Here is a 72,089-nt window from a genome sequence, read left to right on the forward strand (position 1 = left end):
GCCTCTCAGAATACCACAATGATTGGCATCCCGAGATCAGTATAAGTTCTTCTGGACTGATTGCCATTTCTCATATTCCCCACACGTAAAGGGTTGGTGGGGGTGATGCTTCCCACCTCGTGGACTTTGCCAGGTTGGCTAGGTTTCTTATATTTGGAGGTTCCTGAGTCTTCTTTCAGTTGCCCCATTTGAATCAGATCTTCTACTTTCGTAGCAGTGGCAATGAGCGATTGAAACGTTGGTAGATACTGGGTTCGTAGTTGTTGCTGGTAGACGGGCTGCAGGTTCTTTATTATTATGTCTACCTGTTCTTGTTCTGAAGGCCGGTTAATCATTTGGGCGGCCTTGGCCCTCCACCTCGTAAGGAACGAGGAAAAGGGTTCATTGTTTTTCTGTTTGGTGGTTTCTAGTTCTCTTCGAGTAACATCCACCTCCATATTATAGTGGTATTGGGAATTAAATGCATTGCAAATGTCTTCCCAGGTCTTCATCTTAGACCGATCCAGGCTAACAAACCATCTTAATGCAGCACCGGTGAGAGATTGTTGGAACAACTGAGCAAGGAGCTCGCTACTCAATCCAAACGGGTTAAGGGCACCCACATACATTTTCAAATGAGTTTTAGGACAAGTAGTTCCATGAAATTTGTCCATGTTGGGCATCTTGAATTTTGTGGGCAGTCTTGCTTCAGGGAACAAGGACAAGGAGTCCATGTTCACCACTTCCTTGTGGGTTTTGAGAGCAGTGACAGACCTTTCCAGCAGCTCTAGTTTTTCTCTAATTCTCTGCGCTTCCAGCTCAAAAGCAGTTTTGGAGGGCACATCATCCAAGTTTAGGGTAGGGTTTGTTGGTTCAGCAGCAGCACCCTGATTGGAGGCAGCAGGTCCATTTCCCCTGGCCGAAGGCCCATTTCCATTATCATTGCCCAGCTCAGCTATCAGGGCAGTCCTTTGGGCAGCCAATGGCTCATTCATTCTGGCCTCCATTCTGGCCTCCAGTTGTTCGATGAGGGTTTGGATATCAGCAAGTGATGCCATTGATGCAGGTGGGGTTATTGGAGTTGCAGGTGAGACTGGTGTAGCTGGTGAAGCTGGTGAAGCTGGCGATAGCACCGTAGGGTGTGATTGGCACTTGGGTAGACACTCGGATTGTGGGTACCTGTAAGGATAAGGGTAGTTGGATTAGGTACTGCGGTCGGTGTATCAGGGTAATTGATGTGAGGTAGATCGACTCTTTGTCCAACTGTGCATGACTAAGAAAAGGGTCCTTTGTGTTCCTCTTAATGTGATGATATGTCATGAATGCGCACAACATCACGTCATAATCTCTTCATGATATGATTCATATCATTGGGTGCATACAGTCCTAAGGGATAGGTTCTATAGGCTATGACGCAAATAGAGAATCGGTTTATTAAGGGACCCTTGAACCTTGAGCATGGATATACCTAACCACATGTGAAACAAAGAGTTTCGCGTGGGTCCAACGGTACGCATACTCATGGGCCATCCCCAAAAAGATTAAGGATGGTTTGCGGTAACAGGGAGGACGCTTTGGCTGTCCGTCGACATAATCAATGAGACCTACCGATCAACGCTACTTGCTATCCAGACTCAGAAGTTTGAACAGAGAGAGAAGAAATTCATTTGAAATTCATTTTTTATGCAATGGAGAAAAAGATTCTCAATCGTGCAAATAAATCAACAAATTAAAAATGTTTTAATTTAGTTGTACAATCAAGTTCAAATTCTCCTTATCCGGTATTCTTAAAGAAAGAATACTATTTTTTTTTTTGTTGGTGTACCCTACAAAACAAAGCATAGTAAATAATACCCTAAAGAAGGGCAGGTTAGTTTATACAACAATTGTAGTCCACTTTCATGCAAAAAGATTACATAATAGTCCCCAGCAGAGTCGCCAAACTATGAACCCTTCCCCCGAATATCATAGCATACGAATGCATGTGACTAAGGAAGAAATGCACGTGAATGTATGAGTCGCCACCTTGTTTAATTATTTTAGGGTAAACTAGGAAAAAACCCTAAGTGACTCCAATTTTAATTAACCTAATTACTAGATTAATTAACCCAAAGTTTAAGGCATAGCCTACGAACCCGAGGCGGATCCCGAGACCATGTCATGTTGATAAACTAACCAAATGAATGAATGCTTTGCAAGGAAGATGAAGTAATTGGACTAATGAAAAATGTTTATGTGATTTCGACTTGCCGCTCGGGGTTAAATCCCAAACGTGCCTACGTACTTCCGTTTGAATGGAAGATCAAAGTCAACGTAGTTCGATAGGCCTCTTTTAGAGGGCTTTGAATGGGTATGCTTTATGCATGGGTGTGTGTATGCTTTGTGCATTTTGTTTAGGCATTTTGCCAAAGATTGATTGATTCGATTTAGGCATTTGATGCCAAAAATGTTGATTTTAATGGCTTTTAGCCAAAAGATTAACTTAGGCAATTGTTGCCAAAAATTGATGTGATTTAGGCGATTGTCGCCAAAATACTTGATTTTAAGGCTTTTAGCCAAAAGATTGATTAATTTGAAGGCTTTTAGCCAAAAAAAGGTTGATTTAGGCAATCCGTTTGCCAAAAGATGATTATTTAGGCGATTGTCGCCAAAATTTATTATTCGAAGGCTTTTAGCCAAACAAGTTGATTAATTTAAGGCATTTTGCCAAAGAATTGTTTTAAGCGATTTATTTTGCCAGAAAGTGATTATTTGAAGGCTTTTTAGCAAAAAAGATTTAAGCGATTTGTCGCTAAGAAAAGATTAATCTACTTATAGGCAATTTGTTTACCAAAAGTGATTGATTGACTTGCAATGTGGGCAATTTATTGCCGGGAAAACGTGTTTAATTAAGGCCTTTTAGCCACAATTATTGATTAATTGGACTTAAGCCGAATTTGTTAGAAATAAAGGCAATTTCACCATAGTTATTGATTAACTAGGCTTTTTTAGCCAATATTGTCGGATTTAAGCTTAACACCACGATTATTGATTAACCGGGCGTTTAGCCTAAGTTTATTTAATTGAGGCAGTTTATTTGCCTAATGATTGACGTGAATGCATTTATGCAGTTGTAAAATTATTAGGAGTAGAAAAGAAGCATGCATGAAGTGCTAAAATTAAATAGGCAGAGTTTAGTTCATGTACCTGATTTAATCGTCGACCGCTTCTTAACTCCAGGTTAAGCTCCTTGTTAAGGGAATATTAATTAATTTGATTTTAATGACCACTTAACAAAGCAAAGAAAGCAATAAAGCTAAACTAAAATGCAGAAAAGCAGTAAAGAATCGCAAGGAGCGTAGGGGAGAAGGAGCGTCCGTCAACACAGACTGAGTGAGTTGAAAGGTCACACCGGGCCTGTATTTATAGGCGAAACGAACTGTTTCAGCGGCCTGGGCCGCCGGGTTGGGCGGCCTGGGTGGCCGGGCCGCCGGGGCCGGTGATCTGGGCCGCCGGAGCCACCGAGGCCGGTGGTTCTGCTATTTTTTATTCCGGAGGTTTTTACGGAAGTTTCGGACCTCCAAAAAATATTCCGGGACCAGTTCCGTGATCCTCGTAATTTTCCAGACGTTTCAAGTACCATATTGGCACACTTTCGGTGAACTTCCAAAATGGCCTTTGGTCCGGCCGGACTGTTTGCAGTCCGGAAAAACTGGCTCTTTGAGCCTCAAAATTTGGGTATTCACAACAAACAATATCACCTTCAAATAATCACATCACGTGGAAATTAGTCAGTGGAGTCACCGAACCCCCGATGAGCCGTCCTCCCACATGGCTCATCCTCTCACATTTTCACCAGGGAGCCGATCCCCCATACTGGCCGACCGGTCTAATCCTCACTTGACCAGCCCTCTCATTGTTTTTCTATCCTCTTTTTTCTTTTTCATACCAACAGGAGGCAACCCGGTCGTCTCCATCAAATCTAGATCATCAGGCGCTCACAACAGGAGGCCACCCTACGGGCTGCGATCAAATCTAGATTATCCGGTGCGCCCAATAAAGAAGCCAACCTGTGGTTAACAATAACGGTAACGGTAGGTGCACACGGGGGCGCCGATCTCCCATTTACCAGGCTATCAGAAACAGAATCAGGATCCGTATAACAGAAACAGTCTCACAAACCCATGGTGACCCACTTCATCCCAACTCCACACAAACAAAGCATAGCATTATCACAACACAATTAATCAAACATTGCAATTAAATGCAGACATATTGATCAGTTACATATTGGAATGCAATGTACAATTAAACATCCATTCTCAAATGCAATTAAATAATTAAATAAATAATATTAACAATAACAACAACGATAAAATAAATAATAATAATAATAATAATAATAATAATAATAATAATAATAATAATAATAATAATAATAATAATAATAATAAACAATGATAATGATAAGGTAATTAAAGCACTTTATTTATTATGTATCAAATTGTAGAAATTATCTAATAAGCTTATTTGTTATGTTATTAATTAAAATTTGTCTAAGTTCTATCGAAATTTCGACAGCATCTCCCTTAAAAATAGGACTATCTACCTGTTTAAATATCACAATGATATTATATATTAATCAATCAATGCACACAGCCCATCCGTCGGGCGATCAAACAGTTAAATTTCCCTTCCTCCATCCAAATAATAATGTCAACATTCAACTATTAATTCACAACTTATAATAAACTTCAAACATATCCCAATAATATTATTGAACATTCTTTGCTTCACATAAATATAATCAGCGTCTTTAGCTAATTGACAAATAAATGAAATCTTTCATACATATACATATAAACAGAAGTTATACCATTAAGTTAATTAGCTTCAAACTATTATAAAACTCCTTATTAAACCTTTATTTCATCATCCTTACTTAAGGTATAAACAACATCTTTAAACATTTACTAAAATTCTAAACTAGCCACTAAGAACCAATGCTTCAATTAAATTACAACTTCATAAATCCTTCTACTAGGTAACCCAACTCACAACTTGAACGTATAACTAAGGCTTCCTAAAATTCCTTCATCTTGCCACGAAAATACAATTTCTAGATTATAGTAGATTATGTTTACCATCGAATCGTTACCTAACAAGATTGAAGCTATTGAGCATTAACCAATGGTATCCATCACAAAAATATTGAGAATATATCCATTCCTATGTTAGTTCATATAAAAATGGCAACGATTACCTGCAATAGCTACTCCCCACCAAATGCAATAGTTCTCCTTAACTTAGACTTATACATATATGCACAAATTTCACTCATTTCCCATCAAAACTTAGATTCTTAACATCCTATAATCCATATCAAGCAACGGTTTATAGAAATAATGAGAAATAGCTGCTGCCATTTTAAAATTGCTCTAATTTATTATATAGAATATGCAGCAAACACATTAGCCTACACATTTTTTAAAAATTTCAGTCTGCAGCTCATTTGGAATGATAAAAATTTAAGATTTCCTTCCTATCATAGTGAAAACTCAAGCAAATAACCATTAAACTACTGCCATCTTTAAGGGATTATCAATTCCTCTAACAAATTGTGTAATGAACCCTCTATACTACTTATTAACGTCTAGCAAACTTAGTTCATAACTTTAGTTTGTAGTTTAATTCAAGATTTCTATTTTTTTTTTTTTTGTATAAACAGTACCTGAAAACTCTAACTACAAAGATCTTGAAATTTATGCAATTTAATTTGCAAAAGAGTGAGGAGGGAGGATAATCGGCTTACCTTGTTGGCGATAGTCGCCGGAGTTGCTCGGAGAGAAGGACGAAGACGCTATCTCGATCGGGCTGAAGTCCCAGCCTCGCAGTGATTTTTGCGCTCACCAGAAGCGGAAACGGAGAGAAGGGAAAGGAAGGCCGGGTTGCTGTGGCAAGGAGTCGACGGCGAGGAGGCGCTGGTCTCAGGCGGTCGGAAAAACGAGAGGAGGAGAGGGGAGGGGTGAGGTCGACGCTGCTGGAAGAAGAAGAAAAGAAAAGAAAAAAAGAAAAGAAAAGAAAGGAGAATTCTAAAGCTTCTAGACCATTCCGGTTCGATTCGAACCGGTTTGGTCTAATTCTATGATTTGACTCAATTTGCTTGGTTTTCGAGTTTTTCGCTTGGTTTTTGAAAAATCGAATTGGTTTACGGGTCCAGTTTAGCAATAATAAAATACTAGCTGGTATAATTTCATTGGTTGAAATAAAAAATTTAGTTTTTAAATGAAAATTCTACGAAATTAAATTTTCGAGTCGTTTCAATACTATATACAAATATGGGAATAGGGAAGAATAATGGGATTTTCGATAACGTCCTTAATAAAATTTGAATAGCCTATAATAACCTTAGTCGTGATCAATTAAAAAATTATATTTTATTAGTTGATTGAATATAAGTTATTAAAATTATTTTTTGAATAAATACATATAGAAAAATAAGCATTTCAAAATTTTAAGTTTTATCTTTTTTAAATTTATTTTTAATAAAAAAATATGATAATGACATTTGGAAATTTTTAAATTTATTTTTTAAATATTTGATTCTATTTTATTATAATTCAAAATGTTTTATTTAGGAGAGAGAATATATATATATATATATATATATATATATATATATATATATATATATATATATTTTTTTTTTTTTTATAATATCAAATTTTTTCTTTATGTTTGTATAATTTGATTGGATATATTTTTAAAAAATAAATTTTCAAATAGCATCTACATAATTAACCTTTCAGAATTTTTAAATTTTTACTTTTAAATTTATTTTTAATAAAATGAACAGTTGAAAATTTTAATTTCAAAAATATATATAATATTTTATTGTTATATCTATATGTATTGAAACGTATTTATTAAGTGATATTATAGAGGCTTAATTATAAATTTAGTGCCAGATGCTTTAAAAATTTCTATTTAATTATCTTAACGAAAAATATTTGTAATCAAGTTTCTGAATCGATAAATATTTTTTTAATCAAGTGTCTCCATCTTACATGGCTTGCTAAAAAAACGAATAAGACTTGTGGAACTCACTTAATGTTCAAAAAATTTACTGTGTAGGACAATTAGTGGCTTGTCAAATTTGACATGTCAAACATGTCTAGGGTAAAAATCCAAGGATAAAATTGCCCTTACTCTTGTATACACCCGACTTCTCCTTCAACTTCTTAGTCCTCTCCCCTCTATCGTCATCTCCACCATTCCACCTATCATTCACGCCGTCCTCAACTCTTTCTTTACGCTGCTTTGATGATGAATATTCCTCTATGTACTCCCCATTTCCAGAGCCAAACGACTCTCTATTTCCAAAAAAGGAAATTAGTGATTTAACTATTTACAGACCCCTCCAAATAAGATGTAGCCTCTATTATCGTTCTCTGTGACTGTGATTAAGCACACAGAAGAGAAGACTATGTCTCCTTTGAATCTCATTTCGCTGAAAAGGACAAACCAAACAATGAAAAGGACAAACCAAACAATAAAAAGGAAGGATAACAAAACAAAATAAACACATTTTCCATTCTGAAACTAAACAAATAAAAGATTAAAAAAGAAAGAGAAAGAAAGAAATACTATCGTTCATTTATATCTTCTTCTAGATCTGATTTCCCTCCATTGAATTCTTCTTTGTTCTTTATGTGCCTCTGAAAACTATCGAACCCTAACAGAAATATAAAAATATTTATATTCGAACATGAGAAGATTAGGAAACGAATTTGATTTTTCTTACCTTTCAGGAATTGAAATCTGAGTCACGGAAATTGCGAGCAATTTTGGAGTTTCTCCGATCATGGCCAACGTCAACGCGCTTATCGTGATTTCATTGTTCTTCGTAATCTCTCTGATAAGCTTTATGAGAAGCGCAAGAATGCAGCTCTCGAGGTTTATTTGTCTTTCCAAGTTGAAGAAGTCGAGTGTGTAACAAGAGTAATTAAGGGCAATTTTGTTCCTGGATTTTTACCCTAAACCTATTTGACATGTGAAATTTGACGTATCAAGCCACAAATCGTCCTACAAAGCAAATTTTTGAACATTAAGTGGGTCTCATAAGTCTTATTTGTGTTTTCAGCGAGCCACATAGGATAGAAACACCTGATTAAAAAAAATTATTGGTTCAGAATCTTGATTGCAAACATTTTGAAATATAAATTTTTTAAGAGTTCAGAGACTAAATTTATAGTTGAGCCTATTGTAGAATTGATATACAGTTATGATGAATTTTAGATAAATGACGATATAAATTGAACTGAGGTGTGTATATATACACACTATTGTTTATTAATTTACCATTATATTCACATTTATTTCAGATGAAATTTTGTTTTAATATTATAAAAATCTAAATAATATAAGACAAAAATTGTAACCAATATTTAATATTAAGAAGTAAAAATAAGTATAAATAATAAGTGAAAGTGAGCAATGACATAAAAAAAATTGAACGAGTATGAATAGCAAGTATAGTCAACGTGCAATACACATCATGAAAAGACTAGTGTAAATAATTAAAAGTGTGAATGTGATGACATTGGGTTCCTAAAATATATGTGCAAAGTTTATAGATTGACAATAATTAAGGATTTTAATTTTATTGGTTGAAAATTTTATTTGTTAAAAAATAAAGTTTAATTTTGATGGGTTATGTTACTTTTCTATTTGAATCTAAATTCTATTAGGAAGTTTAATCTAACTCTAAATAAAAAATTATCAAGTTTAATTCCATTCTAATTAACTAGAAAATAAAATAAAATATTACAACTTAAAAATTTTAATTGTTGAATGTGCAATTATTATTGTTAACTATCAGAATTGAGAATTAGCCAGAATTAGCCAGAATTGTGAATTAGCCCCCTGGAAGAATTAATCGGACATATATATTAAGAGAGAAATAATTATATTTGAATAAGGATAATGAAAATCCTATGATATTTGTTAGTTAGAGTTTATTTAGGAATCTAATAATTTTTAATATATATTTATATATTATTAGTAGTCTCTCCAGAAAATATTTATTATTTATGTCCAACAAATGTTATAGCTTCGTCTGAATAAGTGAGTTGTTTAAACTCGAACGCTTGGACTACATAAGTCCTACTCAAATCAAGTACTTATCCCAAAAGAAAATAAAAAATAATTATCAAACGAAAATAAATAATGATATAGTGTATCATTATTCAAATCTTTTCCTTCCTTTTCTTTCTTATTTTTTGAAAACTAAGTAAGAAATTAGGTGCTCGAAATCTAACTGTGGAACGCCAAATAAGATACATGTAGCTGACTAATGTCATCGTAAGTAAATTTTTGGAACATCTCTCTTCCAATAGTTTGAAAATAACTTTTTGCGTACAAGCTACATGAGAATAGTTTTCAGAAATGGAACAAGATGTTAGTAGAATATTTTTTTAATTTTAAAACCATTCTACTACTTCGATACAAGATATAATCCTAAATGTTAAGAAAGCAGACATGTTTTATGGATGAGCTTAATCACTAATTTCAAAGAAATTAATTTTTTTTTATCAACATATAAACAAACTCAAATTTTAGTAATCATACCTGATGTAATAGATTAATATTTTGTTAACAAAAAAAATATTCATAAACTATTCTAGAGATCCCAACTTTAATCTTCAACGGAAACAAATTTTGTGGCATTGGATTAAAACCATAATAAATTTATTGCGCAAGAATGGGTTTAGGGCTTTAAGAGCATGAAACTAGAGTAATAATCAATGTTTTCGAAACCGGATCGGACCGGTTAGGCACGACCCGATAGCTGGTCCAGTCTAATTTGATATAAAAAAACGGATGATATAAAAACCGGAAAAACCGATAAAATTGGTATGAACCCGGTTTTACTTTAACTGTGTCGTTTTTGGAAAACAAAATACTAGCCTAACTTTTATCTATTCAATGATTTCATTGCCCCAAATCTTTCTTTCCTTCTCTCTGCAAATCTTTCCCAATCTCACCCCTTGTATAAATGGAAAATCTTATTTCCCAAATTTCAAGTTTCAATTGAGATAATTTGAGTTTCAAAATTTACATATTTTGTCAATAAATGATAAATTTGGTGTCTCAATTTTAGATCTTTTGTCAATTTGGTGTATGAACAGAAAACTTTTCAATTGAGTGGTTCAACTTTTTAAAAAGTCAATTAAGTGTCAAAGTGATGATATGATAGCCGGAAATATGATTAAGCAATTTGTGAGTCCACAAGTATCTAGTCAGTATCTTACGTGGATTGACATGACATACTTGAGTTAAAAAAATCTAATCTAATGTGGCAAAACTAGTGAAATGACTGTCATACCTTATTTATTATTCTCTCTTCAGGTCGGATTTTGAGATATCTCTCAATTTATCCGGGCTGCTTTGTCAAAAAACTTATAACAAATACTAATTGAATCTTCATGATCAAAAAAGCAAAACAAACTTACTCATGATCCTTGTCCTCTTTTCCTCAAAAAATAACAGAATTTAAATAGTCATAAAAAGAGGTGTAGACTAAATACATGAATAGAAAACAGTAAAAGTGCTGAAAAAGATCGGAAAAACAAAAAGAACTAAAATCTTGAACAAACAAATCACTTTCTTTTATGAACAAACAAAACCAAAAAAAAAAAAAAGAAAAATAAATTATATGAAAAGAAATAAAATCTTGAATGAAGATTTAAATTTCTTGCAGAGTCAAAATGTCGGCCTTTACTAAAAACCCAACAATATACTCTTTTTCCTTTAAATTTGCACAATTAATCACTTCAATTCCCTTCAGGCTCCCATAAACTAGCAACAAAATTACTAAATTTTGATTCAAAATTTCCAAAAAACAAAACTTCCTAATTCAAAAAACAAGAAAAATTAAAATTAATATTGATTGAACAGTACTATTTTGGATCGGCAAGGTTTTTTACAAATAATGCAAATGAGATTGAGCACGGCCTGTGTCGACTCAAAGAAATTGGAGTGAGAAAACTCGGGATGCTTTTGAGCCTCCTGAAAATACTTTAGGAGAGCACCACAGTCCCAACACTTCAACGATGCTCCTGTTGTTGCTTGATCTATCGATGGCTATGGTAAAAAGAACTATAATGTTATTTTGAGAAAGGCCATGTCGTATTAGGCTTTTTTAACTCAACTATTACAGGTCAGCTTATAGCTAGGATGCTGACCGAATGTTTATAGGGCCTACTAATTGTTTAATAATATTTACGACTACCACATCATCTGTTAACACATGATTAGCTTTTTTTTTTTTTTAAGGTAAACCACCCAATTGTAAACATTTGCCGTTCATATACTAAATTGACGAAAAATCAAAAGTTGATACACTAAATTTATCATTTATCCTTTCTTTTATTGTGTTTGTGAGAAAATAGTTTATAGGTTAAGTTTTGTTGATTTATTCTATTTATTTTCTATTAATTCCGGGTTTTTGCTTGGTAATTTTCTTGTGGGTTGCTCTTCCTTCTAGCCTTTTGCGAGTTTCTCCTTAATTTTATTGAAGGCTTTTGCTTTATTTGCTATTTTGCTTGGTAGCTAGGTTTGTTTTTGTGTATTTGATTTTATGAGAGATGCCTCTTCATAGGACCTTTTGAACCCGATTTCTGTTTTATTCAAAAATCTTCTTAAATTTAGAAGAGATTCGACTGTTGGTTTACTTCACTTTAGTAATGGAAAGGTAGAGCAAATAACACCCCACTTTAAACTTTCTGTGGATACAGTGAATGGTATTGATATAACACTAACTCGAAGAAAATTACAAGTATAATTCATGAGGACCGTCCGATGATTGTTGATTTGGATTCCATTCGGTTGCAATTACTTCGGTTTCAATTTTGTGGTCAAGGAGGAAGCACCTGACGTTGATTATCACGAGTATCCGACACCGTTTTGGTACCAGATCCTTTTTCTTTTTTTTTCCGCTTTCATCCTCAATAAGTCACTGTAATGTCTTATGTTACAGTTCCCTCTCTGGACACAGCCGTAATATGTAATGTAACGTGGCTGTCTTTGTTTGTTTCTTGCTTTTTTTCTGAAATTTAATTGGAATATATGTTGCTTATAGGCTACATCTCATTTATCAGATATTAAATAAACAAAAAAAAATATTACTCTTGGGTACAAGACCAAGAATTGTGGTAAGAAGACTTTTAGTAACTTCATAAATAACAAAGTCTGTTTCTCCCGTTACTGTTGCACGTTTTGGGTAAAACAAGGACCTTTCCGGTGGATGATGAAATTACACTGACTGCACTGCAGAGCCAAGTCCTCGTCAAAAGGCTCAGCGCAGTGATCACATGGCGGGTAGAACTTTCTCTTCTTGACCAAGATAAAAGGTTTCTGGACCAAAGTTAGACCATGTGAATGGATTCCACTAAGTGAATAAGCACTACTTCTGTCAAACTTGATATATGGGTACCTTCCAAGAACACATTCAGGGTGAATAGAAATGTCACATTCTTCACACCCATAAAACCAGGGTGCATAGTTGAAGACATAAGTCCCAGGGTCTATTCTCATCTCGCATACCTCACAGTAATGGTCAAACGACCTGTCGCTAACAAAATCATATGTAAGCTTAAGAGGATGCTTCTCATCAAATCTGTGTCTAACTGAGATTGGTAGAGTAGCACACTTAAAGTCTAAACAGAAGTTGCAATCTTCACACTCAAAATAGCTGAACTTGGTTTCATAGCAAGCACTGCAATGACAGCTATAGCTTCTTTTGCTGAGTACTAGGCGAAGAAGGTGGTCATGGCCATGGTGCTTAAGAGTTGTTGATATAATAGCAGAACATCTAATATCAAGGTAGAAATCACATTTCTCACAATGGTAGCAAAATCCATGGCAATATTGCTCACAAGCATTACATTTGAACAACCCATCAAAGCTATATGCTTTTAAGAGAAGAGTAAGCGAGTGCCGGTGAAGTGGGTGTTTTATCTTAGTAGACAATTCAGAGCATTCCTTGTGCAGAAACATGTCACATTGTAGACAACCATAGGTTATTGAAGCAGACGACAATGGTAACATACACCCAACACAACGTTTCTTGTTGTTAACCTGATCAATAATGGCCAAACCATGTTCATGACTAAACTGTTTGTTGTCTGCAACTAGTTGTTCGTCTGCATCATCATCACTAGTTGATTTTATAGATAAATCTCCAAGAGCATCAGTACCAAGTTTGTGAGTTTCATCTTCAACCCCAATTAAATGTTTTCTTGCGCAATCGACATGAACAACATAATCGCAGAGAGAACAACAATAACCACCATGGTCTAAGTTAATTTCAATTTGACAAATTCCACAAGATTGATCTGTGTATTCACTATTCTGAAGGAAATAGAAGTGGGTTATTACATGTTTATGCTCTGTTATTCTAATAGCTTTAGGTCGTGAAATGCATTCTTTATGAACCATAATTTGACACATAATACAGATATAAGGAGATTGAGTCCCTTCGTTCCCACAAGTATCACAAGTGAAATTAATTGACTTCATCAAGTGAAAGAATTGATGCTCGTAATTACCTGTAGGTGTACCAGAAACACATGGCTTTAAGGCACAATCGATGTCGAGATCGAATTGGCATAGAGAACAATTGTAGACCATGTTGTCTAAAGATCTACTGCACAGATCACAAAAGCCTTGTCCTGAAGAATATGGCTGGACCATTAAGAGAGTGAGAGGGTGTTTCCTGTGCAAGGGATGGTTGATCTCTCGAGGTAGCTCTGCACAGGCTTTATGGAGGAAGAAGCTGCATTTTAAACAATTGTAACTAGGACCTGATATTAGCTGCTTGCACCCACAACAAACATTGTTCTTTTCGTCATTTATTTCTTCTTCATTATAGATCAAATTATGAATATGGCCGAAATGTTCAAGCTCCATATCCTCCTCTGTAAAACTCTGTCTCTCTCTCCTTTCCCTTGTTCTTCCCAGATTTCCTCTCCATTTTCTTTCCTTGGCCTTTTTCCGTTCTTTTTCTTTCTTTTCTCCATCCTGACACGCAGACCGTCTACTAATAACTTCATTTATTATTATTATTATTATTATTATTATCCAAAAATCTTATTCCACACATAACCCTCCCACCCAGATATTCAAATAAATAATATTAAGTTTATCCCATTTTATTTACTTATTATTCTTATTTAAATAATATAAATTATTTACATGATTCTCATTAAATGAAAGATTTTTACTAATATTTTAATGAGTTAAGGTAAAAAAGAATACAATAATTTTTTTAATTAAATTCTTAATACGCGGTGTTTTGTCAAACCATGTAAATAAAATGGGATGAAATGAATATTTAACGAAATTGAATAATATTTGATTTATTTTCTATATAATTGGGCTATTTTGATTTTAGTATTTTTAAAATATAGTGTGGACTAAATTAATTAATGCACAACCTCTCAATAATATTTGAGTTGTTTTTGGAATGATAAATTTTAAATTCAAATCACAGTCAGAAGTGAATTTAAAACAAATTAATAATAAAGTTTAACAAACAATTCAAAAGGTCACAAATGTGTTTTTAATATATAAATATACCAAATAATTAATTAGTGAGAGGACATACAACAGGCAATTTAAAAGAGCCAAATGCATATTTTGGACCTTGTATTAAATATATGCATTTGGCAATTTAAAAGTTCCACTTGTGTATTAAATATATGCACATGCATGACCAACTTGTGAAACCAATAAACAAAAATGTTGAACAAAGTGAAGTGATAGATTCCCTGAGTTATGGGTTTATTTTCACTCATTATCCCTTAATTATATTTTATATTTTTAATTATCCCTATATTTCAATTTATTATTTAAAAATACCTAAATTACTATTTAAATAACATAAAAGTTTTTTCACCAGTTATGCGGTAAACAGCCGGTAATTTTGCTGACATGTACATATTTTTTAACAAAAAGATTTCATATATGATTTTTTAATAATTGTTTTCTCTCCCACCTTGTAATTTTCTCTCTCCGCTGTTCCCTCTTCCTCTCTCTTCTTTGCCGCTCACTGCATTCCTCTTCTCCATTGTACGATCATAGCTCTTCCCCACAGCACCACAATCCCATTTTTTATTATTTCATGGTCAAGGAGCAACACCAAGCCACCAAACACCAACTAAACCCTTCTCTCTCTCTCTCTCTCTCTCTCTCTCTCGCTTGTTTCTGATCCAAACATCTTTTCCTCCATTAATGGTCATATAGAGCATTCAATCCTGATAATGTACACTCCATTTCTCTCTGTAAAAAAATATAAAAATTCAGTACCACTCTCCTTCTTGATCTTCATGTTTGTATAGATCTTGTATTTCTCTCTATATATTTGAAATCAAATGAAATCTTCTCCATCAGACGGATGACCATGGTGCTTGGTAGGATTTCTCTTTTTTTTTTTTTTTTTTTTTTTTGTAACTTTAAAATTTTTTTTTAATTTATTGGGTTAGTTTTTCAAATTAAAGATAACTATTATAAAAAAAATTATACCGTGGATTTCCACTTCATATAATTGTGGTTTATGCTTCCATCTTACTATGTAATTTTTACCTAATATTTTTTTCTCCCTTCGGTACCACTTTTTTTATGTATGGAGAAAGCTTTTTTAAAGTAGGTTTTCCTAATACTTTATTTTCCATTTTTTGTAAATAATTTTCTACTTGTTTTGGAGTTGTGCTAATGTTATCTAATCTTTTTTTGTTTTTATAGCTTTAAGAAGATGAACTAGAGCAAAGAGAGAGATGGGTAGAGGAGAGATGAAAGGGAAAAATAAAATTAAAATGGAGTTAACATTATTAAAAAAAATATGATGTGGCATTTTGAAAATAATTATTTGTTGACTAAGTAATTCCATGTCAGCTTTTCACCCGCAGGTAACTGAAAAACTGGTAAAAAGGCTTCCGTGTTACTTCAATAAAAGTCCATGTATTTTTAGCTAACAAGTTGAAGTATAAAAACAATTAAGAAATGAGAAGTATAGTTAGAAATGAGAAGTATAGTCGTGGGACGATGGATGAAAATAAGTCTTGAGTTATATGTTTAATATCTAGGGTAAAAAATAGTTTATGCTTAATTATATTCTAATTAATACTTTTATCCATTTATTTTCGAGAAATTATCATAATGTTTCTAAGTTTTGCTTAAATTCCTTATTGTCTCCTTTCGTATAAAAAATTTGCACCGTAAAGTTAGTTAAGTATATTTTTTGGATGGAATATGCTTATTTTTTAGATGAAAAATTCTATATTAACGACTTAAAAGTAATTTTTCAAAATAGAGTGAGAAAAGTATGAATTAGAATATAATTTAGGAATCCAAGTATATTTTACTCTTATATTTATATTATGTTATTTAGATAATATAAAATAATATAAGATATTAGGTAGTATTAATTTAAATCTGCAAAGAGATTTTTCTTTTTCTTTTTTTTTTTTGAATAAGAATGATGATTATCTATTAAAAGGATCAAGAAACAGAACATCCTGAATAATTGCAGGAGGGACAGGACCCCACTCCATCAAACCAGACAAAGAATTAGCCCTTGACAACAAATGGGCACAAGGGTTCACTGATTTTTTTAGCAAATAGCAAAGCTACAGCATTGAACTCATTAAGAAGAGTTCTACACTCATTAAGCAAAATACCAAAACAGGAACAATCAGAAACTAAAGTGCATAAAACTTGGATGACCATCAGATAGTCACTCTCAACTTCCAAACTTCCCAAGAAACCTTTATTCTTTAACCAGCTTAAGGCCTCAACAGAAACTCAACAACTTAGCCATAGTTGCATTCATGACACCTTCCATAACCATGCTGCCACCTCCTTTTCATCGACCTTGTCATCCTACAACAGCCACCTAAACCTACTCTATGCGGTACAACATCCTATCCTGTATCGAAATTAAGTTTACATAGGCCCACTTTCGGAGCACACCACTTCACAGGAAATGCCAACTGACCTTGAAAGCCTCCACGCTGCTAACTTGTCTGCGCCTTTTGCCATTCATCCATGATATGCCTAGCTCTTCTTATAATGATCGAGGATGGAACCTGTTTTTGAGCCCATACCATCTGATTTTGATTCCACCACAACTCCCATGCTAAAGTAAATGCTAGGCCCCATTTGTCCTTAGACACATTAATGAGAATCGACTCCAACCACCCAGATATAGAAGTAACTCTCGTTCACCACCCCAGGTTAGATTGGCTCCATGTGGCTTGAGCTATTGGACATAATCAGACAACATGAAGTGTCGTCTCCTCATCCACCCCACACAAAGGGCATGTAGTGTTCATGTCTACATGGAGAGCTTTCAAATATACCAGGATAGGCAGACATCCTAACACCACCCTCCAAACAAAATTTCTGATCTTTCCAGCTATACACAGCTCCACACAGCCTTCCAAAGCCGTTCATGAACAGGAGAATGATAACTCTTCTCCCTATATCGAATCTGATTCACTCCGAATAGAATAGCTACCTTTCGTTCCCCACCACCAAAACTATGAATGTTCAAAATCCATAGCACTCAATAGAATTTGTCTAATAATATTACACTTATGAGGAGAGAACAACATTGACAGAGCTTCATTGTCCCATATCCATCGCCCATGGCTAAACAAGTTCTAAACCATCATGTCTTCCATACCTGTGTTGTTCGATGATTGCACATAGGGAGCAGTTATATTTGGCAACCATGGAAAATTAAAATCCGGAGTCGAAAATCGTTACCAATATCTCAGATACAAACCCTTTTGAAGCAGTCCCAGACTCTCATGAATGCTACTCCAAAAAAAACCTAGGCTATTACCCTTTCGAGCTTCGAATAAAGCCTCATCTTTATACCACCTAGCCTTATAACGTCTCGCTACTACAGAGTGTGATTGAATTAATAAACGCCATGTTTGTTTTACCAAGAGAGCAATGTTAAAGTCCCTTAGAGCTTTAAAGCCCAAATTACCATCCTCCTTGCGATAATATAGTTTATACCATGCAAACCAGTGCAAATCGGAGCCTTCCTCTTTACCATTGCGCCACCAAAAACGATTCATTGCCTTTTTAATGGAATCAATTGTATCCCTTGACAATAAAAGTACATTCATCAAGTAGTTAGGAACCGCCTACACAACCGACTTAAGAAGAATCTCTTTACTGGCCTGAGATAACATTTTCCGCATCCACCCACCTAATCTCTTCACAACCTCATTAACAACATATGAAAACACCTCCTTCTTTCGTCTTCCAATAATACAAGGCAAGCCAAAATACTTAGAGCAAGAATTCGCATGTCCAACTCCCAATAAGGAGCATATATCATGCTTGGATTGAGCGTTAATGTGGACACTAAAGTGAATTTCAGATTTATTCAAAGTCACAACTTACCCTAAAGCTTGTTGATAAAGACCAAGACAATTTTATATGATAAATGCCTCCAGAAGAAGAGCCCTAAAGAAATAAAAGGCATCATCAGCAAAAAATAAATGAGAAATCACAGGAGCAGATCTTACCACCTTACATCCATGAAGTTGACCCGCCGCTAGAAATTTTTCCAACAATGCTGACAGGGCCTCCGTACAAATGATAAATTAATATGATGAGATAGGATCATTTTGTCACAACCCCCTGCTTAGAATAATAGGGCCAAATCTGTTTGCATATGCAAAATATCATAATTGACAGTTGTAACAAACCCATAATTTTATCAACCCACTCACTGCAAAAACTTAGTTTAAGCATAAGCCATTATAAGAATCACCACTCCACCCGGTCATATGCCTTGCTCATATCCGTTTTCAGCACCACCACCCCAACTTTACCCTAAGTCTTACACTTAAGAAAGTGCATAATTTCATAAGCGATCATAATATAGTCCGTAATAGCTCTACTTGGGACAAAAACACTTTGACACTCAAAGATAACATCAGATAGACAAAATTTCATTATGTTAGCTATAGCTTTGCTTACAATTTTATTTATTATGTTACACAGTGAGATGGGTCTTAAATCAAAAATAAACTTCGGACTACCTTTCTTAGGAATTAAAATGATATTTATTTTATTCCTTCCTAAGAGAGTACCATTATTATTAAGAAAATCAAGATAAGCTACACTCACCTTGTTACCAACCATCAACTAAAACTGTTGATAGAAGCTAGGAGACAGTCCATTTGGGCCTGGTGCCTTGTCCGGATGCATACCTTTAACAGCTTGCTTGATATCCTCAACGGTGAACAAGCGCAAAAGAATATCTTTGTGAGAGGCTTGTACCTTCCACTTAATTCACTCCAAAATTGTCTCATCATCCCCTTGATTCGAAGTAAATAAATTAGTGTAATAATGCACAATGTAGTCCTTAAGCCCATCATCCAAAGTTTTCCACTGACCAATTTCATCTTTTAACTGCACAAATGTGTTTTCTTCTGACAAGCAAAGGCTATAGTATGAAAATAGCATGTATTTCGATCGCCATCTTGTAACTGATACTACTTCACTCTTTGTTGCCAATATGCCTGTTGTTGCCTTAACACCTCTGAATATGCATCTCTTGTCGCCCTGTATAACTCATAGAAATAGCATCATTCTTAAACTTATACCAAGCCATATGCATTCTGCTTTCTCGTAACTTTTGTTTGAATAGCAATTTCTGCTTTTCTCCCCACTGAGCAAGGTAAAAACCACAACGATATATCCGGTCCCTAGTATCCAACTCAAAATCCACATCTCAGGCCTCTCTGACAACCTTTGAAAGTTTGGTTCCCATAGCATTTTCGAACCTCTTTTAACATAACGAATGAAAGGCACCCCTAAATTCAAGTAAATGGCACAATGATCACTTGAAACAACTTGCATGTGAAAAAGACGAGCATCTAGGAAGAGATTATTCCAAGAACACAAAACCAGAGCTTTGTCAAGCCGTTGACAAACCCAATCCTCTGTGCCTCTATCCCTTTCTCACGTAAACTGATTACCCACAAAACCCAGATCCAACAGTTCACATTTATTGACTGCATCCCTGAATACATGCATTAACCAAGAGGAATGGTCAACCCTTTCCATCTTCTTGGAATGATGGAAAAGATCATTGAAATCCCTTACCACAGCCCATGGTAAGGACGACTTTGGCTTCAAGGATTTAAGAAGATTCCATGATTGTCTCCTATGATTGTGATTTGGAAAACCGTAGAAGCCTATGAAACGAAAAGGCTCCAAACCTTCAACAGCCACCCTAACATCGATATGGTTATGGCTATAGCTTATAAGAGAGCAACTGGGTTTCTCTTTCCAAAGTAAAGCTAATTTGCCACTATGACCCACTGGACTTACCACAAAAGGGCCATCATACCCAAGAGCCTGACGAACGATCCACCTTAGACCAACCCATCAAGACTGCCATTAGAAAAATAACACTAGGATGCTTCAAGGACACTAATTCCTTTAACTCATTAACTGTACGTGGGTTCCCAAGCCTACAACACTTCCAAGATATAGGCGGGCTGGACCCCAGAACTCGCCTCTAGCAAGTTTTTTTACCTATTAATAACTTCCATAATTTGACCCAATGGTTCCATGTTATTAGACTCCTCGCCACTTTTAGACAGCCACAATTAAAGAGTCCATATTGAAACCAATATTGGCAATGGGCACAATAGTTTCCTTAGTCTGCATGAAATCTTTAGAGTTTGACTCCTGCAGGATATCTGCGTGAATCATGAGATTCTCGAACTGTTGGGGAGAGCCGCCCACCGTACCCCCTGGCTGATCGAACTCCATAATGTACCCTCCTCTCCTTTTCGCCAACCACTTAGAAGTCTAGCTTCCGACAACAACCACTTGTCACCAATGTTCGATGCCTTTCTATTATCAACTCGCATCCAAGCACCATAGGTGAACTAATCACGAGGGAAGCTTAGGTTATCAAATAAAGTTTTACAAAAACGATCAAAGTGGCCTAGCACACCAAAAAAGAAGGAGAAAGTTGATAACCTTTCATACTTAAAAGTTATCTAAATCCAGTCCCCGCTCATCTTCTTTATTTGCATTCTTCTTTTTAGAGGCTTATGAATATCCAGTGCAACTCGAATACACATATACTCCCTCCATATACCTGTAAGAAAGATCCAATGAAATTTCAAAACTCCTTCCCAATCCTTTATGACATAAAACTAATAGGGAGATTATGTATTTGGACCCAAAACTCAACCTGAGTGAGTTCTACTTATTTAGGATCAACACCTGCAGAAACATGTTTAAGAATCACTAAGTTTTGAGCAAAATTCCATGGACCTCCCTGCATGACATGTTTCAAATCCACTAGGTGCATAAACTAAAAAACAAAAGCATTATTCCCCAAGTCTTTCGGCAACATCCCCTTCACAGGCCTCCAAACCGATGCCATTGTATTTTTAAAAGCTATGAAATTCATTGGCTTTTCAAATAGCAGTCGACCCACCAAGCTAAGCGGTTAATCAATCACATCCTCACTCCCCTTCCTCCACAACTTCCACACGTTCAATACTCTCCTCTATGGAAAGCCTAACATACATCTCCTCCACCAGTCTTGCAACTTCACTTGTATTCAACATTAGTCCAGCGATAGAAAAAACCCTAGGAAACTTGTCAAAATAAACAAGAGAATGATAACTTGTCACATATGAACAAGAGTTCAAAATTGCTAACCAAGTGTATTATAGTCTGCAAAGAGATTAAAAGATTATAATGAGATTGTTTTATTAGACTTTTTTTGGTTTTGAGAGTTAGTGTGCATACATAAGAAATTAATAGTTGTATTGAAATAGCTGATAAGTCAGCAAATTGAAATAGATTTTAGAAGAACAATGAGTATATATGTTACTTTATACCATGTTCAATTTGCAATAAGGTAATTTTTCAGAATCAACTTTGATGGTTTAATTGTTTCATACCTATCCATATTAAACCAAGGATAGATGTAACAATATCTTGTGTTAAGTTTAACAAAGGTATGTTGCATTTGTCATAGTGTTTGGTTGAAATGGTTGAGTTCGTTGGGTTTGCATCTATCATGGGATAGGTGGACAAACGCTTCGAAGCCTATTTATTCTGAAAAGAAGGGGATGAGAATAAGATGAGGAGAGAATGAGAGAAATATAAGAAATTAGGGGGATTTGAAAAAGAAAGATGGATTTAAAGTGACTTGAATGCAATAAAATAATTTGGTTTATTTAAATAGATTATGAGTCATTTATTGTCACGACCAGTTTCCATGGGTCGGACCGGCACTAGGGCCTATTGACGCGTGTTTTTTATGCCCCGCCTGATCCAATGACGATACGAGGATGTGAAATGAATGGGTTAATGCCATCTAGAAGTCTTTTAATCTAAGGATTTAAATCAAACCAATTTTAAGTTTCTGGTTAGGTAAGTCGTGTCACCCAACTGTCAGTCGTGTCACCCAACTGCCAGTCGAGTCACCCCACTGCCAGTCGTGTCACCCAACTGTCAGTCGTGTCACCCCACTGCCAATCGCGTCACCTCACTCACTGCCAGTCGTGTCACCCCACTGCCAGTCGTGTCACCCAACTGTCAGTCGTGTCACCCCACTGCCAATCGTGTCACCCCACTCCCAGTCGTGTCACCCAACTGTCAGTCGTGTCACCCCACTGCCAGTCGTGTCACCCCACTGCCAGTTGTGTCACCCAACTGTCAGTCGTGTCACCCCACTGCCAGTCGTGTCACCCCACTGCCAGTTGTGTCACCCAACTGTCAGTCGTGACACCCCACTGCCAGTCGCGTCACCTCACTGTCAGTCGTGTCACCCAACTGCCAGTTGTGTCACCCAACTGCCAGTCGTGTCACCCCACTGCCAGTCGTGTCACCCCACTGCCAGTCGGGTCACCCAACTCTCAGTCGTGTCACCCAACTGTCAATCGTGTCACCCAACTGCCAGTCGCGTCATCCCACTGCCAATCGCGTCACCCAACTGCCAGTCGCGTCACCCCACTGCCAGTCGCGTCACCCCACTGCCAGTCGTGTCACCCAACTATCAGTCGTGTCACCCAACTGCCAGTCGTGTCACCCAACTATCAGTCGTGTCACCCAACTGCCAGTCGCGTCACCCAACTGCCAGTCGCGTCACCCGACTGTCAGTCGTGTCACCCCACTGGCAGTCGCGTCACGTGACTGCTAGTCGCGCCACCCCACTGCCAGTCGCGTCACGCGACTGTGAAAATGAGCTGCGTGACGCAGCTACAGTAGCGTGACGCAGCTGTGTCCTGACCTACCCTATAAATACATCTCTTTCTCACAATTTTGACAGAAGAAGAACAAAAAAAAAAAAAAAGAGGAACACGATTTTGAAACCCTAAAAAACACACTATAAAGAAACCACAATTAAATCCTTGAAAAAAAGGCTTCTGGAAATCTTAGCTATCATTTATTAAGAGATTTGATCCATTTGCAAGCATCAATCTGAGGATTAGGTAATTTCCTTAACATTCTTTGTATTTTTTTTTATATATTTTTGTGATTTTAGTAATATTTTTGTGGTTTTAGTAATCTAAGTTTCTTTAAATTATATTCTATTCATATTTGGCCATTTTATATGTCTTTAAATCGTATTTAAGTAAGAAATAATGTAAATAAAACATTTAAAAATGAATTCTGGGCTAGGACAGTGCATCACGCAACTATTCCTGGATGAACAGCTGCGTCACGCAACTGTTCATCCAAGAACAGTTGCGTCACGCAACTGTTCATCCAAGAACAGTTGCGTCACGCAACTGTTCCTGGAAGAACAGTTGGGTCATGCAACTGTTCATCCAAGAACAGTTGCGTCACGCGACTGTGCAGTTGCATCACGCGACTGTGCAGTTGCGTCACGCGACTGTGCACTATTCACTGTTCACTATTCACGGCTCATGAAGAACAGCCGTGTCACGCGACTGTTCATCCAAGAACAGTCGTGTCACGAGACTGTTCATCGATTTTTCCAGAAAAATAAAAAAAATAAAAAAATAAAAAAAAATTTTATACGAAAATAAAATCTAATTTCTTCAATAAATTTGAAAATGCCCAATTATGAACAGATCACAGTTTAAATAAACTTAGAATACTAAAATGTAATTTTATATGTTTATTTATATGAATTTTGCAATTTATGTTTAAATGAAAATAAAATTAAGTTTGTTGATTTATTTATATTTAAGATTAATTTGCATGTTTATTAACAATTTGCATTTCTAGTGTTAAATAATAAATATGCATGATTTTGGGTTTATGGGTTGGATTTAAATCGGGTAGAATGTATTTTAGGTTTGGTTTGTTGCCCGCCTTGAACCATAAGGCAAGAGCGGGTCATTTATTTATTTGATTTAATATTTTCGGTTCGGTTTGTTGCCCGCCTTTAACCATAAGGCAAGAGCGGGTCTTTTTATTTATTTATTTGGTTTGATCGCTTTGATTTAATTGCTTTGATTTGAATAATTGCTATGTGATAATTAGATTTGATTGGGACGATTAATTAATTTTCCACATAGGAACTCGGTTCGGTTTATTCGGGTTGGGTTTAATTAAATAAATTGGCTTTTCTAAAATTAAAATAAATTAGAAATTGTAGGTTAAAAGAGGCCGGTTTTCCGGGCGTCAACTTTCAACGGGCCGACGTACCTAATTCCCTTACCAAGAACCTCATTGGTTCGCCTTTGGCCTTGAATAAAAAATGGGTTTAATGGAATCATTTAATAAAATAAAAAAATAAAAACAGTCTCATTGCCGAAAAAATGGGTGGCGACTCAAAATAATTTATAAGACCGATTTATCGGCATCGTACATCCAAAAAAGATTTTTATCACTCTTTTCAATAAAAATAAATAAATAGTTTTCCGAAATCCTTCCGGGGTTAGGATTTCGGCGAAAACAGTTTGGCGACTTCATTGGGGATTTTGCACCCATTAATCCCCGGTTGTTTTTAATAAATAATTTAGTGGTTGCAATTAGGAATTGACTCTAAAAAGCCTACTTTTTAAATAAAATTGGTTAGAAAAGCCGATGGAAAATTTTTAATCGTCCGTATGTGTTTAAATTGCTTTCCTTTTCTTTCTAGGATTTTTGCATTCATTAGCATTTCTCTCTTCTCACCTCATTCTATCCATACTACCCTTCTGTACTGGTATTAAGTTTGACGGTGGATCTAGCCTAAACCATGCGATTTAGGTGCATCCATCCGAGAATTAACATTACTACCAACTGCAAGCCTAGTACCTCAAAGGTGCGTCAAAAGGAGTAGGCCCAACAAAGCCCGAATCCTGTTTGCGGAACCCGGACTTTGTTAAGCCCAATAAGACTAAAGCCAATGCATGTAGTTAAAAACCGTAGTTACTTCCCCTAAGGAAATACCCGGTTCTATTTGCTGTTGTTATGCCGCATTCATTTTCGAGAGTTTGTATCGTCAATCTCAAAACCCCCTGTTGGTTGTCGAGATTAGACCAATTCCTAGGAAATAGATGTCGGAATTTATACCAATGGAATCTGTGTGTGGGAGAAATAAGGTTGGAAGGCATGCATTTCCCGACTCCCGTTCCCCTGTATGATATAAACTGTGCATATGTTGTGACATTCATGCACCATGTAACATTTTTCTTTTCAGCCATGCATTAATAAGAGCTAATTTTCGGTATGAACATTTGACCTTGGTCTTGAGACTGGACCTCAAATTCGTTTTGAATAATATAATGCAATCACTTATAGTGAATCAATACCCAAAAGAAAAGGGAGTTATAAGGGGGTTGTGATTCCTTTGTATTGTCACATTTCTCGCATTATCTGAAAATAAGTGAGCAAGAGATTACAAAATTTGTAACAAAACAAAATGAGATCCTGCTTGGGACCATATGTTCCAAGGCAAAAAGTAAGGATACAGAAAAAAAAAAAGTAAAAATAAGAAAAATCCCGCTTGGAGATTCTTCCATTCCAAGGCAAAAATTAAGGACACAAAAAATAATAAAAATCCCGCTTGGAGATTCTTTCATTCCAAGGCAAAAGTTAGGGACTTGAGAGAAAATAGTCGACTGTAAATTCCAAAAAGGGACGGTCGACGACAGATAATGCCGAAAATGTTTGAATACAAAATAAGTCATTGCCATGTTATTCACACCGAATTTTGGGTCTAGTCATTGAAATCGAGATCTTATTTCCATACCGGTCATTAGCACATTAGAACTGCATTTCTCATTCTATGTGCTGCTATTTCTCATGCATACATGCAGGACCTACTTTAACTCAGGTGTTTATATCTATCAGTCATAATTGATCCTTCCCGAAAAATCACCTCGAGAGCTTGGCACCGACGCCCTGGTCAACGTTTGGTCAGAGTATCCCAATCCCCGAGCCTGTTCCGTTTAGTCCTGTGATTCATTCAAGTTCTTCAGATTCAATTTCTGATTCATATTTGGTTGGGATGGCTGATAACACTGTGAATGAGATGGGTTTCTCTCCAGCCCAAATAAGGACCATTTCTGAAATAATAGCTGCTGCCCTTGCTCAAGATAGAGCCCAGAACCAAGTGCCGCCTACTTCAAGTAATCAGCCTATAGTGGAGGGAAGAGAGGCTCCAGAACACACCTTGGGTAGTCAATCATCAGCTGATAATGCTAGTCCGACTGAGAATGAGCTGATTAAGCAAATAGCAGAACTAAAGGACAAGGTGGAGAGGATATCTGTTTCGAAAGAAAAAGATCTAGTCATCAATTTTCATGTGACAGAGTATGTCTTGAAGCCCACAAATTTTACTTTTTCGAAGCATACCCTGTTTGCGGAGAATGATGACCCGAGGTCCCATTTGTCGGAGTCCATCCGTGTTGCTCAGATGAACCAATACGGCGAAGAGGATGTGTTGCGAGGATTTCCTCAAACATCGTACAAGAACTATAGGAAAAGATATGACGGCCTGGATCTGGGGATACGGAGGGCTGAATTGAATTTTGAAGAACTGTACAACAAAAAGAAAAAGAAGAGCCGAGGGTTTGTTAACTACCGATCTTCCAGCAGTAATCATAACAGAAATGTTGGTCATGCAGCTATAAACCAATTAGGGAGTAGCAATATAGTTAGAGCTGTTACGGAGAAAAAGAAAAGGGAATTCACTGATTTGGGCATGCCTTTAAGCGCAGTCATGAGATCCTGCGTTGAGAATGGCGTATTGTCAAAGTTGCCAATTAATCCATCTAAGCCTATTCAAGGTAGGTTCGCTGATCAAGACTGTGAATATCATCAGTGTAAAGGTCATTCTACTGATAATTGTCTCAAGCTCCGACATGATATCCAAGATTTGATAGATAGCGGGAAGATCACCAAGCCTCCTGAGCATAATAAGCCGGCGCCCGGAAACCATTAAAGTTAGCTGATGGGCGAATTGAACAAGCTCTTAATCTTTCTTTTTGTTTTTCTGAATATTGCTTTAAGAACAATTTGAATGAACTTCATTTACTATTTCAATCAATGGGAATGAATTTTGATTACTTGTTTTCTTACTTCTCTTGATTGTTATGTTCATGGCATTGATTATACCACACGCATGTTTGGCATAAATGTATTATATCATTTTGCATTTAACCTAAGCACCACCGAAGATCCCAAAATAATCGAAATCGGATCAAGCTTTAAGCTTGAGCTCAGAAATGATCTCCAAGAATGTCCCAAGAAGAATCCAAAAGTCTTTGCCTGGAATTATGCTGATATGCCAGAGATCAACAAGCCAATTGTAGAGCATTTCATCCCCATCAATCCGAATATCAGGCTAGTAAAGCAGACGGATCAGACCAAAGTGGCAAGATAAAATCAATGCTAAAAGTTCAGAAATAGCTAGATGCAGGTTTCGTGGAGGTGGTGCATTTACCATGAATGGGCAGCGAATATAGTCCCTATGCTCAAGAAAGATGGGAAACTAACAACCCGTGTCGACCAAAGCCTTGCCCAAAGATGATCTCCCTCTTCCACATATGGACGTCCTGAGTGACAGTACTGTAGGAATGACATGTTATTTGTTACAAAAAAAAATCAAATAAAAAAATCAAAAAAAAAAAAAAGAGAGAATGATTGCTTGTTTCTACAGTGAGCGGGTACATCCAAGGACTTTGAAAAGTGGAGATTCAGTGCTGATCAGACTGTTAGACCACGAATCCCAAAGTCACCTTAGAGGGAAATTCAGACCCAATTGGCATGGACCATTCAAAATCCAGAAGCTGTCGGATAAGGGTGCCGCTGAATTGGTCACTTCGGAAGGGAAGCCTGTCAATCGAATTGTCAGTCAGGATCAAATGAAGAGATTCAATGTCTGAAATGATGATTTTGATTTAAAAAAAAAAAAGAGAGAAAGAAAAAGAAAAGAAAGGGCTAAGTTGAAAACCCGAAAGGGCGGCCTCGGCAAAAGTTAGAGCATAATAAAAAATAATAAAAAATGATAATAATAAAAATAAAGAGTTTCGAGATCAACGCATGGTGCTTAGTTTAAATTCGAAATCTATGCCATGCATTTGTGACATGCTTGCAACTGGTTGCTCAATGTCATCAACCTGATTAGAAGGAGAATAGGCAAATGAGTAGTTAGAATGAATAACCATTGTATTGAAATAATTTCTCTTCACTTCTGTATAATGTTGAAAGAAGTAAGAGCAATAAAGAGCTTGATTCTCAAATTCTTCTTCCCTTTTGTTTCAGGGGCATGATCGTCGATTACAAGACATTCCTCTCTGCCTATATGGTCAGCATTTGCTCATTTGTGTTGAAGATGTGTAGCTGTCGGTCCTGCCTGGGTATTGGATTCTCTTAGACAGCGATCAGAAGGTCAAGTGCCATTTTCTCGGCCATTTCCTTGGAAAGATCAATAAAACCATGGATAAAACCTTAGTACTCATGTAGGTTCATGCATACATAAAGAAGTTGCATATGTTGTTTTTGTTTGATCTGTGCAGGTAATAAATAGTCATACCATTCTTGTTCTCCCCAAGCGTAAGCTTCTGTATTTATATCAAATAATTCATTTTTATGAGCATTTCTTTATTAACCCAAGGGCAGGAGGCCCGAATAACTAACACGACAAATAATTTCGAAAGAAAAGTTTTGTTGTCTGGCATTATCCATGTGTGCAGGAATTAATAAAGGCAGAATCAGCAAATTCATTGATTCAAAGAAAGCAGATACATTGAATAGGAGCTCAAAGCTCGAGCTCAAAAGAAGACAGAGAAAGCAATAACAACATTTATTTCAGTAAGGGCTACCATCAGACACCGATCCTTGCAGAACTTAACATCATCATGGGGTAAAATACCAATTCACATACTCGGGTGTCATAGTGTCCTGCATCACTCCTTCACCTAGGTACCTGGTGTTTCGGCTTCGCCACAGGTTAGCTAAATTGGTCAGTAGATGCAGTGTCATTAGACCGCTCTCAAAGTTATGGATCCTGGGAACACGCTGAATTGTTCCATATTGACGGCTGATCCTGTCGGGAAAATAGGCCATGGAACGGTCTAGACTAGCGTACAGCACATAATTGAGATTCATGCTTCCAATAGTGACCAGCCTGATCCTCCACCAAGGACAAGTCCACCGAATTGTCGGGTTATCCCCAAAGTCAAAATGTCCTTGAGTCCGAGACTGAAAGTTGGCAGGACCGTAGGTTGGAATTAAACGAGCTGGGACCGGAAGAAGTAGGCTTAACTTGTCTAGAGCCCAGGCTTGCAGCAACATTGGACAACCACAATGATGAACATTGAAGTTGGTGATGTGAAGGGCAATATCCCTGACCCAGCACATCGTTTCTCCCATGATCATCATGAATACGGTACGATGATACAGTTGCATGTCACGAACAACTGTCAGAAGACGGAAGTCTCCAACTCCGGGTTGACGGTTCTTCATGGCATACACATTTAACAGCAAGAAGCAACAAGCTTGAATCCAAGAGGGATCTAGATCCATGGCCAGAACCTTACTCAGAAAAGGCTTTAAAAGAAGACCTTGATCCGTGTTTATGCCGTCAGGAAGGTAAACCGGGCACAGGGCCGCAATTTCAGCTAGATCATATCTGGGTCCTGGGGGCAAGGTCGGAGTTTCATTTTGTGCAGGATGATGGTCCATCACGGCGCACATTTCCTCATAGGTCGGAGTTATTTCAGCGTCTTCAAACCGGAAAACCATGGTGTTAGGATTGAAGTGCATAACGAGCCAAGACAAGAAGCCATGGTTGGGTTTTAGGTCTTTGAAATATTTCAACCAGGCGAGTTGGTCCATAGGGGGAATCTGCCATAAGTCGTCAGGGATGGATTGGACGAAGGATGAAACTTGGTTCCTGAAAGCCATGGAAAAGGATTATCTAAGGAATGGATTTGTTTTGAAAGCTGGGTGTGAAGAGGCCGTAAAAGGAAGCCTTCATTTATAGAAGTGTAAAGGGTTTCATGAACGATGCACCATCATTATCAGACCTGATATTTACTGTCAATAGTGGTTGGAAGAGCATTTATGCATAGGTCGCTCCAGTTGGTGGACATTTATGCATGCGTTAATAAGAAGGACGGTTTGTACAATAAGGAAGTTGAGCCTTTATGATCACATTAACCGAGAAAGGATGGTTGAGCCATTACGTCCGCATTTACCAAGTGGACCGCCCTGTCAGGTAAGTACTACGATCCACTTCTGTTTCTAATTGATTTTTGTCGTGTTTCACTTTAAGTTCCTTATTTAGTCTTTTATTTCATTTCATTCCATTTATTCATTTACAATAAATTGGTTCATTGATCACTAACAAGGTGGACCACTCTTGTGAATAAGTGGGATACCGCTATTTTGTGTTCTTGTGTTTGTATTTTGTTTATACAGGAATCAGATCTCACAAGTTGCAAGAAATACACGTATAAACGATACTGTAATAAAAGCAAATATGCTGTAAAAATGTAAAATAATGTCATAAAATTAATAAAACTGTACATATAATCCTACAAACTACAAAAATGTTTCAAAAATGGTCAAAAAACAAGAGCCTGGCTAGCGACGCCTCTGGCTCGGACCAGCAGCTGCCTGAGGGGGTGGAGATGGCGGTGCGTCATCGGATGAGGAACCATCATCATCCTCTCCGGAGAAGTCTAGCGGAATCCCCTCCACCTCTAACCTTGTCCGAAGTCGATCCACCTCTAGCTGGAATCGGGTAACGGCGCTGGATTGGCGAGACTGTTGCCTCCGTAACCTCCCAATCTCCAAATCTTGTAAGAGCAGAAATATGTAAGAAGGGTATGCAGACAAAAGAAGAAGAAAGTAACGCATATGAGATACATACCCTCTTGTCACGGTCAGCGTAGAGTCGAGCGATGTAAGACCGGGCGAAGCCGAACCACTGGCACACCTCCTGATATTTCTGAGCAGGCACCTGCAAGCACAGAAAAGAACATTTGGCGCAATTGCTAAATGAAATGGTTAGAAGAAACTTACTTATAAGTAAGCGTTAGGCCCAAGCCCACCTCTCTAAGTCCAAAAGAAGGAGGGGCCCATCAACAACCCTCAAGCCCAAAGGAAGGGCCCATCACACTCGTTACACCCACAAAGCCCAAATGGTCCGTTTAAAGCCCATAGTGACCCGTTCAAGCAATTTGACGTCGATATGCAGTTCGTACACTTCAGCGATTTTGTCTACTCACCGCATAGGGGGAAGGAGCATCAAATTGCCCAAATTACCCTCAGGTAAGTTTTCTCTCAAACACTATATCAGGAAGGGTATACTTGAAAATTCAGGCTTAAAATTCTTCTGGCCTAAGATTTTTACTAAATTTTTGCAAACCTTTCAAACCAAATTTTGACAATAAACATTGAAGGTCTGCCTAAGAAGATGATACTTTTGGTCCTAAGTCGGAATTTCGGACTGGGGGCAAAAGTATAATCTTTTGCCCTGATGCAAACTTTTGAAATTTATAATTAATGCATGGGGGCATGTGATGTCCCAACATCTTTCTAACAAAAGGCAAGGTCTGTTCGTACACGGATGTTGCTCTTGTTCTCGAACAATTTTTCAGGCCAACCAGTGATGGTCTCTCGAAGCGGTTAGGCCCCACCAAGCAGTGATGATGTATTGCAAAGATGTTTGGGTTCTTTTCTCGATTAGTGATGATGTATTGCGAAGCTGATCGAGTCAATCCTTTTCCTGATTAGTGATAATGTATTGCGAAGCTGATAAGGACAATCTCAATGACCAACCAGTGATGGTCTCTCGAAGCCGTTAGGCCCCACCAAGCAGTGATGATGTATTGCGAAGCTGTTTGGGTTCTTTTCTTGATTAGTGATGATGTATTGTGAAGCTGATCGAGTCAATCCTTTTCCTGATTAGTGATGATGTATTGTGAAGCTGATCAGGACAATCTCAAATCCCACCAAGCCGTGATGGTGTATTGCGAAGCTGCTTGGACCTTTTCTTGATTAGTGATGGTGTGTTGCGAAGCTGATCAAGACAATCTCTATTCAAATCCTCTAAAGCCGATCAAACTGAGCTGAGGAGGTGGACAACAAAGCCAATCAAACTGAGCTTTGGAATCCTTAATCGAGTCAATGATGGTGTATTTCGAAGTTGACTCAAATCCTGATTAGTGATGGTGTATCGCGAAGCTGATCAGGACAATTTCAGTGACCGAACAGTGATGGTGTATTACGAAGCTGTTTGGGTTCTCTTCCCGGTCAATGATGGTGTATTGTGAAGTTGGCCAGGGCATTCAAATCCTTCAGGCTGATCAAACCAAGCCTCGGAGGTGTTTTCAAAGCCAATCAAACCGAGCTTTGGAGTTATTCACAAATCCGACTGGAGCTGACGAAAGCCGATCAAACCGAGCTGAATAGGTGGCCAGATGATCAAATCAATCCAACATCTTTCGAACAGACCAAACCGAGCTTCGAGGATGATTACCAAATTGAAGGCGCGTCAATGGACCACTTTAACATTAATCGTTTATACAATTAATGATAAAGTGGGGGGGCAAACTATTGACACGTGTTTTTTATGCCCCGCCTGATCCAATGATGATACGAGGATGTGAAATGAATGGGTTAATGCCATCTAGAAGTCCTTTAATCCAAGGATTTAAATCAAACCAATTTTAAGTTTCTGGTTGGGTCAGTCGTGTCACCCAACTGTCAGTCGTGTCACCCAACTGCCAGTCGTGTCACCCCACTGCCAGTCGTGTCACCCACTGCCAGTCGTGTCACCCAACTGTCAATCATGTCACCCTACTGCCAGTCGCATCACCTCACTGTCAGTCGTGTCACCCAACTGCCAGTCGTGTCACCCCACTGCCAGTCGTGTCACCCCATCGCCAGTCGTGTCACCCCATCGCCAGTCGTGTCACCCAACTGTCAGTCGTGTCACCCCACTGCTAGTCATGTCACCCCACTGCCAGTCGCGTCACGCGACTGCCAGTCGCGCCACCCCACTGCCAGTCGCATCACGCGACTGTGAAAATGAACTGCGTGACGCAGCTACAGTAGCGTGACGCAGCTGTGTCCTGACCTACCCTATAAATACATCTCTTTCTCACAATTTTGACAGAAGAAGAACAAAAAAAAAGAGGAACACGATTTTGAAACCCTAAAAAACACACTATAAAGAAACCACAATTAAATCCTTGAAAAAATGGCTTCTGGAAATCTTAGCTATCATTTGTTAAGAGATTTGATCCATTTGCAAGCATCAATCTGAGGATTAGGTAATTTTCTTAACATTATTTGTATTTTTTTTATATATTTTTGTGATTTTAGTAATATTTTTGTGGTTTTAGTAATCTAAGTTTTTTTAAATTATATTCTGTTCATATTTGGCCATTTTATATGTCTTTAAATCGTATTTAAGTAAGAAATAATGTAAATAAAACATTTAAAAATGAATTCTGGGCTAGGACAGTGCATCACGCAACTATTCCTAGATGAACAGCTGCATCACGCAACTGTTCCTGGAAGAACAGTTGGGTCACGCAACTGTTCATCCAAGAACAGTTGCGTCACGCGACTGTGCACTATTCACTGTGCACTATTCACTGTTCACTATTCACGGCTCATGAAGAACAGTCGTGTCACACGACTGTTCATCCAAGAACAGTCGTGTCACGCGACTGTTCATCGATTTTTCCAGAAAAATAAAAAAATAATAATAAATTTAATTTCTTCAATAAATTTGAAAATGCCCAATTATGAACAGATCACAGTTTAAATAAACTTAGAATACTAAAATGTAATTTTATGTGTTTATTTATATGAATTTTGCAATTTATGTTTAAATGAAAAGTAAAATTAAGTTTGTTGATTTATTTATATTTAAGATTAATTTGCATGTTTATGAAAAATTTGCATTTCTAGTGTTAAATAATAAATATGCATGATTTTGGGTTTATGGGTTGGATTTAAATCGGGTAGAATGTATTTTAGGTTCGGTTTGTTGCCCGCCTTGAACCATAAGGCAAGAGCGGGTCATTTATTTATTTGATTTAATATTTTCGGTTCGGTTTGTTGCCCGCCTTTAACCATAAGGCAAGAGCGGATCTTTTTATTTATTTATTTGGTTTGATCGCTTTGATTTAATTGCTTTGATTTGAATAATTGCTATGTGATAATTAGATTTGATTGGGACGATTAATTAATTTTCCACATAGGAACTCGGTTCGGTTTATTCGGGTTGGGTTTAATTAAATAAATTGGCTTTTCTAAAATTAAAATAAATTAGAAATTGTAGGTTAAATGAAATAACCCGAATTTTTATTTTCAAAATTTTTCCAATTAAATTTAATGAACCGACAGCCTGGAAATTAATATTAATATTTTAGTGCAACTACTATGAGAAACCGAACCAAAAACCGATTGAAAAATTTGAAAACCAGTTAAAAATCGATGATTTGGGCTGAATCGAACCGGTTCGACCCAAACCATCTAGAAAATTCTCTTTTTCTTTTATCTCCAACGCTAAACTCACTCCCCCTCACCAGCGCACCTCCACTCCATCGCCACTGTCACCACAGCGCCACCGCCACTCCTCCCTCTTCTTCTTCTTTTTCTTCTCCTTCTTCTTCTTCTTCTCCTTCTTCTTCTTTCCTTTCTTCCTTTTTCTTTCTTTTTCTTTCCTTGTGCCTGCGTTCTTGGCGAGACAGAGGCAACGCAGCAGAGCCGCGCGCCACTGCCACTCGGCCACCGCCCCTACTGCAGCTCGGCAACGCAGCAGCTCCTCGTCTCCTCGGCCAGATCGCGTTGCTGTTCCTCTGTCGCGCCTACAGCAGCAGCACAGCCTTGTCAAGCCGTCGCTGCCACTACAGATCGAGCCTCCGCCGGCGTCACAGCAACTCTGCCGTCTTTCCAGCACGCCGATCGGTCGTCTCCACCTCTCTTCGCCACTGCCAGTCGAGTTCGACCACCGGCAGTTACTGCTTTTTAACCCGACACGCGTAAGAATTTTCGATCTAGCAATAATTAATTAATTAACGTTAATTTAGTTAATGTTATTTAGTTAATGTTATTAGTAGTTAATTAATTAACATTAATTGTGTTAATGTTAATGTTATTTAGATAATGAAATATTAGTTAATTAAATTAGTATTAGATATTAATATTAGATAATGAAATTAATTTTATTATTTGTAATTAATTAATCTAGCTAAGTTAATGTTAGAAATGTTAGATAATGAAATTAATCTTATTATTTGTAGTTAATTCAATTTGGTAAATGTGAGTAGTTAATAGCTTTATAATTTTATTGTTGATTTAATTAAGGTAGCTTAGATATAATGTTATTGTAATGTATAAATTGGATTGTGTGGTGATGTTGAGATTAAGGAGGATGGGAAACTGTTGTTTGATTAATTGCCCGACGGATGGGCCGTATGGATTGAATATTTGTGAAATTGTTGATATTTTAACAGGTAGATAGTCCAATTTTTAGGGGAGATGCTGCCGAAATTTCGGTAGAAAAATAAAATAAATTCGGTATAAAAAAAATAAATAAATAAATAAATAAAATAAATTTCGGTAGGAAATAAAATAGAAGTCAAAAGAAAATAAAGAAAATAGTGTTCGGTAGAAAAATAAATTTATTATAGAAAATAAATTAAATCTCGAGATTAAATTACGTAGAAGAGTTAGAATATAAAATAAAAATTTTAGAGTGGTAAAGAAATATTTTGTCTGATAGAATTATTTTCTGCTGTGTCCTTCTTTTTCTTAGATCGCCCGGGTCCATCTAGTGCTCTTCCAGGACAGAATCAAAGCTAGAACTTCGCTCTCCATCACTGTGAGTAATAATAAATAATGCATGTCAACACTGCATTTGCATAACATTACATTTTTATATATTTACATATTGTATTTTCTCAAATATATTATGTTATGATCACTATAATTATACTTATGCATAATTGTGCATTTGGATGAAATTGGTGTATTATGATAAATGAATTGTTTGATTATTTGTGCTGTGTATATACTGTGCTCTGTTTGTGTGGAGTTAGGATGAAGTGGGTCACCCTGGGTTTGTGAGGACGGTCGATAAATATGGATCCTGATGAACTGATGAAATTGGACCGTCGGCCGGGTAAATGGGAGATCGGCGCCCCCGTGTGCACCTGATGAATTGATGAAATGATGTTGATGAGATGGAAAAGAAAAGAGAGAATGTAAAATAAAATATTGAGAGGACTGGTCAAGTGAGGATTAGACCGGTCGGCCAGATATGGGGGATTGGCTCCCCGGGTGCACATGTTTGAGAGGATGGGCTGTTTGAGAGGACGGCTCGTCGGGGGTTTAGGTGACGCCACTGACTAATTTCCACGTGATGTGATTATTTGAAGGTGATATTGTTTGTGGGTGCTGATGTAATGTCATCTGATTGACTGTTGTGTGTTCATTCAGTAAACTAGGGTGCATTTTGCTTGACTGTATGTGGTGTGTATTATTTATTATTATTCGCTGAGTTGCAAAACTCACCCCCCCCCCCAACAAACCTCCCAGGTACTAGGAAGCAGCTGATTCGACTGGAGCTCTGCAATCTTCTCCGCAGAGTTATAAATGTAAACTTTATATTCCTGTTATTTAATTTTGGATGTATAAATTATTCTGTTATCAGATTATTCTTGGACTCCGCAGTTATAGGGTTGTGTATTAATATTGGACTTATTGTTAGCACTACACTATAAATTAAATGTTAGGTAATTAGCTGCAGGTGAACCAGTAAGCCCATAACGTGATTATAATTTATTGTGAATAGGCCCTGGTTATACATTATGTGTTATTTGAGTTTGGGCCAGATGTTTGTATATGGGTTTACTGTTTTGATGAAATTGGAAAAGATAGGTAGACATATTGGATAATTTAGGCTTACTACGGGCCTCGGGGGCCTTAAGCTTACCTGGGCCCTAGTGCCGGTCCGGCCCATGGAAACGGGTCGTGACAAAGGTGGTATCAGAGCATAAGTTTATAAGTTTAGATGTAACTGCGGAGTAATTCCTGTCATGTCTTGACATTGTCCTCCTTGCTTTTCCCTTCAGCGTTGTTCGCAACCAGACTAAAGTCAAGTTGTTTAATGATTAAAATTTGCATCCTTGTTCGTTAGAGATGTGATTTAGTTAATGATGCTAGGAGACGGTTTAAACAAAAATCCTTCTATGGAATAAATAATAGTCATATATAATTTAAGTATGTAAGAAGATAAGTTGCATATGAATAATAAATTGAAGTCAAATACTGTAAGTGTACTATTTTATTTAATATGTGTTGAATGTAGAATACATATAAAAAAAAAAAGATGCATGAGTGCGTGTATATGTGTGCCTGCAGAATTGAGAATTAGTTGCTAGTTTTATTTAATAAGAGAACTAAACGATTCGGATTTGAGGACATTAGAATATATTTAATTGGTGCCTTGAATTAATATATGTATTTGGTGACATTTACATGATGTTGGTTGGTGGAATTTATTATAGTTATTGGGGTAAATATTTTCTGGATGGAATAATTACATTAATTAGTATAAGTACATAACTGATTTTTTATAAGATTTAAATATTGAAGGATTTGGTGTGATTTGCTATAATAATTGGAGATGAGTATTTTTCATAAAGAATAATATTGGTGGAATTATTATACCAAGTGATTTTTAATTATGAGAAGTAATTACTGCTTGGTGGAGTAAAGTGTATTGTAGCATTCATCAACTATTCCTTTTCAAGTGTATGAATATAGGGAATCATATAAATTATTGTGGTTATAAGAAACGTAAATTGTGATCCGTAGTAAGAGACAAATTACTCTACTCTGTATGCATTTAGTAATGGATATTGTGTGGATTGTGGCATCTTATGGTTTAATATGGTACAAGTAAGAATTAAATCTAATGGTATTTAGCTTTTGATATTTAAAATAATTGTTGCACACTCGATGGTATGTGAATTACAATCAATGATTTTGTTTAATGGGAGATTCTATGATCTGAGGACTCCATAAGGGAATTAAGGTACTTACGTTATGTAAATATTGGGCTATGATGATTAAGAGTATTGGTGAATGACATCGGACATGGAGAGATAATTGTCCAATTATTTAATTGATATAATACTAGTAAATTAGATAAGTAAGGATGGATCTAGTCCTGTTATTGTATGGATATTAAGAAAAGAATCAATTGTAGAAACGTGAAGAGTATGAATTAATGTGAGTTAAATGAGGATAGTCAGTAATTAGAGGTTTAATAAATTAGGGATTATGGGTAACAAGATTCGATGAAAATAAAAATAATGATACATCAGCGGATTTAAGATAAAGACCTCTATATTTTGGGATTTCATGAGTGTAGAAAAATTGTGGTTTACAGTCATGAAAGAGTTATGGATCCATGTGTGATATAATTAAGATCTTAGTACATGTAGAATGTTTAATAAGCCAGACTAAGCTTATGGACCAAGTATAATAAAATAAAAGTAAAAGATAGCAAAGGAAATTAGTGGTTTTGGGATTGAAATGCTATTGTATTCGATGATAATTATATTAGGAAAATTATAGCTTGAATATAATTTGAATATAAAGAACAGAGGAGAATAATGTTTGTATAATTAAACAGTTTCTTGTTATCTCTTGGAGTATAGAGAGAATGTGAATGTTAAGAAATTAAATGATCATGAATAGTAATTTTATGATGTAATTAAATTAAGATCTAAAAAAAAAAAAAAAAAAAAAAAAAAAAAAAAAAAAAAGAAGAGTTGTGAAAGTTCAAAAGATGCTTTAGAATAAGTAATTAAGAATAGGTAGTTAGACAAAAAGAAGTGAAATATTATTAAAAGTAGAAAGATGGAACATGTATACTATTGAAGGTAGGGAAATGGCTTTTAGGTTTAAAATAGTCATCACTATCGGTGATAATTCTAATAGAATATTAAATAAATAATTGATAATGTTATAAACCAACCTTATGAGTTGAGTTAATCGGGTCCTTGCAAGGTGAGTTTTGAGAACTTTGTGGTTCATATATAGTAAATTCATATTCTAAAAAGAGATCAAAGGTAGGAAGTTATTGAATGTCTGGTGGTATACAAATAGATAATGATTTAAGGATTGTAATCCCGATGATGAAAGAACTTAGTACTTATATTCAGAAAGATAGACTTTCTACTGGAGAGAGAGATAAGAAAATTTTGACTTATGTAATTTGATAGCATCTAGTTGGGAAATAGTAATGATTGGAAATAAGAGTTGATAAAAGATCATGGGGGCTTAGCTTGAGATGACAACGAATGTGAATAAATTTAATCTCTTGACGTAAAGCAATTAAAATAAGGAAATTCTATTAATTAGTGCAACTTTTGCAAGTTACTTGTTTTATTGGATAAAGAAGGAAAATTATATTTATGTCCTTAGTAGAACGTAAAGGTAATTAGAGTATTTTCATTTATTAGTAAGCTAGCTGGGTTTTAATTTACTATTTATTTTGGATATTGAAAATTTGTGCAAGAATAAACAAGTGAACTTGAGATAGTTTTAACAACTTTGGTGAGGAGAATACATGCTAGTATTTGAAGACTGAAAAGATAAACTATAGAACTGTTGGATGTGATTACGGGATGGTTTAAGATTATATTTTAATTATATTGGAATGCCAACTCATGGATGTCGATTAGATCATTAATCAATTTAAATTGCTCATGGTTCGATTGAGGTACCATTTAGAGCGAAAATTATTAATGCATAATGTGGAGTCAATGTAAAGTTATTCCGAATTCCTTAGCAATTGAGAGAAATTATGATTGAATGAATAGAATTGTGTTATAAATGGCAGTTTGCGACTTATCTTATTGTTTAAGGGAAGATTTAAATAGTTAGGTCCATTCGAGAACTGGTACATTGTAACTCTGATGTTGAAGGATTCAATAAGTTGTTAACCTTGTTTAGGGTAAAGAATGTAGAGAGAACATAATTAAGGTTGAGGATATTCTTAGATCGTATAAGGTATAAATTGTACAAATCTTGGAGATGATAGACTTGGAGAAAAGGAATAACTCAATGATATTATTATCTGAATATTCATAGGCATTCATGAGATTAAGAATAAACATAAGACAAAGGACATAGTCTAATCAGGAGTTGAATTATGGGTTTAACATTCTTGATCTCTTACTTAGCTAGAGAAATGTCATGATTTTGTTTGAAATAAGCTTGTAGTAGTGGCAAGAATTTGTTCTCTTTAATTGGAAATGATCAAATAGTACTTAATAGCAGAATTTGATAAGAATCAAAAACTTTCTTGAATTAGCAGCAATCATCTTACTTAATTATGAACAACGTCAATGATTATGAGGGCAAATATATGGAATTGGAGTTGATGGAAAATGGATGAGTCAGCATGTAGGTTTTGAATTTTAAAATAAGGAGTCCAAATTGAGATAGTAGTAAATTTGATTGAATATGCGGATTCTTATATAAGTAAGGTTAAATACTTGGTTTGTGTATGAGTTTCTTATGGAGCGATGATCTTTGCCTATGATAGCTAGTGAGAGAATAAATGACGATACATCAATGTAAGGACACATGATTTAGAGCTAATGAGATTAATAACCCTTACTTAAGCAGAGGTTATAAGTGATTAAAATTCTTACGTGTAAAGGTGAATACTAGTGTCGAATCTGTACTTTAGGTAATGAATATTTGACTTGACTTGACGACTTATAGATATAGTACAACTCAAGTTTAAATTAACTATGGTAATAAGGTAGGTAACTTTGGGGCTAGATTCATCTCATAATCATCCTACCCTCCCTATAAATTGAATTTTCTTCCCATTGGTTTGTCTTCATAATTTAATAAAAATTAATTCTACTGGTCTGACTAACGAACTTAAAAATATTTATCTCATCTTCTTGATTCATCCTTCTATCTGCTCAACAGCATTATGTGAGAAGTACAGCCACCATTGTCGTAAACAATTGTTGCATCCTAGTTTCTTGTTATTTTCAAAATTCGAGGACGAATTTTTTTAAGGGGGGGAGACTGAAATAACCCGAATTTTTATTTTCAAAATTTTTCCAATTAAATTTAATGAACCGACAGCCTGGAAATTAATATTAATATTTTAGTGCAACTACTATGAGAAACCGAACCAAAAACCGATTGAAAAATTTGAAAACCAGTTAAAAATCGATGATTTGGGCCGAATCGAACCGGTTCGACCCAAACCATCTAGAAAATTCTCTTTTTCTTTTATCTCCAACGCTAAACTCACTCCCCCTCACCAGCGCACCTCCACTCCATCGCCACTGTCACCACAGCGCCACCGCCACTCCTCCCTCTTCTTCTTCTTTTTCTTCTCCTTCTTCTTCTTCTTCTCCTTCTTCTTCTTTCCTTTCTTCCTTTTTCTTTCTTTTTCTTTCCTTGTGCCTGCGTTCTTGGCGAGACAGAGGCAACGCAGCAGAGCCGCGCGCCACTGCCACTCGGCCACCGCCCCTACTGCAGCTCGGCAACGCAGCAGCTCCTCGTCTCCTCGGCCAGATCGCGTTGCTGTTCCTCTGTCGCGCCTACAGCAGCAGCACAGCCTTGTCAAGCCGTCGCTGCCACTACAGATCGGGCCTCCGCCGGCGTCATAGCAACTCTGCCGTCTTTCCAGCACGCCGATCGGTCGTCTCCACCTCTCTCCGCCACTGCCAGTCGAGTTCGACCACCGGCAGTTACTGCTTTTTAACCCGACACGCGTAAGAATTTTCGATCTAGCAATAATTAATTAATTAACGTTAATTTAGTTAATGTTATTTAGTTAATGTTATTAGTAGTTAATTAATTAACATTAATTGTGTTAATGTTAATGTTATTTAGATAATGAAATATTAGTTAATTAAATTAGTATTAGATATTAATATTAGATAATGAAATTAATTTTATTATTTGTAATTAATTAATCTAGCTAAGTTAATGTTAGAAATGTTAGATAATGAAATTAATCTTATTATTTGTAGTTAATTCAATTTGGTAAATGTGAGTAGTTAATAGCTTTATAATTTTATTGTTGATTTAATTAAGGTAGCTTAGATATAATGTTATTGTAATGTATAAATTGGATTGTGTGGTGATGTTGAGATTAAGGAGGATGGGAAACTGTTGTTTGATTAATTGCCCGACGGATGGGCCGTATGGATTGAATATTTGTGAAATTGTTGATATTTTAACAGGTAGATAGTCCAATTTTTAGGGGAGATGCTGCCGAAATTTCGGTAGAAAAATAAAATAAATTCGGTATAAAAAAAATAAATAAATAAATAAATAAAATAAATTTCGGTAGGAAATAAAATAGAAGTCAAAAGAAAATAAAGAAAATAGTGTTCGGTAGAAAAATAAATTTATTATAGAAAATAAATTAAATCTCGAGATTAAATTACGTAGAAGAGTTAGAATATAAAATAAAAATTTTAGAGTGGTAAAGAAATATTTTGTCTGATAGAATTATTTTCTGCTGTGTCCTTCTTTTTCTTAGATCGCCCGGGTCCATCTAGTGCTCTTCCAGGACAGAATCAAAGCTAGAACTTCGCTCTCCATCACTGTGAGTAATAATAAATAATGCATGTCAACACTGCATTTGCATAACATTACATTTTTATATATTTACATATTGTATTTTCTCAAATATATTATGTTATGATCACTATAATTATACTTATGCATAATTGTGCATTTGGATGAAATTGGTGTATTATGATAAATGAATTGTTTGATTATTTGTGCTGTGTATATACTGTGCTCTGTTTGTGTGGAGTTAGGATGAAGTGGGTCACCCTGGGTTTGTGAGGACGGTCGATAAATATGGATCCTGATGAACTGATGAAATTGGACCGTCGGCCGGGTAAATGGGAGATCGGCGCCCCCGTGTGCACCTGATGAATTGATGAAATGATGTTGATGAGATGGAAAAGAAAAGAGAGAATGTAAAATAAAATATTGAGAGGACTGGTCAAGTGAGGATTAGACCGGTCGGCCAGATATGGGGGATTGGCTCCCCGGGTGCACATGTTTGAGAGGATGGGCTGTTTGAGAGGACGGCTCGTCGGGGGTTTAGGTGACGCCACTGACTAATTTCCACGTGATGTGATTATTTGAAGGTGATATTGTTTGTGGGTGCTGATGTAATGTCATCTGATTGACTGTTGTGTGTTCATTCAGTAAACTAGGGTGCATTTTGCTTGACTGTATGTGGTGTGTATTATTTATTATTATTCGCTGAGTTGCAAAACTCACCCCCCCCCCAACAAACCTCCCAGGTACTAGGAAGCAGCTGATTCGACTGGAGCTCTGCAATCTTCTCCGCAGAGTTATAAATGTAAACTTTATATTCCTGTTATTTAATTTTGGATGTATAAATTATTCTGTTATCAGATTATTCTTGGACTCCGCAGTTATAGGGTTGTGTATTAATATTGGACTTATTGTTAGCACTACACTATAAATTAAATGTTAGGTAATTAGCTGCAGGTGAACCAGTAAGCCCATAACGTGATTATAATTTATTGTGAATAGGCCCTGGTTATACATTATGTGTTATTTGAGTTTGGGCCAGATGTTTGTATATGGGTTTACTGTTTTGATGAAATTGGAAAAGATAGGTAGACATATTGGATAATTTAGGCTTACTACGGGCCTCGGGGGCCTTAAGCTTACCTGGGCCCTAGTGCCGGTCCGGCCCATGGAAACGGGTCGTGACAAAGGTGGTATCAGAGCATAAGTTTATAAGTTTAGATGTAACTGCGGAGTAATTCCTGTCATGTCTTGACATTGTCCTCCTTGCTTTTCCCTTCAGCGTTGTTCGCAACCAGACTAAAGTCAAGTTGTTTAATGATTAAAATTTGCATCCTTGTTCGTTAGAGATGTGATTTAGTTAATGATGCTAGGAGACGGTTTAAACAAAAATCCTTCTATGGAATAAATAATAGTCATATATAATTTAAGTATGTAAGAAGATAAGTTGCATATGAATAATAAATTGAAGTCAAATACTGTAAGTGTACTATTTTATTTAATATGTGTTGAATGTAGAATACATATAAAAAAAAAAAGATGCATGAGTGCGTGTATATGTGTGCCTGCAGAATTGAGAATTAGTTGCTAGTTTTATTTAATAAGAGAACTAAACGATTCGGATTTGAGGACATTAGAATATATTTAATTGGTGCCTTGAATTAATATATGTATTTGGTGACATTTACATGATGTTGGTTGGTGGAATTTATTATAGTTATTGGGGTAAATATTTTCTGGATGGAATAATTACATTAATTAGTATAAGTACATAACTGATTTTTTATAAGATTTAAATATTGAAGGATTTGGTGTGATTTGCTATAATAATTGGAGATGAGTATTTTTCATAAAGAATAATATTGGTGGAATTATTATACCAAGTGATTTTTAATTATGAGAAGTAATTACTGCTTGGTGGAGTAAAGTGTATTGTAGCATTCATCAACTATTCCTTTTCAAGTGTATGAATATAGGGAATCATATAAATTATTGTGGTTATAAGAAACGTAAATTGTGATCCGTAGTAAGAGACAAATTACTCTACTCTGTATGCATTTAGTAATGGATATTGTGTGGATTGTGGCATCTTATGGTTTAATATGGTACAAGTAAGAATTAAATCTAATGGTATTTAGCTTTTGATATTTAAAATAATTGTTGCACACTCGATGGTATGTGAATTACAATCAATGATTTTGTTTAATGGGAGATTCTATGATCTGAGGACTCCATAAGGGAATTAAGGTACTTACGTTATGTAAATATTGGGCTATGATGATTAAGAGTATTGGTGAATGACATCGGACATGGAGAGATAATTGTCCAATTATTTAATTGATATAATACTAGTAAATTAGATAAGTAAGGATGGATCTAGTCCTGTTATTGTATGGATATTAAGAAAAGAATCAATTGTAGAAACGTGAAGAGTATGAATTAATGTGAGTTAAATGAGGATAGTCAGTAATTAGAGGTTTAATAAATTAGGGATTATGGGTAACAAGATTCGATGAAAATAAAAATAATGATACATCAGCGGATTTAAGATAAAGACCTCTATATTTTGGGATTTCATGAGTGTAGAAAAATTGTGGTTTACAGTCATGAAAGAGTTATGGATCCATGTGTGATATAATTAAGATCTTAGTACATGTAGAATGTTTAATAAGCCAGACTAAGCTTATGGACCAAGTATAATAAAATAAAAGTAAAAGATAGCAAAGGAAATTAGTGGTTTTGGGATTGAAATGCTATTGTATTCGATGATAATTATATTAGGAAAATTATAGCTTGAATATAATTTGAATATAAAGAACAGAGGAGAATAATGTTTGTATAATTAAACAGTTTCTTGTTATCTCTTGGAGTATAGAGAGAATGTGAATGTTAAGAAATTAAATGATCATGAATAGTAATTTTATGATGTAATTAAATTAAGATCTAAAAAAAAAAAAAAAAAAAAAAAAAAAAAAAAAAAAAGAAGAGTTGTGAAAGTTCAAAAGATGCTTTAGAATAAGTAATTAAGAATAGGTAGTTAGACAAAAAGAAGTGAAATATTATTAAAAGTAGAAAGATGGAACATGTATACTATTGAAGGTAGGGAAATGGCTTTTAGGTTTAAAATAGTCATCACTATCGGTGATAATTCTAATAGAATATTAAATAAATAATTGATAATGTTATAAACCAACCTTATGAGTTGAGTTAATCGGGTCCTTGCAAGGTGAGTTTTGAGAACTTTGTGGTTCATATATAGTAAATTCATATTCTAAAAAGAGATCAAAGGTAGGAAGTTATTGAATGTCTGGTGGTATACAAATAGATAATGATTTAAGGATTGTAATCCCGATGATGAAAGAACTTAGTACTTATATTCAGAAAGATAGACTTTCTACTGGAGAGAGAGATAAGAAAATTTTGACTTATGTAATTTGATAGCATCTAGTTGGGAAATAGTAATGATTGGAAATAAGAGTTGATAAAAGATCATGGGGGCTTAGCTTGAGATGACAACGAATGTGAATAAATTTAATCTCTTGACGTAAAGCAATTAAAATAAGGAAATTCTATTAATTAGTGCAACTTTTGCAAGTTACTTGTTTTATTGGATAAAGAAGGAAAATTATATTTATGTCCTTAGTAGAACGTAAAGGTAATTAGAGTATTTTCATTTATTAGTAAGCTAGCTGGGTTTTAATTTACTATTTATTTTGGATATTGAAAATTTGTGCAAGAATAAACAAGTGAACTTGAGATAGTTTTAACAACTTTGGTGAGGAGAATACATGCTAGTATTTGAAGACTGAAAAGATAAACTATAGAACTGTTGGATGTGATTACGGGATGGTTTAAGATTATATTTTAATTATATTGGAATGCCAACTCATGGATGTCGATTAGATCATTAATCAATTTAAATTGCTCATGGTTCGATTGAGGTACCATTTAGAGCGAAAATTATTAATGCATAATGTGGAGTCAATGTAAAGTTATTCCGAATTCCTTAGCAATTGAGAGAAATTATGATTGAATGAATAGAATTGTGTTATAAATGGCAGTTTGCGACTTATCTTATTGTTTAAGGGAAGATTTAAATAGTTAGGTCCATTCGAGAACTGGTACATTGTAACTCTGATGTTGAAGGATTCAATAAGTTGTTAACCTTGTTTAGGGTAAAGAATGTAGAGAGAACATAATTAAGGTTGAGGATATTCTTAGATCGTATAAGGTATAAATTGTACAAATCTTGGAGATGATAGACTTGGAGAAAAGGAATAACTCAATGATATTATTATCTGAATATTCATAGGCATTCATGAGATTAAGAATAAACATAAGACAAAGGACATAGTCTAATCAGGAGTTGAATTATGGGTTTAACATTCTTGATCTCTTACTTAGCTAGAGAAATGTCATGATTTTGTTTGAAATAAGCTTGTAGTAGTGGCAAGAATTTGTTCTCTTTAATTGGAAATGATCAAATAGTACTTAATAGCAGAATTTGATAAGAATCAAAAACTTTCTTGAATTAGCAGCAATCATCTTACTTAATTATGAACAACGTCAATGATTATGAGGGCAAATATATGGAATTGGAGTTGATGGAAAATGGATGAGTCAGCATGTAGGTTTTGAATTTTAAAATAAGGAGTCCAAATTGAGATAGTAGTAAATTTGATTGAATATGCGGATTCTTATATAAGTAAGGTTAAATACTTGGTTTGTGTATGAGTTTCTTATGGAGCGATGATCTTTGCCTATGATAGCTAGTGAGAGAATAAATGACGATACATCAATGTAAGGACACATGATTTAGAGCTAATGAGATTAATAACCCTTACTTAAGCAGAGGTTATAAGTGATTAAAATTCTTACGTGTAAAGGTGAATACTAGTGTCGAATCTGTACTTTAGGTAATGAATATTTGACTTGACTTGACGACTTATAGATATAGTACAACTCAAGTTTAAATTAACTATGGTAATAAGGTAGGTAACTTTGGGGCTAGATTCATCTCATAATCATCCTACCCTCCCTATAAATTGAATTTTCTTCCCATTGGTTTGTCTTCATAATTTAATAAAAATTAATTCTACTGGTCTGACTAACGAACTTAAAAATATTTATCTCATCTTCTTGATTCATCCTTCTATCTGCTCAACAGCATTATGTGAGAAGTACAGCCACCATTGTCGTAAACAATTGTTGCATCCTAGTTTCTTGTTATTTTCAAAATTCGAGGACGAATTTTTTTAAGGGGGGGAGACTGAAATAACCCGAATTTTTATTTTCAAAATTTTTCCAATTAAATTTAATGAACCGACAGCCTGGAAATTAATATTAATATTTTAGTGCAACTACTATGAGAAACCGAACCAAAAACCGATTGAAAAATTTGAAAACCAGTTAAAAATCGATGATTTGGGCCGAATCGAACCGGTTCGACCCAAACCATCTAGAAAATTCTCTTTTTCTTTTATCTCCAACGCTAAACTCACTCCCCCTCACCAGCGCACCTCCACTCCATCGCCACTGTCACCACAGCGCCACCGCCACTCCTCCCTCTTCTTCTTCTTTTTCTTCTCCTTCTTCTTCTTCTTCTCCTTCTTCTTCTTTCCTTTCTTCCTTTTTCTTTCTTTTTCTTTCCTTGTGCCTGCGTTCTTGGCGAGACAGAGGCAACGCAGCAGAGCCGCGCGCCACTGCCACTCGGCCACCGCCCCTACTGCAGCTCGGCAACGCAGCAGCTCCTCGTCTCCTCGGCCAGATCGCGTTGCTGTTCCTCTGTCGCGCCTACAGCAGCAGCACAGCCTTGTCAAGCCGTCGCTGCCACTACAGATCGGGCCTCCGCCGGCGTCACAGCAACTCTGCCGTCTTTCCAGCACGCCGATCGGTCGTCTCCACCTCTCTCCGCCACTGCCAGTCGAGTTCGACCACCGGCAGTTACTGCTTTTTAACCCGACACGCGTAAGAATTTTCGATCTAGCAATAATTAATTAATTAACGTTAATTTAGTTAATGTTATTTAGTTAATGTTATTAGTAGTTAATTAATTAACATTAATTGTGTTAATGTTAATGTTATTTAGATAATGAAATATTAGTTAATTAAATTAGTATTAGATATTAATATTAGATAATGAAATTAATTTTATTATTTGTAATTAATTAATCTAGCTAAGTTAATGTTAGAAATGTTAGATAATGAAATTAATCTTATTATTTGTAGTTAATTCAATTTGGTAAATGTGAGTAGTTAATAGCTTTATAATTTTATTGTTGATTTAATTAAGGTAGCTTAGATATAATGTTATTGTAATGTATAAATTGGATTGTGTGGTGATGTTGAGATTAAGGAGGATGGGAAACTGTTGTTTGATTAATTGCCCGACGGATGGGCCGTATGGATTGAATATTTGTGAAATTGTTGATATTTTAACAGGTAGATAGTCCAATTTTTAGGGGAGATGCTGCCGAAATTTCGGTAGAAAAATAAAATAAATTCGGTATAAAAAAAATAAATAAATAAATAAATAAAATAAATTTCGGTAGGAAATAAAATAGAAGTCAAAAGAAAATAAAGAAAATAGTGTTCGGTAGAAAAATAAATTTATTATAGAAAATAAATTAAATCTCGAGATTAAATTACGTAGAAGAGTTAGAATATAAAATAAAAATTTTAGAGTGGTAAAGAAATATTTTGTCTGATAGAATTATTTTCTGCTGTGTCCTTCTTTTTCTTAGATCGCCCGGGTCCATCTAGTGCTCTTCCAGGACAGAATCAAAGCTAGAACTTCGCTCTCCATCACTGTGAGTAATAATAAATAATGCATGTCAACACTGCATTTGCATAACATTACATTTTTATATATTTACATATTGTATTTTCTCAAATATATTATGTTATGATCACTATAATTATACTTATGCATAATTGTGCATTTGGATGAAATTGGTGTATTATGATAAATGAATTGTTTGATTATTTGTGCTGTGTATATACTGTGCTCTGTTTGTGTGGAGTTAGGATGAAGTGGGTCACCCTGGGTTTGTGAGGACGGTCGATAAATATGGATCCTGATGAACTGATGAAATTGGACCGTCGGCCGGGTAAATGGGAGATCGGCGCCCCCGTGTGCACCTGATGAATTGATGAAATGATGTTGATGAGATGGAAAAGAAAAGAGAGAATGTAAAATAAAATATTGAGAGGACTGGTCAAGTGAGGATTAGACCGGTCGGCCAGATATGGGGGATTGGCTCCCCGGGTGCACATGTTTGAGAGGATGGGCTGTTTGAGAGGACGGCTCGTCGGGGGTTTAGGTGACGCCACTGACTAATTTCCACGTGATGTGATTATTTGAAGGTGATATTGTTTGTGGGTGCTGATGTAATGTCATCTGATTGACTGTTGTGTGTTCATTCAGTAAACTAGGGTGCATTTTGCTTGACTGTATGTGGTGTGTATTATTTATTATTATTCGCTGAGTTGCAAAACTCACCCCCCCCCCCCAACAAACCTCCCAGGTACTAGGAAGCAGCTGATTCGACTGGAGCTCTGCAATCTTCTCCGCAGAGTTATAAATGTAAACTTTATATTCCTGTTATTTAATTTTGGATGTATAAATTATTCTGTTATCAGATTATTCTTGGACTCCGCAGTTATAGGGTTGTGTATTAATATTGGACTTATTGTTAGCACTACACTATAAATTAAATGTTAGGTAATTAGCTGCAGGTGAACCAGTAAGCCCATAACGTGATTATAATTTATTGTGAATAGGCCCTGGTTATACATTATGTGTTATTTGAGTTTGGGCCAGATGTTTGTATATGGGTTTACTGTTTTGATGAAATTGGAAAAGATAGGTAGACATATTGGATAATTTAGGCTTACTACGGGCCTCGGGGGCCTTAAGCTTACCTGGGCCCTAGTGCCGGTCCGGCCCATGGAAACGGGTCGTGACATTAAAAGAGGCCGGTTTTCCGAGCGTCGACTTTCAACGGGCCGACGTACCCAATTCCCTTACCCAGAACCTCATTGGTTCGCCTGACCAGTTTTTCTAAATAATTTGGCCTTGAATAAAAAATGGGTTTAATGGAGTCATTTAATAAAATAAAAAAATAAAAACGGTCCCATTGCCGAAAAAATGGGTGGCGACTCAAAATAAGTTATAAGACCGATTTATCGGCATCGTACATCCAAAAAAGATTTTTATCACTCTTTTCAATAAAAAAAAAAAGTTTTCTGAAATCATTCCGGGGTTGGGATTTCGGCGAAAACAGGGCCCAGGTAAGCTTAAGGCCCCCGAGGCCTGTAGTAAGCCTGAAACACTAAAAAATTTACTATTTCAGTATAATTTTAAACATTCAGCCCATACTTATAGGAAAATAAACCTCAAGATTTTGTTAAATCTCGGCCCAAATTTATCAGCTACAACATTCCACAGTTTGGGCCCAACTGGCAATACACCACATTTTTAATATGGGCTCACATAATTATATTATCTATGTTAATACACGACTAATTGTATACAAATTCTACAACTACGGAGTCACTAACTAATAGATATACATAGATTTTTATACATCTAGATACATAGCAAAATATTTATTGGTCTAGGAAAATTTTCTTTCTAGCTCTGCGATGAAGGAACATAGCTTAACCGAATTAAAGAGAAACTTACTTCCTGAAAAAAAAATTGAACAAGATATGTGAGCTTTCTAAGGAGTAACTATTATTGCACAACACACACATTCACACAAATGTGTAAATATATATCAATCTAGTCATCCGACTAGTTATATGCTCACGCAGCCAGTCACACAAATGGCATGTCACCAGTACTCACAAACAATATCACCTTCAAATAATCACATCATGTGGAAATTAGTCAGTGGAGTCACCGAACCCTCGATGAGCCGTCCTCCCACATGGCTCATCCTCTCACATGTGCACCAGGGAGCCGATCCCCCATACTGGCCAACCGGTCTAATCCTCACTTGACCAGCCCTCTCATTGTTTTTCTATCCTCTCTTTTCTTTTTCATACAAATAGGAGGCAACCCGGTGGTCTCCATCCAATCTAGATCATCAAGCACTCACAACAGGAGGCCACCCTGCGAGCTGCGATCGAATCTAGACTATCCGGTGCGCAACGACGAGAAGCCAACCCGTGGTTAACGGTAACGGTAACGGTAGGTGCACACGGGGGCGCCGATCTCCCATTTACCCGGCTAACGGTAATCATATAGGATCCATATAACGGTACGGTCTGACAGTCCCATGGTGACCCACTTCATCCCAATTTCACACAAACAAATCACAATATATGCACAGCACAATTAATCAAACAATTCTTTCTCAAATGCAATTAAATAATTAAATAAATAATATTAACAATAACGACAACGATAAAATAAATAACAACAACAACAACAATAATAATAATAATAATAATAATAATAATAATAATAATAATAATAATACACAATGATAATGATATGGTAGTTAAAGCACTTTAATTATTATGTATCGAATTGTAAAAATTATCTAAATAAGCTTATTTGTTATGTTATCAGTTAAAATTAGTCTAAGTTCTACCGAAATTTCGGCAGCACCTCCCCTAAAAATTGGACTATCTACCTGCTCAAATATCACAATATTATTATATCTTTATCAATCAATGCACACAGCTCATCCGTCGGGCAATCAATCAATTTAAAATCCCATCCTCCTTCCAAAAACAACCATATCAACACTCAACCAAAAATTTACAAACTAATTCTAACAATATTCATATAAGATCATTTATTAAGTCATTAGTTAACTAAATTATTAGCTTTACAATAACTAATTTGTTAAGCAGCTAAAACATATTTTAACAATAACTAATTATAACTACTACCTATTAAAATTCGGTTTTTATATCAATATCAACAATGGCTAGGCCTCCCAAATCTTAATTAATCAAAATTTCGGATCTAACCGTTAACCAACTAAAATTCGCCTCACTTTTCTTATGCACAATCGGCTAGTTTTAAACTAAGGATTATCTAATTATCTAATTAACTAATTCTAATTTATTTTCCTCCTCAATTCACCTAATTATAATATTAATCATGTAATTTATTTGATAATGTTCAAAATTAATTTATAACTACATTATCTCAGTTAATTAATTTCATAGCAAGGATTATATTTGATTTCAACTTAATCAATTAATAGTTTTAAATTTGGAGTTTAAAATAAAAATTGGGAAATAGGTATTAGGGCGTACCGTTTGAGAACCGGACCACAATTCCGCGATCCACGCGAAGAGGAGATCATTCTGCCTCTTGGGACCTCGCCGGAGTGTCACCGGCCGGTCACCGGAGGTGGCCAGAAAGTCGCGAATGCCCAGAAAATTGCAATGATCATACCATTTGTCTCGAAATTCAACAAGGATTCCATTTTTATCATTAGTTTAATGAGATCAACCCTCTAGTTGGTTGAAACGGGCTTGCCAGGGCGTAGAGTCGCCACCAACGTCGCTGCTAGTCCAAGGAAAAGAGTCGCGCTCACCTAAATCGCAAGCCAGATAGGGAGAGAGAAGTCGAGCGTGATCTGCGGTTGCACTCGATGGCGCCTGACTGTGGCGCTGCTGTCGCGTGCAATCGAGCGGAGAAAGATGGAGGAGGGGCTGAAGGTGTTGCGATTGCAACTTCCAACATAGCCTTTCGCATCAGAGTTGAACGGAGAGGTGATGTGGTGAGACCGGACTTGCAGCGGCGAGGGAACAACGGCGAGAAGCTCAGGTGACTGGATCGGGAAGGGAAGGGAAGGAGGAGGTTGTGCGCCTGTAGAAGAAGAAGAAGAAGAAGAAGAGAGGAAGAAGAAAGATATTATGTCGGTTTCTAGATAATTCCGGTTTGATTCGAACCAATTTGGTCTGATTCAATGGTTCGGCTCGATTTTTGCTCGGTTTGCAGGTTTTTCACTTGGTTTTCAAGCTATTTGTGCGGTTTTCGAAAGATCAATTTGGTTTTAAGGCCCGGTTCGATTTATTTTAATTATTTAGTTTGGTTCCATAATATTTTCTCCATTTACTCAATATTAATAAAATATGAACAATTATGATATTTGATTTTTAGGAAAATTAATTTATATATACATAATAGATTAATTGCTAGACTTCATATTATTATTCGAAAATTTAACTGTTCTCGATTCAAAATTTTCGACATTATATTTGGGCTTGGGTGCAATTCGAAAATTTGGGCTCGAACTGAGACTGTATTACATTTACAGCCCACACGGTCAAAATTTCTGATTTTTAATTAAATAAAAATCCAAAGATTTCAAAAATAAAAATTCGGGGTGTTTCATTTATACTATTGATTTTCCTATTTATAGTGTCCTAAGAGTACCTTCTAAACTAGGTGCACCTTCCAGAAAATCTATACAAAAATTCAAAAATGTCATATTCATATACTATATTTACAATTTATGAGTTTTAGGTTTAAATAACCCTCTTTGGTATATGATAGTATCCCTTTCAAGCTTTTTGCCAATTCGGGCATTTTTTAGCCCGATATCGATGGTGCCTTTTGCATATAGATTTTACTTAGTTTGAACACCCATGCGCTTTATGAGTCAGCCTAGGGTTGCCTAAAGGACGTGTTTGGTCACTTGAAGGGTCGCATTTATGATAGTTGTTGCTTTTTTTTTCCTTCTTATAAAATGGTGGACTAGAGTCGCACCTTATAGTTTGATATTTCCGTGATTTCTTATAAACTAAATTGATAAATTTTTTGGAAAATAATTATTCAGTCTCTGAGATTTACTATAATTATTAAGAAGTCTCTCACATCAACATATATATATATAAAGCAAGTATTTTTTTTGCCTAGAAAGTTGACATGTGGCATATTCATTTGTCATTTTAATTTAACATGTGACATATGCCTCCAATTAAACTTCCACTTGACATGATTTGATTTGATTATTTAATGTATTAATGATTTGGTTTGAATTTATTTAGAATACTATTTTTGGTTTGGTTTGATTTGATTTTTCAATGTATTAATGTATTGATTTGGTTTGGATTTATTTTGACTTAGTATTTTTGGTTTGGCTTGATTTTATTATTTAACGTATGGATGACTTTAAATAATTATTATTAATTATTAGTTTTTAAAAAATAATAAAGTTTAATAACAATGAATTATGCAAATAATGTATTAATGTATTTCTTTGTAACAAATGTTTACTCTCAAATACCAACCATTTTCCATATTTAGTGTATCTTTAACGTATGGTTTGATTTGATTATTTCATATATTAATTTATTGGTTTGATTTGATTTGGTTTGAATTTATTTTGAATTAGTGTTTTTGGTTTGATTTGATTTGATTATCCAATGTATTATTATATTGGTTTGGTTCGAATTTATTTTGAGTTGGTGTTTTTGATTTGGTTTGATTTAATACTTTAATATATTAATGTATTGGTTCGATTTGAATTTATTTTGAATTAATATTTTTGATTTGGTTTGATTTGATTATTTAATGTATTAATGGCTTTAAAGTAATCAATGTCAATATATAGTAGGCAGATTTTCCATGTAGGATTCCAATTTAATAATATGTGTAATACCTAATTGTTTATTTTTATATTTATTTGAAAATAAATTAATTTATGATTGTTTAGTGATTGAATTAAACAGACTTAAATGTAATTATTAATATATGTTAGAAAATTAATAACATATTAAGTAACAATTTATACAAATTTTAACGACACATAATTTATGAATTTAATGATATGGACAGTTATTATTTTACTTTAAAAATTAAAAATTAAAAATTATTTTTATTAAATTAAATTATGTTAAATATAATTGATTAATTATAGTTTTAGAGAATTAATAACATGATGAAATGATGATTTATACAACTTTTAGTTATAAAATAAATTATTTATTCATGGATTTTATAACGAGTTAATTGTTTTTTACATTAATTTTAAAATATATCAAATTAATGAATATTACCATCTTTCATTTTACTTCTTTTTTTATTTATCTTTATAAATTTCAACATTTTTAATCCATTCTCCTGAACATATGTTTATCTACTAATTTTTACTTTAATAATTAAAAATTACGGCTATATTTTTTTTTGCTATTAATATATCTTAATAATATTTTTTAATAGCACAATAAAAAAATTCCATTTCAAGAATCTGTAAAGTTCTTTCAATTTTTTACTTTATTTTTTTTTAACCGTGCACAGTACCATTGCGGTTAAATACCCTTTCCCCCCGGATTCTTGTTCCTTTTCTGCGGCAGATTGGGTGAAATCTTGAGAATATTAAGCTTTCCACAAAACCTTCTGGTTCAACTGGAGATTCGATACTATACAGGTCCGATGACACTGCACGCCGACCACCATCTGTGAAGGCTGCACTTTCAGTTTCAATTTATTGATTCGGTTTGCAATTGCGTTGGGTGCTGTTCTTTTGTTCTTGGGGTTCTTTTCTTTTTTATTTCTTCAGATATATATTTAATTCTTATATTTACATGCTTATCGCTGGCCCAGTTCTATTGGGTTCTTGGTTCAATCCACAACTCCTGCCAAATTTACGAGAAAGCTGATGGGCATGTCCAAATCTTGCAAGGGAGTGTCCAAATACCATTTTTGATGTGGGACTTTATCGCTCTTGGTTGGTTCAATCCATCACGGCCTACGATTTTTGGTAAATCTCATTTCTTTATTTTGTTACCTGTTTCCAACATGCTTCTTTTTAATTATTTTGATTTTGATGTTTTTATGTAGAAATGAAATTGCTATAAGATGCATTATATTTGTTACAGAATCATATTGTGGTTACCTGTTGATCAAATTCAAGTGCAGCACCATAATTGTTTTAATCCTGCAATTAATAAACAGTTCCTGTAGCTTATTTTTCATCATGCGTTACCTTTCTTTCTTTTCTATCAATTTTATCTCAAAAACCATCACTTTTGTGCACAGTTCAATAAGGGTGCATTTTGTCATTCCAAAAAAACTCTCTCTCAAGTTTTACTTGATTTTAACGGCAAAAACCCTTGAATTTGGACGGAGGTGGGGAGGCAAATGTCTGGATGAGTTAAATATTATATTAAATGTAAGAGACTATTTAAATAATTATGATAATTATAATAAATTTTAGGAACTAAATAATTATTTTTCCTAACTTTTTTTTTCTTAGCGCCCTTTCTGCGGTCGCCATCGTCTTCACTGTATTCACATCTAAACATGCTTGACAATATATCCCAGCAGTAAAAATGCTCCATCAACAATGATGGTTGCTCATTCTTCTTTGATTGTTAAAATATAATAAAATACAATAATAATAATAATAATAATAATAATTTTTCGTTATTATTTTATTTGTCACAATAAAGATATTGTCTTCAAATTTATTTCTCTCAAGACTCCATTTTTAAATAATAATAATAATCATATGGATGAATGTATCATCATTAATACTGATATTTGATCTGTCACACCATATAGATTTAAAATTTTTTTTTTTTTACCTTACTGCAAGCATGAACCCTGGATACCAATGCATCTTCTGACAAAAAAAAAAAAAAAAAAAAACACTTTGGAAAGGTTTTATTATATTCATATATATTTAATTAATGGCTCCTATTTAAGTAGGGGTGGCCAATGTTTCGAAATCGCCGGTTTTAGAACAGAACTGAAATAGACAGTTCAGTTACAGTTTGGAACCAAACGATTCTGACTCTGGTTCTTTAACAGTTTCAAAACTGATGGTTTCTGCTGGTCCTTTGATCAGTTTTTCTGCGAATTGCATAATTGTAAAATAAAAAATTAGAGAACATTTTTTTCTTTAAAATTTTAAAATTTGTGAAATAATTTCTAAAAAAAGCAATACCCTTAAAAAATTAAAAAATGCTTGAACTTAATTTATTGTTTGTTTAAAAAAGTTGGAAATTATTTTTATTTTTTTACAAAAAAAAAGAAGGGCTTGAACAAATAAAAGTTAAGTTGCGTATGTATCTTCTTGGGGTTTAGAGAAATCAAACCCACGTAGTTCTTACTTACTTTATACTAATTTCACCCATTTTACCTTAGTCGCTATTTCTATTACCGGTTAATGTTTCCGTTGAGAACCCATCGTAAAGATCATATAAATCTTCATTTCTTTGATATTCTCTTGTGCTCTTAGTTCAGCCTTGCTCGAATCATCCACGCATGATTGTACTTCTAATGAATCGGATGTCATACTAGATTGTGTTTCGTCAAGTATGTTTACTCCTTGACTAAAAGTTTGTTCAACCGCAACAGTGGAGACCAAAGCTGCTAAAACTTGTTTTGCAATTAGTGAAAGGGTTGAAAATATATTTGTGTGACGACTCCATCAATCTAGAATTGAAATTTGAAGAAATTAATTGACAATAATTTGGACAAATAATTGGAGATTACTTTGAAGAAATTATTTTGCAAATATTTTGGACAGTGATTTATAAATGAAAATTGGAGAGATTGTAGAGTAGAGAATAATATAGAGTAGGGAGAGTAGAGATAATTTTGTGTGAGGGGATTGTAAATGGAAAGGGTGTTTATAATAAATCCAAAAAATCATTTTTCTACAAATACCCTTAAGACTAGCCATATAATTGTTAGGGGGGTAATTTGGGGATTTCGCAAAACTATTTGGAAAATAAAAAAAAGTTGCTGGAACTGGTTGGAACCTCCGGTGCTAGCCATTTGACATAAAATTCAAAATCTGCATGGAACCGCCGGTTTGAATCCTCAGTTCCAATCGTCAATTCTAACCAGCTGGAAAAACCGTCGGTTTCAGACGGTTCTTGGAACCATCGGTTCACGGTTCTAAAAATGATAGAACCAGAACCGGACCATAGGCCATCGGTTCCAATTCTGGTTCAGACCGATTCTAGTTTCCACCGATTTCGATTTCGGTTCTAACTAGTTCCAAACCAGCGGCTTCTATTACAAAAACCGAAATATGGCCACCGTTTTTAGGTTTCAAAATAAAATAAAATATGTGATTTAATATTAGTTATAATGGGAGGTAGTGAAGGATCTACTGCAAGAGAGGTATCGAGGCACAATTAAATGGAGATAAATAGGTTGAGTCACATTGAATTAAATTAGTAAGAATTAATATAGTAGAAAATCCAAGTAAATTATTGTTTTCTAGTCTTATGATGAACTAAAAAAAAAAAAAAAAAAAGAAAGAAAGAAAACTTTGCAACAATGTTTTTTGGGTAGAGTCACTCTCTTTTGGATAATAGAATATAAAAGTTAAATGCACTTCCCTGAAAAACATATAAATAGTTTTAATTTTTTTAATAATTAATTATTTATTCGTTCCAGGAAATTTATTACTCCTTTTGTTTTTAAATGGAATAAATGTCAACTTAGTCCGTTAACTTGTTTAGTATGATAAAAAAGGTCAGATTTGACATTTTGAGCCAATTTAGTCAGTGAACTTAAATAGAATAATTAAAAAGATCCTATTTCACTTTTTAAATCAATTTAACACCTGAACTTATTTGAAATGATTAAAAAATATATATTTGAAATTTTGAGTCAATTGAACCTCTAATTCTTCATTATACTTACAATATGAAAATCATTATATAGACATTTATTAAAATTGTAGTAGGAATCGAACCGACTAATTTGTTAAAAAAATGATATATGAAATATATTATATCTCTCCTTATCTTGATTGATGGTTTTAAGTTTATAATTATGTATTAATTTGAACATTTTAAAATTAACCTCTGTTACTAGGTTATTGAAATCTATACATTTTTCATATTGAAGAAATTAAAATTATAATGCATGTTTATAAATTTATTATATTATAAGAAATAATATTTTTATGGATTTTAAATTTATATTCATAAGTTTTGAAAAAGTCTGATCTGAGTATTCTTAGTGTAGGACAAAAGGGGATAAAAAGTCAATATTGTTAAATTAAGTTAATTATGAATTTATAAAAATCAAAACAAGTTAAAAGGTTAAATTGATCTAAAAAGTCAATCTTGTTAAATTAAGTTAATTATGAATTTATAAAAATCAAAACAAGTTAAAATGTTAAATTCATCTAAAAAGTGAAATCGGATCTTTTTAATTATTTTATACAAGTTCAAGGGCTAAATTAGCTCAAAAAGTCAACTCTGACCTTTTTTATCCTGCTAAACAAATTCAAGGACCAATTGACTTTTATTCTGTTCTAAATACTTATAATATATGGATATTTCACGTCTCTTAAGAAAACCGTTTAATTTGTCTAAATTACGATGAATTATAATAAATTATTAAATGAATTAACTATTCCATCCTTAACTTATTATTTGAATAAAAATCATTCAATCACTGTTGGTCATATATAAAGGCTAAAAATTTAAAAAAAATTATAAAATTAATGGATATCTCATATAGGCTAAAAGCTTATATTCTTATTTAGTGTATAAGCTTATTTTTTAATTAGGGTATCACTCGTGTGAGAATATATTCATAAAGAATGGCTTATATCTCTATTCCTTACCTTTATTCTCCCCATTTTTATATTATTTTATAACAAAAAATAATTTACTATATATAACAAATATTTAAGAATATAGTATTTTCTCAAATGCAAGAATTATTTAAAAATAGGAATATTACTTCAATTAGTTTAAAATTTATCATTTTTTTCTTTTTATTCACCTAATTTTAAAACTTAATGAAATGCTTAATCAATTTGCAGTACACTATTTTAAGAATTTAGGATATGGGTGTTACATAAGTGTATATATACCTTAGCAAAAAAAAAAAAAAAAAAAAAAAAGGAGGAAAAAGAATGCACTATATCTCAGTCCCATTCATATATAGATAGTTTGAATGAGCTAAGGCAACAACTATAAATAGGACATTGGTTCTATATATGCTCCAATGGCATTAAGGCAGTAACCACTCCTTCCATGAAACCCAATTATTTGGTCACCAGCTGATGCAAGTGAAAAATGATTTCCCTTGTTTAAACCAAAGGGTCCATAAGACTTTTTATTGCTTTGGAATGTAATTGACTGAACCATTGTTAAATTGTGCTCTTCGCCATATGTTCCTGAGACTGAAATCAGAAACTCACTCGGGTAATCCAATATGACCTGCAAGAGTTTTTAATTTGATTTACTTTCAACTGTGAGGAGAAAAAAATGCAACAAAAATACTATCAGAATTTCCAACAAACAATGACGATTATACATGACATGTATATATTTGTGTGTGTGTGGAGATTGCATATGTATCGAAAGGACTTGAGCTTGCTGCTATCAATCAAAAAGTTCTCAAAAATGCAATTGTTGTAAAAACATTTTGTTTCAGAACGCAAAAAACAAAAAATAAAAAGTTCAAGGACAAAATGATATATTTACACCTTAAATAAAAGGAGAAGAACTGACCTTTTCCAACTTGCCTTCAGCTTTTGATCCATGCCTTTTAGACCACGCGGAAGACCCATTTCTGTCAAACTGAAAACGAATAGACTCAATTCCAAATTCACAAACTGTTAGTTGTATCTGTCTCAGCGTGCTGTAAGATTTATCCTCCCATGTATCTCCATAATGGCCCCCATACGGGCCAAGAATAATTGGCAATATTGGTTTTACATGTACCCCTATTGAATGGAGGTAGCGGTAAGCTGTTCCATGGAGTCCAATAATCTTGCCATAGGAAGATGGTGTTGAGAAAGGAATTCCTCTTGTACTACCAAAAGGTCCATATGTATTTCGATTGCTTTTGAATGTAAGCGAGAAAATATAAGAAGAATTATCATCTGAATCATAATGTCCTGAGATTGAAACCAGATATTCTCGAGGATAGTCAAGTTTGACCTGTAAGTTCAAAACCATATATATAACAAAACTCTCATGACAATAAAGGTTAAGAACTTATTTTACAGGCTATGATCAATTAATAAGCTTTTCGGGCCAGAAGGTGTAATTAATGTGTGTGCTTATTCACACATCATATATAATTCCATGCTTATTGTCTAAAAAACTACAAACAAATTGTCAATGTATTTGTTAGAACTGAATATTATGAAACATAGTTGTGTTTCATTGATTGGTCAGGAAGACAGGCATAAGAGAGATATATAAAGGAGATGACTTAATCCAATAGGAAATCGTATTCTAGAATAGGAATATTTAAGGAGTGGAGAGCAAGTAATGGGAGAGTATATATCTCAGATTACATATGGAAAATAATCATAACAGGAGAAATATATTAAAAAATATATTCCTTAACACCCCACCTTCAAGCTGAAGATGGGGTAGGACCAATTGAAAGCTCGTTGCAATGAATTTCAAACAACTGCTGCTCAAGCAGTTTAGAAATTTCATCTATTTAATTATCACCAGAAAAATGCCAAACTTGAGAACACTGAAGTTCAACCTGTCCACAGACAAAATGGTAATCAAGCTCAAAGCTTTTGGTGCAAGCATGGAAAACTGGCTTGGAAGACAAGTAAATAGCACCCATATTATCACACCATCGAGTGGCTGACATAGATAAAAGAAAACCAAGCTCAGTAAGGAGATTGAAGCCACATAATTAGCAATTGATTTGTATTCACTCTCCGTGGGTGATAGTATGATGGTGGGTTGCTTCTTAGATTGCCAAGAAATAAGATTGCAACCGAGAAAGGTAGCATAGCCATTAGTGGATCAACGATCATCAGTACATCCACCCCAATCACTCTTAGAAAAGACATGTAAAGAATAATCCATGCTTGGAAAAGAACAAACCATAATACATGATACCATAAAGTTAATGCAAGAGGTGTTTAATATCTTTCCAATGTTCATCCATAGGAGAGTGCATAGATTAAGACAACTTATTAACGGAAAAGGCTACATTAGGCTAGGTCAATGTGACATGCTGAAGGGAGCTAAGAATCTGTCCATATTGCTGCAGTTTGTCATAAAGCAGCACCCATTGTCTTACAAAATTCGAACTAGTTACCATGGGATGCAGAACACAGTTTTGATGCATTCAAATGCAACTAAAGCAGATCTCAGATATAACTGCTGATGCGGAACCCTAAGAAAAGCGTCTTGACACTCCAAATTAGATTTGATATAAAAACCCTAAATCCCAAATTAGGAACCCTAATCTTCGAATTAGGGATTTCTTATTGGATAGAATTGCGAATCTTGACCCAATACTCAACTAGAAGTATGAATCTAAAATATCAAGGTGAAAGGATAAATGCCACAAAGATTAATTATCTTTGATAAGTTCAAAAACAAATTCAATGAAAAATCAAAGAGAATCCGCCTCTCTTAAAATAAAACGTATAAAAAGCTAAGAAACCCTAAAAATTACATGACATAAAGCCCAATTTAAATAGGCCCAATTACACTAATTAAAATATAAATCTAATTAAAAGACTCAAGACCTTGGATCCTGTTAATTAGCCTTGCATCTTCTTTTAGGTCTATCTCTTCAAGATGACCATAAACTCGTTGTTTTTCTATTATTCGACACACATCGACTGCGCTAAGTAAGAATTAAACCATTTATGAGTTTGATGCATTTCAATCCCTAGAAAATATTGCGATGACCCAAGGTCATGAACTAGAAAAGCACACTAAGGATCTAGGAGAAACCAACCAAATTTTGCAATATTTGAACTTGCAAAGAATATCATCAACATAAGCAAAAATGTAAACCAAAATCTATAAAAGAAGGTAGAAAGGCGACGAAACGAAGCTTTAGATGCTTGTTTGAGACCATATAAAGATTTATTTAACATATAAACATAATTTGGATGATTAGAATTGAGAATTCCTTCCAGTTGTTTCAGAAAAATTTTGTTGTCCAGAGAACCATATATAAAAGATTTAGAAATATCAAACTGGCGCAATTGCCAATTATTCTTAGTGGCCAAGGCAAGAACAATGTAAATTGTGGTCATCGTCATTACAAGAGTGAAGGTTTTATTATAATAAATACCACACTTGTTGAGCAAAACCCTTTGCAACTAATTGAGCTTTGTAGCACTAATTGGAACCATCAGGCATTCCTTTTAATGTAAAAGACCTATTTCTTGTCAATTGGCCTTGGAACCAAGCTCCATGTCTAGTTAGTAATAAGTGCATCATATTCAACTTGCATTGCTCTTTTCCACTCTGGCTAGGAGAAGCTTGTTTCGGGGTAGTTGGCTCAATCTGAAGGTAGTCAATTAGACGAGATAGAGCATGAGCCTCACGTTAGGTAAAAATAGATAGGTGAAATTGCAGATGGTGTATGCAAGAAGGTAATTTAGGGTTTGTATGAAAAAATGGAGGTCTAGAGTACTTTGTAAAGTCAACAACAAGATTGACAGGAGAAGGCAAATTGGCAAAGGTGGATGAGGGAGTAGTTAGTCCAATAATAGTGGGAAGGGAAGAGGATATACCTAAAGTGTTCAGCATGCAAATGTGCAAGGAGTGTATGCTAAATATGCAGACAAGTGTAGTGGATCATGGCGAAAGGGTAGAAGATGGCTTGACCAGCAATAGGCATGGAAAATCCTTTTCATGAAACTTAACATGCCATGCAAGATAAGCACCGTTAGTTTCCACATTTAAAGATCGGAAAGTAGAGTGAGAAGGACAGGACCAAGTAAACATGAGTAGGACAAAAGTGAAACTTATGAGTATTATAAGGATGAAGTAAAGGATACACCACCCCCAAAAGGTTTAATTTCTAAAAAGGAAGGAAATTTTCCAAACAACAGAAAATATGGAGATCTTTATATGAGATATGATATAGCAAATTCTTAACAAGACACTAATTTCAAAGGCATAACTCTAAAATACTAAACGTAACTGAGCATGAGCAAGTAAAGTTAACTTTTATAAACATGCCTAATTTTCATTCAACAACTCCATTTTGCCCAAGAGTATAAAGGCATGCAATGCAATTTACAATTCAAATAGATTGAAAATACTTGTTCAATTTTGATATTCATCTCCCGCAATCTGAATGGAAGCCTCAAGATTGTATTGCCTTTTAACAAGGTTCCTAGAAAATTCAAGAAAATAGAATTCACTTCACTATTATTTTTTGGAAAGAAACCTATGTAAATCGAGTGAAATAATCAATAAACAAAATCATATAATGAAAACCTAAATTACATAAAATAGGACAAGACCCCAAACATCTAAATGAATAATATCAAAAGGAACAATGCTCTTATATTCAATAGACACAAGAGGAATCCCAAGTTAGCTTTCCTAAAGAATAAGAAGAACATGGAAGTAAATTTGAAGAAGAAGACAATAAATTGAACTCTTTAAGAACATGAGAAAGAACACGGGTACTGGGATGGCCTAATCGAACATGTTAATTGTCTATCATAGGAATTGGTGACACCAAAGCTTGTTTGGTAGATGAAGGGGCAACATAAACTCCATCAGTTTGGCCCTTGATAAAAAAATCCTTGGCAACCTAATTCATAAAAAAAGGGAGTGGGCAAAAATTCAAAATATACAGAATTACCAAAGGTGAACTTTTGAACAGATAAAAGGCTTTAAGTTATGAAGAGAACATGAAGAATATTATTGAGTGCCAAAAAACCATTTAAAGAAGTAATAGAGCATTACCAATATGAGCTACGTGCAACTTTTGTCCATTGCCAACATGGAGTTGATCTTACCTTGCTTTGGAGTGGTGCACACATGGCTAAGAGATCTAGTGTCACATGGAAGTTAGTAGCAGTATATGGAAACCTTGGAGTAGTAGGCACATAATGATATGGAGCAAAATTAGAGGGATAGTCGCATAAGAAGCATTACAAAGTGAAGCTGTAAATTTGCTTGAAGCGTGTAGGTAGGACGAAGGGAGTACCGTCAATGGCATGTAATAGTCATATGGTTTCACCAACCACAGATCTAGCATTGGCTACACGGTTAAAATTAGGAGCATCTAGTGATGAGGGACTTGAGCCAAAAGAAGGACAATGAGGAGTTGTTTGCCTAAGCATGCCAAAGGCATAAATTGAGGCGCACAAGGAGCTACTGTCACTGTATTGGCCATGAGAGGTTCAAGCAAGCTTTTAATCTATATTTCATATGTAATTACGGACCATCTAACTCATGAAAGGAAACTGGGTCAAGTTGCAAATTTAAGATGGTAATAACACTATGAAATTCACTCCCAATATTTCAATAAATTAAGCATTAAATTTAGCAGGAGATAGAGGTCAACCAACAACACCCAATTCATCCGCGAGTGCCTTAGCACGCTGCAAATATTAATAGGCTGTAAGATCATTTTTCTTTAATTCATGAAGAAAAATATGGATTTCAAGTTTATGATTTTGAGAAACAGATCCAAAAGCATTTGCTGAGGCTTGCCAAATTTCAGATGCAGAAAAGAGATCAATAACATTAGAAAAGATTTCCTCAGTTAGAGAAGTTAATAACCAAGCATCAAGCATCTCATCTTTCTTAAACCATGTCTCACAGGCAGGATTAGGAATGTACTGAGTGACATCTATAGTATAGGAATGGTTTTTGGTCGAGGGAATCATTGAACCATCAATATAGCCATGCGTTTTGATAATTGAGGAATGGAATAAACTACATCTTCCATGCTATATAGTTGTTGGTATTTAGTTTTATAGAAAAGGAATGATTGGCCTACACAAAGGATGTTGAAGAAGGCAAAGGTGCATAAATAAGATTGATGGAAGTTTGACTTGTAGTCTGAGAAAAAAAATTCATGGCTCTGATAATGAGTTAAAAATAAATATGATGAAAGAAAATTGTGTTTTCTTGATTGATCAAGAGGACATTATATATGTATATATGTGTGTGTGTGTATGCATGTATGTTGGGGACTACCTAATACAATAGGAAATAGAATTTAGAATAGGAATATTTAAGGAATCGAGAGCAAGTAATGGGAGAATATGTATCTACTTGGAGCAAATGAATGCAACATGTCTACAAGTTACATATGGAAATTCCTAAATATATTCCTTAAACAATATTAACAATGACACTAAAACTCTTTATATATTTCAACATAAAAAATTTGTATTATATTTGTGGGTGACTCCCATTTCTAGCATTACTTCCTTTGTTGTACTTTAGTTTCACTTTAGAAAATTTTTTGGTAGATTAAACTAGTAGTCAACGTAACTTAACTTTACAGTTAATTTTGTAAGATCACATAACTTTAACTTGTCTTTTTTTCTTTTTGAAACTATGATTTTTATTTCAACTGGACATCACTCATCAGAATCTAATTAGTAAAAGTACTAATATGGTACTAAAAAAAATATTTCATTTAAAAAATCAAATCTTGTCATAATACATTAATTTGGTGTCTACTTATTAATTTCTTAACAAATAATGTTGTTTTCATGAAATAAGTTTCAAAAAGAAAAAAGGAAAAAAAAAAAACACTCTTATATGCCTTTTAAGAAAAACAAAAAATAACGCCATTTACATTAAAAGGTTACAAAAGAAAAGAAAAGAAAAAGTTAAAAAAAGAAAAAATGTATTTTGTAACATTTTCATTTTCTTTTCTTACATTCCTTCGTAATCATGATTTTTTTTGAAACATATAATTTTTAGTATCATATTACCATTCCAACTACAGGATTCCGGTCCATGAACTCCTAATAAATAAAAATTAAATTAAAGTTGACTAATTAAAAATGACAAATTGAAAGTGTGTGATCTTAATGAAACTAAGTGCAAAATTAGGTGACTGATTGGTATAATTTACTCGAATTAAAAATTACCATTTCATTAGTGGTTTTATAGAAAGCTAAGCAAGTATTAATCATTTTTTATACTTCACCCTTGTTACTAGTTCTCTCTATTTAAATACTTCAATTTTCTCTTTCTTATCACATTTCTGTCTTCCTTATCACCCTTTATCTCTTTTATACAAATTTAGCAAAACTTTAATAAAATTTCTTTTCTAGAATTGAAATTGTTTAATAATCATCTTAATTCTTGCAAGTATTTAAACAAGAGGAATTTTTTTTTTTATTTTTGCTAATTTCATAGTAAATCAACATGCAACTTGCTATAGTGGAAAAATAACAAAAACAAATGTAATAGACCTAAGATAAAAAAAAATAAAATTTTGAGCAATAAATTAGCATATTTATTTCCTAAAAAGAAAAGAACAAATGAAGTAATAATGGACTTACCATGTATTTATTGCCTCCAATGCTATAACCACACCTTTCACACCACATAGAGCGCCCATGCTTATCATACTCAACTTGTAATGACTCAACTATAGATCCAACCCCTACTATCAATTGCCTTATTGTTGTGTGAAATCCATCATCCCATACATCTCCATCTTGTCCTCCACAAGGTTTACAAGTTTCAACTTGATATGACATAGGAATTGGCTTCAAATACACTCCAATGGAGTGTAGATAATCACTGCATGTTCCATGAAATCCAATTATTTTACCATATGATATTTGATGATAATGAGAATTCCTTGTTTCCACTTCCAGTACCAAATGGTCCATATATCTTTTTATTGCTCTGGAATGTGAGTGATTCAATTATGGTAGAACTAGAGTTTGCACTACTATAAGAGCCTAATATTGAAATGAGAAACTCATCTGGGATGTCAAGCTTAATCTGCATATGAGGAAGAGTATTAAGATGGCCATGAAAAATCACCTTACAAAATAAAATAGGAATAAAGGCCAATTTAGTCCTTAAATTTGTTTAGCAGAATAAAAAAGGTCATATTTGATCTTCTAGGCCAATTGAGCCCTAAACTTATTGAAAATGATTAGAAAGGTTAGATTTGACTTTTTAGGCAAATTTAGCTTTTGAACTTGTAGTATAACTTTAATTTATTCAACAACCACCACCAAACCTTAGGCCCAAACTAGTTGGGATAGACTATATGAATCCTTTGTTTTAAATATTCACTCCAATCATGTCAAAAATAATACAAAGCAAAATATTGGTCGCAAAAAAAAATTTTAAAATACTTTTGTAAAAGATTTTGAACAAGAATTTTAGAATCATTTACTATATTAATAAACAGAAGCATGAATTAGGCAACAATTAACTAGGGTTTGCTACATGTATCTTTCGCCTCCATTATATTTTGTTTGTAGCTATATCCTCACTAATATCGAAAGACCATAGATTTTTAGCGACAATTTCCCTCCAAGAAAGTTTTAGGTCGACCTCTTCTCTTTTGAGTACCCTCAACTACTAAAGTATCACATTTGAGAATTGGGGCATGTGATGGTTAGCATAATACATGACCATACCATCTCAGACGTCATTCTCTTATTTTATCTCCAAATTCTACCTACTTGCAGCCTTTTGTTTAATGTGATCAATTTTAATCTCATCCAACTTTATGTGCCAATACATCCATCTGAATTAGTTGCACTTGAGCACTAGCATACCATCTAATCTAACCTCACTTTCCTACTTTTCTTAAACTAAACTCGCAGTATATGTATTCCCTCTTACTTCTACTTGGCTTAAAACCCTTATCCTCAAGAGTTCTCCATAGTTCCCACTTTTGGTTCACTCTCTCACTAGTTTCATCAATTAGGACAATATCATCTGCAAATAGCATTTACTAAGAAACATCTGCTTGTATATTACTCATTAGCTCATCCATTACGAGGGTAAATAAGTATGGGCTCAAATTAGATCCTTGATGAAGCCCAACTATTATGGGGAACTCCTTTGCTCCAACTTTTCTGACACTGGTGACTGCATTTTCATACATATTTCCAATGGTTTTATATACTTGGTATGAACTTTCTTCTCTAATACCCCCTAAAGTACTTCCGTCGACACTCTGTCATAAGCTTTCTCTAGGTTAATGAATACCATGTGCAGATCCTTCTTCTTTTCCCAATACATTTCCATCACTCTTCTTAGTAGGAAAATATCCTATGTTGTAGATCTACCAGGCATAAATCAAAATTGTTTCTTTGATACATTAGTAATGTCCCTCAATCTATGTTTTATTACTCTTTCCCAAAGTTCATTATATGACTCGTAAGTTTAATACCACAGTAGTTATAAAGCTTTAATGTCTCTCTTTTTCTTATATATCAGTATCAAAGTATTATTTCTCCACTCATTCAACATCTTTCTGCCTCTAAGCATGGCTTTGAATAACTTTGTTAACTAAGCCAATCTAACTTCCCCAATACTCTTCCAGATGTAGAAATACTATCTAGACCACGTATTTTTCAAACATTCGTATGTTTCAAAGCCTTCTTGACCTTATTACGCGTAATTCTATGAGGTACCTAATGTTTCTGTCAGTACATGAAGGTCCGTAAAAGTACTCATGGCTTTTGTTGAATGACTGGTCGAAATAGCACCTCCACCACTCTTTCATCTCTTTATCTCCTGTTAACCCCAACGGGAATCATCTTTAATGCACTTAACTTGGCTCAAGCCTTTACCCTTTTCTCTCTCAATCATGTAAGCTTGTACATATCTTTCTCCCCCTCTTGTTCCTAACTTTTGATACAAGTCTGCAAATGCTTTACCCCTAGCTTTGCTGACTGTTTTTTTAGCTTCTCTTTTTGCTCATTTTTCTTCAAAGGCCTCCTCATTAGGTGCTTTCACTACTACTCTCGTTTTGCTTTGATGACTATTCACACCTCTTCACTCCACCATCAAGAATCTTGCAGTCGGGGCCTTAATCCTTTAGAAACACCAAGCACTTCACTTGCCACTTTCATAATGCAACCCGCCATTTCTTTCCATAGGTCCTCCACATTAGCTTCTAAGTTTCATACATTCTCCTTCAATAGCTTGTCTTAAAAACAATTTGTTTTTTCAGTGTCCGCCACTTGATTCTTCGTTCTCTTCAACACTTCTCGTTTTTCATATTACTTGCACATAACCTTATCCTTGGAGTAAGTACAAAGTATATTTGGCTCTAGTTACCCCCACTCTTAAAGGTGATCAAGTGTGACTCTCTCATATGTAATAAAAAGATTTCATATGCAATAACCAGTAATAAAGGTCAATTTTAGAATGTTCAAATTAATACATATTTATGAGGGATATGATGTACTTCATGTATCATTTTCCTCTATTTTATATCATTTTCACTAAAAATTAGCAGTCAAGATAAAGAGGGATATAATATACTACATGTATTAGTTTTCTCTATTCCATATTTAATTAATTTTTTTAATAAATTAAATAGCCTGATGCCAACTATAGTTTTAATAAACATTTATACAATGATTCTCACACTGTAAGTACAAAATCAGGGCCTAAATTAACTCAAACTATTAAATGTGATCTTTTTATCATTTTATTGAAATGGGTCAAATTTAAACTTTTTAATCCCGCTAAACAAGTTCATGGCCAAATTGGCTTTATTGCATCAATATATGTGTGCATGACTTACGATCACACCTATTCCCCTAACCCTCTAGACCTAATATTTGATTTAAATTAGCATAATGGCTTAGAAAAACTACATGTTAATTTCAAAAAACTATTAAATTAACTAATTTGATCCTTCAAAGTTTTTTTTCTCTTAAAAACTTAATATTTTGGACCACACCCATAGACTATCAGTTTATCTCCCTTGTTTATTTATTTTAAAAAGGGAGGATCAGTTCACTCTTAACACAAAGTCATCTCATGTTCATACAATAATTTCATAAAGCCATAATATTTATTTCCCATACTAAAAATTAAATAACAATTTACATCTCTGTTAAATGAATAAATTTGAACTAAAATTGTAAACTAATAAACCGAACATTTAGTTTAGAAACTAATTTAAACCATAATCCAATACACCAGCATTCATATCAAAAGTATGTTTAACATTATTACTTTCTATATATATATATATATATATATATATATATATATAACCATATCCATATTAAGACACATACCAATGACATTACCCCATTTATTCATGTTCAATAAATGGTTAATATCATAAGGAC

General features: G+C 34.6%; 3 protein-coding genes and 3 long non-coding RNA genes across 7 annotated transcripts; 3 read left to right on the plus strand and 3 right to left on the minus strand.

Annotated features, from left to right (window-relative positions):
- Positions 1–12,073: 12,073 nt before the first annotated feature.
- Positions 12,074–14,013, minus strand: LOC105644233 (uncharacterized). The gene has a single exon (XM_089723604.1). It carries the CDS (start codon positions 13,927–13,929, stop codon positions 12,223–12,225), a length of 1,707 nt encoding a protein of 568 aa, XP_089579730.1. The 5' UTR covers positions 13,930–14,013; the 3' UTR covers positions 12,074–12,222.
- Positions 14,014–19,335: 5,322 nt separating this feature from the next.
- LOC149494782 (uncharacterized) lies at positions 19,336–26,945 on the minus strand. The gene is made up of 4 exons (XM_089724429.1): positions 26,836–26,945; positions 20,025–20,422; positions 19,732–19,922; positions 19,336–19,608 (listed from the first exon to the last, which is right to left on the minus strand). Exons 1-4 carry the CDS (start codon positions 26,943–26,945, stop codon positions 19,336–19,338), a joined length of 972 nt encoding a protein of 323 aa, XP_089580555.1.
- An 8,454-nt stretch (positions 26,946–35,399) lies between these two features.
- LOC149494783 (uncharacterized) lies at positions 35,400–37,300 on the plus strand. Of its 2 annotated transcripts, XR_016321615.1 has the most exons (3): positions 35,400–35,489; positions 36,266–36,331; positions 37,048–37,300. It is a non-coding gene; the product is annotated as an uncharacterized LOC149494783 (long non-coding RNA). The 2 variants fall into 2 exon arrangements; XR_016321614.1 differs by lacking the exon at positions 35,400–35,489 and having other exon boundaries at positions 35,501–36,331.
- A 3,530-nt stretch (positions 37,301–40,830) lies between these two features.
- LOC149494784 (uncharacterized) lies at positions 40,831–44,079 on the plus strand. Its single transcript, XR_016321850.1, has 3 exons — positions 40,831–42,269; positions 43,046–43,111; positions 43,827–44,079. It is a non-coding gene; the product is annotated as an uncharacterized LOC149494784 (long non-coding RNA).
- A 3,530-nt stretch (positions 44,080–47,609) lies between these two features.
- On the plus strand, positions 47,610–50,859 carry LOC149494785 (uncharacterized). The gene is made up of 3 exons (XR_016321847.1): positions 47,610–49,047; positions 49,824–49,889; positions 50,607–50,859. It is a non-coding gene; the product is annotated as an uncharacterized LOC149494785 (long non-coding RNA).
- A 10,115-nt stretch (positions 50,860–60,974) lies between these two features.
- Positions 60,975–68,657, minus strand: LOC149494786 (jacalin-related lectin 3-like). The gene is made up of 3 exons (XM_089723803.1): positions 68,307–68,657; positions 61,549–61,980; positions 60,975–61,254 (listed from the first exon to the last, which is right to left on the minus strand). Exons 1-3 carry the CDS (start codon positions 68,640–68,642, stop codon positions 61,006–61,008), a joined length of 1,017 nt encoding a protein of 338 aa, XP_089579929.1. The 5' UTR covers positions 68,643–68,657; the 3' UTR covers positions 60,975–61,005.
- Positions 68,658–72,089: the final 3,432 nt, after the last annotated feature.

Source organism: Jatropha curcas, chromosome 7 (genome assembly GCF_041381405.1).
Source record: "Jatropha curcas cultivar XTBG-Jc1 chromosome 7, XTBG_Jcur_1.0, whole genome shotgun sequence".
NCBI classification, from domain to species: Eukaryota; Viridiplantae; Streptophyta; class Magnoliopsida; order Malpighiales; family Euphorbiaceae; genus Jatropha; species Jatropha curcas.

Bases quoted from the DNA above. Each gene is read 5' to 3' on its own strand.
- LOC105644233 (XM_089723604.1), bottom strand. From the start codon at position 13,929: ATGGAGCTTGAACATTTCGGCCATATTCATAATTTGATCTATAATGAA.
- LOC149494782 (XM_089724429.1), bottom strand. From the start codon at position 26,945: ATGTTTGAGGAAATCCTCGCAACACATCCTCTTCGCCGTATTGGTTCA. The intron at 20,423-26,835 runs GTATGCTTCGAA...GGTTGGTCTAAG, and splicing joins CATCATTCTCCGCAAACAGG to GTGGATCGTTCGTCAGGCTC. The intron at 19,923-20,024 runs GTAATCAGTTTA...ATCTCTTCCTAG, and splicing joins GTTGGATCTGGGTTTTGTGG to ATGCTCGTCTTTTTCACATG.
- LOC149494786 (XM_089723803.1), bottom strand. From the start codon at position 68,642: ATGGACCATTTGGTACTGGAAGTGGAAACAAGGAATTCTCATTATCAT. The intron at 61,981-68,306 runs GTAAGTCCATTA...TTGAACTTACAG, and splicing joins TTGGAGGCAATAAATACATG to GTCAAACTTGACTATCCTCG. The intron at 61,255-61,548 runs GTCAGTTCTTCT...AAACTCTTGCAG, and splicing joins CTGAAGGCAAGTTGGAAAAG to GTCATATTGGATTACCCGAG.